This window comes from Elgaria multicarinata, chromosome 1 (assembly GCF_023053635.1).
Source record: "Elgaria multicarinata webbii isolate HBS135686 ecotype San Diego chromosome 1, rElgMul1.1.pri, whole genome shotgun sequence".
In the NCBI taxonomy this organism is placed as follows: Eukaryota; Metazoa; Chordata; class Lepidosauria; order Squamata; family Anguidae; genus Elgaria; species Elgaria multicarinata.
In genome coordinates this window covers 214,936,493-215,008,296 of record NC_086171.1, presented here as the reverse complement: position 1 = coordinate 215,008,296, position 71,804 = coordinate 214,936,493, and the positions used below count along the sequence as shown (strand labels likewise).

Genomic DNA, 71,804 nt, shown 5'->3' with positions numbered 1-71,804 from the left:
ACTGGGTTCAGACGACACAATAACCCATGGTTGTTTAAATAGTCAACGGTTGGTTATTTAACCCACCATGGGTTATTTTGCTGTGTGGAGGGAGTTTTTTAACCAATGGTTGGTTATTTGGCCAAAATAACCAATGCTATTAACACTGTGCAGAGTTGGCTATTCGAACCACCACAGGTTATCGTGTTGTGTGGAGGGCACCGTTGGTTATTCCCTCGGCCACCGTTGGTTATTTCGTCAACCACAGAGTCGCAAGGCAAGAGCGGTCAAAGCGGTGGCTGCCGCTCTGGTCCAGCTGGGAGGATAGATTTTCAGCAGCAATGACTGATGGGATACTAGTGGGAGGACTGAGGAGGGGAGAGGGAGGATGAGTGAGTCAACTCAGCGTGGACTAATAGTCTACTCAAAGCTGACCCTAATCCACACCACGGTCAATTATTATCATGTTGTGGAGGGAGAAAAAAGACCCTAGAAAAACAACTGTCAAGTTGATTGCTGACTATCGTGTTGTCTGAACACACCCTTACATACTTTGTTCTCTTAAAGCAACAGCAAGACACTGCCTGGATTGTAATCTGAGAAGAAGTGTTTTGGTTTTTTATTTACAAAATTTAGAAACCACTCTATATCTAAAAGCATTCCTGAGTGTGGAACAGTAAAGAAAAAGAATAAAAATACAAAATAATAAAAATATTTTAAATCAAGTTATACCAATAAAACAGTGGCTGGTCATGCACGAAGACCTTGTTTAAATAAATGTGTATTTAGCAGATGCTAAAAATAAAAGTGTTGCCGCCTGCCTGACATTTTTGCATATTAACGAGGCAGATGCAAAAATCGTTTCCATATCATCCAAATGCCTGCTTACTTCTTTTAAAACAACAACAACAACAACAACAACAACAACTTCCCATCTGCATCAAAACACTCAATATCACATCTCACAGAACTAAAAGGTCAAAAAAGGAAAAGAAATCGTATCCATTCAGAAAATCTCATCAGCACATCCAAACAGGAAAACAGAAAAGGTCATTTAAAAAGTGATCTATTCCCCATGAAAACACATTTCTTATAGCTCAGTTCCTTTCCCCGCTCCTACTTGAAAAGGGCAATTTTGTGGAAAGGTGGAGGTAAAGATGGTTTGGGACCAAAGATAATAAATGTGAAGGGAAACGTGCTAGAATAGGCTGACATTGCAGAGCCAAGGACTGCACAGGACAGGATGGCTGAGGCCAGAGGATTTGGGCGGATGCATCCAGAATTACACGGATCTAGAGGATCTACCATCGAATCGTTAACCTGGGAGCAGATGTTTCTCCTGTAGGCCTGTCTGACTTGATGATGGGTGAGCCACTGAGCAGCAAAGCTCTCCCTGTCAGGGAGAACCTGCAGGGAGTTAAGCAATGACTGGCAATTTACAGCTTCCAAGCCTGGGGGTGGTGAGTGTATCTGAGCGGTGTGGTTTCTTGACGAGAACTGGGATGAAGACTACAGAGCCTGAAGGGCAGATTTGGCAGGGATACTGGGCCCTTCTTGGCTGTACCTTGGCTAGAGGCAGGACAAGCAGATAACTAGGGGGGGACGGCATGTTGATGGTCCCTAGAAAACGGTTTCACCACTTTTACTGATGAAAATGGCGAAGTATGGAGTACCAGCAAAACCTCTCCTCTGCACTGATCACCAAGGTGAAAATGCCAGTTTAATATTAAGGCAGGTCCAAGGAAAATAAACTGATGGATTGTATATAAATCAAGAGCCAGTGTGGTGTAGTGGCTAAGGTGTTGGACCGGGAATCGGGAGATCCGGGTTCTAGTCCCCCACTCAGCCATGGAAAACCACTGGGCGACTTTGGGCCAGCCACAGACTCTCAGCCCAACCTACCTCACAGGGTTGTTGTGAGGATAAAATGGAGAGGAGGATTATTATGTACGCCTCCTTGGGTTCCTTGGAGGAAAAAAGGCAGGATATAAATGTAATAAATAAAACAAATAAATAAAGGTAGAGAGTATATCGCTTGGGAGACTAATGCATTTGACTGAAGACAGAAACTAGACAGCTTCATTAAGATGGGTGGGCAACTTGAGGTTCTCCAGATGTTTTGGCCTACAATTTCCATCCGCCCTAGCCAATGGTGCAGGATTATGGGAGTTGTTAGACAAAACATCTGGAACGCCACTAGTTTTCCATCCCCGCACCAAGAGAAGAGGGTTGTCCTAGATTGGACTTTCATTAATATATTTTGCACCAAAAAGAAATCTAAGCTCCGAGCCAGGTAAACTCAGAGCACTGATCTTTTTGGTGCAATGATGAGCTCCCTCAGACAAGCGTTTTATTGCACGCTTGTTACGGGGCACTCATGGATTTTCGTGGGTCCCTCTGCCTCCCACGTGCCTCTCACCCCTTCTTTGCACCACCCAAAAAAAAGTCCGACTTATTTTTTGGGACGGAACTTGCTGCTATCTCCTGCTGTGTGCAGGAGAAGCAGCGCGATCAAAACGGCCCACTGAATGGGCCACGGGCACGTTGTTTACTTCCTCTTTCAAAAGAGGAAGTAATGAGGAACAAATGTGTGGGTGGAGAAGCGATGGTAAGCAAATGTGATTTCTCCCTGTGTGATGACGCTCAATAACACATGGGTCCAGTCCTGGATGTCACACTTCAAGAAGGACATGGACAAATTGAAATGGGTTTAGAGGAAGGCAATAGAGGTGATCAGGAGCATGGAAAACAAATCCTGATTGGTTGAAGGAAATGGGTATGCAAACCAAGAGAAGAGAAGACTGAAGCAGAACATGACAGCATTGTTCAAATACCCAAAAGACCATCATACAGACGAGGGTAAAGAGTTGTTCTCTGTTCCTTCACAAGGCAGAACTAGACAGAATGGACTAAAGTTACAGGCGGGTAGATTTTGGTTGAACATTACTATCTACATCAAGTAGCAGTTTGGGATAGCCCCCTCCAACTCTACAATTCTGTGGCCGTTACAGGAATGAATCCACCCTCTCCTCCTCTGGCATACCTGGGATGAAGAGTTCAGAAACTTTTGCTTCTGTTTTAAACAAACTGGAGTTAAAGTATTATTTCCGAACCCAGAAACTGTTGTTAGTCTTAACTATGGTTGGTTGAAACAAGGCAACTTCAATCCATAGTCCAGTCTGCACATAACAGCAAATAGTTTTTGCTGTTATGTGCAGTTATAGTTTTTGTAGGGTTAACCACTGGGTTTGTTTAGTCCCTAAGCAACCCAGTGCTCTGGGTTTGCAGATCAGGCTCACAAGGACAGGTTGCTTACCACCCAGAATCCCCAGTTCTTCTGAGACTTAAGAGCCTCGTCTGAGGATTAAAGACACCTGTAGGTGTTTCTGAAAAAATACTAACAGTAACATTAGTAACAAATGATGGACACCAAGTGGGGAGTATGGTGGGTGAGTTGTGTGACTGCACAGATGACCACTCGAAGAACCACAGTTACAGGTAAGCAACCTGTCCTTCTTCGTGGTCTCTGTGCATCACACATATGGGCGATTAGCAAGCTTTTACTCACCGGAGGAGGGATGGTGTCCTTAGGTGAAGACAGATGACAACACGGCTCTGCCAAAGGAGCAGTCGGACCTTGACCTGACGTCCAGTTTGTAGTGAAATACAAACGTCATCGGTCTGGCCCATGTTGCTGCCTTGCATATTTCTGGGATCGTGACACCACGATGAAAAGCAGAGGATGTGGAGACAGCTCTAATAGAGTGTCCTCTGACTGAAGTCGGGGGGTCTAACTTTTGCAACTGGTAAGCTAGGATGATACATTGCACCAGCCACAAAGAGAGTCTCTCAGCTGATACTGGTAAGCCCTTCTTGTTTTGTCCATGACATACAAATAGGCGTTGTGACTGGCGGAAAGAGGCAGTGCGATCCTTGTAAAAGGCTAAGGCACTTCTGACATCTAATAAGTGCAAGGTTCTTTCCAACGCAGATGAAGGTGCTGGGAAAAAAGTTGGTAAAATAATGTCTTGGTTGACATGAAAACTGGAGACAACTTTAGGTAGGAATTGAGCATCAGGACGAAGTACTACTTTATCAAGATGGAATATGAGGTAATGTAGGGTGACCATATGGAAAGGAGGACAGGGCTCCTGTCTCTTTAACTATTGCATAGAAAAGGGATTTTCAGCTTGTGTTATTTGTATATATTATTATTATTTTATTATTATTTATTTATATAGCACCATCAATGTACATGGTGCTGTACAGAGTAAAACAATAAAATAGCAAAAACCTGCCGCATAGGCTTACATGAAATTCCCTCTTCATCACAATGGTTAAAGCTACAGGAGCCCTGCCCACTTTTGTAACTGGTCAAGAGGGCAAAGCTCTTGAGGGAATTTCACCAGGTGCTGCATGCATGCAAATGACACCAGCTGAAAATCCCTTTTCTATGCAATTGTTAAAGAGACAGGAGCCCTGTCCTCCTTTCCATAGGGTCACCCTAGGTAAGGTTCATCTATCCTTAACGCACATAGTTCGCTGGCGCGTCTTGCTGACGTGATTGCCACCAAGGGAGATCACTGAGGGAGAAAAGCATCGCTTTCTCCACATCATGCAAGTGCGCGTGACTTCAGGAACATACCCGGTAGCTTGGGAAAAAGATGTTGCGATCCTGAATTTAAGGATGTTAAATAACTGCCAGTCCAGATAATACCTAGAAGGCGGCTGTGAATCTACAGAAACTATTACAGTGTCATGAATGGCTTTTAGTCTGCTCAGACTACTGGTGAGTTAGGTTTAAGATAAACATCCTAATTATAAGAGGAGACCATTGGCAGAATAAACTGCTTAGGCAGGGTGTCAAATCTACGTCTACTGAAAGAGACTTAGGGCCTTGCTAGACCTACCAGATAATCCGGTGGGGAGTCGGGGCGAGGCCGCGTTGCAAGTAGCGTGCGCCGTCACCCCTAGATAGACGTAAACACGCGACGGGGTAAGGGAAAGTCCCGTTGCGTGCTCTAGTTTGTTTCCGCTTAAAGGGCCATGTGCGCAGGAGCGCACCAACGGAAAAGGTAAGTGTTTTTTTAAAACAAATAAAGGGTTCTCTGCTCCCCTTGATTTCCCCCCCACACGATGTCTGATGCCCCCCCTGCCTGCTTGCTCACCCATCCTCCCACCGTTCGCCATGCCCGTCCCCTGTCTCCGTTCTTCTTCCCTCCCCATCTGCCATGCCCATCCCCCATCCGCCATGCCTGTCCCCCATCCGCCATGCCTGTTCCCATTCTTCCCCCCCAATCTCTCCTGCCGGGTCCACTCTTTACCCCGGCCCCCATCTCCCCCCCCATGATTCCCCCCCCCCGGGCTGGTCACACAGAGGACGGCCATAGAATAGCAGAGTTGGAAGGGGCCTACAAGGCCATCAAGTCCAACCCCCTGCTCAATGCAGGAATCCACCCTAAAGCATCCCTGACAGATGGTTGTCCAGCTGCCTCTTGAAGGCCTCTAGTGTGGGAGAGCCCACAACCTCCCTAGGTCACTGGTTCCATTGTCTACTGCTCTAACAGTCAGGAAGTTTTTCCTGATGTCCAGCTGGAATCTGGCTTCCTTTAACTTGAGCCCGTTATTCCGTGTCCTGTACTCTGGGAGGATCGAGAAGAGATCCTGGCCCTCCTCTGTGTGACAACCTTTCAAGGATTTGAAGAGTGCTATCAGGTCTCCCCTCCATCTTCTCTTCTCCAGGCTCAACATGCCCAGTTCTTTCAGTCTCTCTTCATAGGGCTTTGTTTCCAGACCCCTGATCATCCTGGTTGCCAGGATTTCTTCTCGATCCTCCCAGAGTGCAGGACACAGAAAAACTTCCTGACTGTTAGAGCAGTACGACAATGGAACCAGTTACCTAGGGAGGTTGTGGGCTCTCCCACACTAGAGGCCTTCAAGAGGCAGCTGGACAACCCTCTGTTAGGGATGCTTTAGGGTGGATTCCTGCACTGAGTGGGGGGTTGGACTTGATGGCCTTGTACTATTCTAGGATTCTATGAATGATATGCCAGGATTCTGAAAAATTCTGGCATAGCGTTTTGTGCAAACACAGCCACTACTTCAGCTTGTTTTCATTTTATAACATTCCCATAAATGAGATAATCCAGCCCGAAGTTTCTAAGCATAAATGGTTACTTCAGCCTTGCTGGCTCAAGTTCTGGACTTCTCCACTGTGAAAGCTCAATCCCACAGTTCCTAGTTTTCTTCCTTGGCTGTTGCACACCAGACTTATTCACAGATGTCTGCAGAAGAGCAGTTCCCTGAACTATTACTGAAGCCAACATTGCAGAAGCTAATGGAGAACTCACACAGATCTGTTCTGGGCCAACTTTTCAACAGGCCCCTTTTAAGGGAAGCTGAGATCACTGACAGATGGAATCTAAGCACTGTGCTCTGAGATGGAGCTCTGGCTGGAATTTTGCACCAGGATTTGCTGGAAATGGGGATTTCCACATTCTGAGCCACACACCTTGATCACCCTAAAGAAGGTCCGGCTGGTATTGGACTGGGAGTTGGGAGATCCAGGTTCTAGTCCCCACTTGGCCATGGAAACCCACTGGGTGCCTTTGGGCCAGTCACAGACTCTCAGCCCAACCTACCTCACAGGGTTGTTGTTGTCAGGATAAAATGGAGAGGAGGATTATGTACACTGCCTTGGGTTCCTTGGAGGAAAAAAAGTGGGATAAATGTAACAAATAATCATAATTCTCTCCCTTCATTTTTTTCATTCACGGCCACCTCCTCTTCCAACCTTTCAGACCTAGCCTCCCCGCACTTCCGTTGGCTCTTCTACCTGGTCAGTTCCTTCCAAGACCTGAGCAGCTCAGCCCGCTCCTCTGATTTGGTGGACTTCAACCTTCATGGCCAATGGTCATGCTGGCTGGAAATTCTGTGGAGTTGCAGTCCAGCGCATCTGGAGAGCGCCAGGTTGGGGAAGGCTGCTTTATACAGTGTCCATTATGCATGTTTGGACAGACACCCTGCATTGTCCCTAATCCGAGCCATTGTCCTGGCATTTCACCTCCTCTATAGGACTTCTTGCGCACAGATCTGGGACTTCACCTATTAACCACACTCCTTTTGTTAGTATTGCACACTCCTGGTTACTTCCAAATATCCAAATTTATCAAGAAGGTTGAGGAGTATAAGGGTATACAGCTGTCTCTGCAGTCATTCAGCATTTTTTCCAAGCTGGCTGCTCCAAAAGAGAATTGCTATCCTGCAGCCAGTGGGAGGTGGAAGCACGTACGGACAGGAAAAATGGAAAGAGCAAGGAAAGGACAACCCCCAATGAGATGCAACAGACGGTCCAGAGGCTTCTGCTATTGCAGAAAACAGCAGCCCATCAATCAACAGTGGCTGGTTGCAGCAAGCACATCCAATTTTTGTTAGCTTGCCTTAATGCCATCAACCTTAACTCAAGGTGTTACGACCTTTAAATCCTGAGCCCAGAGTGTATCTACACAGACTCCCCTCTCATATGAGCAAGGAAGACTTGCTCAGGGCCCTTCATTGCACATTACTAAACCTTGTATTGTTCAGCTCAGGACTTTTTCAGTGGTGGCCCCTGCACCTCTGGAACCAGCTGCCCAGGAGGCCTCCCTGCCAACCTCACTGTTAGAAGTCAAGGAGTGACAACAATGTCATTTTCTCAAGGTTTTTGACCTGAATGATGAAACCAATGCTGCAACTGCTTCTTTGGCTTCTTTTATACTGGTTTGAATATAGGAATTGTACACTGCCTTGGGCGCTTTGTGGTGCGTATGCAACTGACGCCTTTTATAAGTGAATTAGTTAATGAATAGATTAGGCACTGGTACATTCATACCTTAAGCAGCACACTGGAATCCGCGTAGCATGCGTGCATCAGTTTTACAGAGAGTTAGGCTAGGTGAACCTCAAAGGCCTTCCTTCCTTCCAAGCCTGGCAGCTCTATAATTTCAAAGGGTCCTTCATGCTGCAAATTCTCTCCATTTCACACATTTCACACAGCCTGGAAAACTTGCGAGTTTCTCAGGTTGTGTTTGCCCTGTAAGAGAACTTGCTCTAGTCTGGGGTAACTGGAGCAAGTTACCTGACGGAACGCCTCTCCCGAAGTGAATATACTCGGTCACTACGTTCAGCATCTAAGGTCCTCCTCCGGGTACGAGGGACAGGGCCTTTTTGGTGGTGGCCCCCAGACTATGGAAAGATCTCCTTGACAAGGCTCGCCTGGTGCCAATGCTACTATCTTTCCGGTGCCAGGTTAAGACTTTCCTCTTTGCCCAGGCATATGGCAACACATCTTAATCACCCACATGTTTAGTTTTTAATACTTTATGTGTATATGTTCTGTGTTTTAGAATTATAAATTTTGTATACTCATTTTTATCTTAATTTTAGAATTTCTGTAAACCGCCCAGAGAGCCCTGGCTATGGGGGCGATATAGAAGTGTAATAAATAAATAAATAAACAATAAATAGCGCAAGCACTGGCTTATACATAAAAATTGGGCAAAAGTCACAAGAGGAGAATTGCATTCCAGGTGTCTCTTTCAAAGGATCAAAGTTTTGTTCTCTCCAAACTTCTAACAATCGTCACACAATTGGCCTGGTCTCTTTAGTAAATTCCATTTATTTTGTGTATTTGCAAAAACCAAAAAGGGAGATGAATAAAATAAGCGGATGTGGAGTGGGGATGGGTGAGACCTTAGGCACGTCGTACGAAATGAAAAACTGTGGCCACAGCTAGACCAAAGGTTTATCCTGGGATCATCCAGGGTTCACCCCTGCCTGAGCACTGGATCCCCTGTGGCCACAGCTAGACCGAAGGTTTATCCTGGGATCATCCAGGGTCCGCCCCTGCCTGAGCACTGGATCCCCTGTGGCCACAGCTAGACCGAAGGTTTATCCTGGGATCATCCAGGGTTCGCCCCTACCTGAGCACTGGATCCCCTGTGTGTCACCTAGATAAACAGGTTTGACTCCTAGACGATCCAGGGATAAACCTTAGGTCTAGCTGTGGCCTCAGTCGTTCCTCCTTCCAGTGAAAACTGAGTTGAAATTGAGAAAAAACAGGATAGGAAGAGTGATAGAAAGGGAAACTTTACCCATCTTTATCTAGACTAAACGTGGCACGTTTGAGCACCTTGTACCAATCTCGTTCTGACAAAAAAATTCCCAGTGATTGATCAGGGGCAATTTGAGACCCTCGAAGCCAAATGCAACCCAAAAGGCCAGGTGCTGGGGCCTGCTGGGTGCTTTACAATCCTCCTGACCTTGTAGTGCAGAAACAGGAGATCCTGTGATCCCCTGTGAGCCAGCCATAGGTGGCTACTGGAGAGCGTCCAGCTTGGTAGGTCACAAGTTATGCCGTCCCACTTGCCCTACATCATACTGGTTCTCTGGTGTGACAAGTTGTCCTTGCAACTGCAATCATAGAACATCAATTTGCATAAGGGATTTATTCTTTGGCAGAAGTATGGGAAAGGAATTCTCTGCTACAGGCAAGTGTGCCTGTGATATTAATTACTGAGGTGTTTTAAAGGATCTGCCTCTTAAGGGAGGTCCAGGTGACTCAGAGATAAAAGGCAACAGAACCTGGCTGTTTACAGAAGGTAAACTGCCATCTTACTTGGGAAAAGGTTAACACATCCATTGAGACAAGTGTTAAGTAGGATAAAGAAGAAATTCCAGACGATCAAACTAGCATAAAGGCTTTGTAGAGAGAGGCTACTATCAGCACATACTCTAATTCTGCACCATGGAATAGAAACTGAAGAGCAGGGAAGGGTGTTAACCCTGTGCAAAGCTCTCGTCTTGGTCCAGGCCCGGGCTGAAAAGGTGAGTCCCTTTTGAGTCCAAGTTGGAGCAGCTAGAAGAAATACCATCAGGCGGTGCTATACCATCTTCAACACGATTATTACTTTTGGGATGTGTGGGGGAAGTGTTTTATTGTAAAGAAACTGGGTGATTCAGGCATGGGGGGAATCTACCAATGACCTTGAATAGAGAGGGAAAGGGAGGTAGAAACGAAAAAGGCAGTCCATACCCTTCATGGCCCGCCTAATTCCTGTGTTTCATTCCCCCACCCCACCCCTGGTTGAAAAAAGATTGCAAGGATGACCACAAGATACATTTTGTACAGAGCGGATTTGCGCTGCATTGTGGGAGAAGCTGGGGCCTGCCTGGAAAGCGGTTTTGGCAATGGGTGTGTCTGTTCCAGAGCAGACTCGCCCTACCTGCTCTTAGTGGGGGGGGGGGGAAGAAGGGGGAGATTGACAGACACTCAGTCTCAAGAAGCATCCTTGAGCTTGCAGGAATCCTTGTACAGACCGCATGCCTTACATGAATCACCTTTAAGGTCTCAGCAAAGGAGGGTGGAGAGAAGACATACGAGTCATGCCTAATGCTTCCTGTGCACACAAGAGGTGTGTGTCTGTGGCATTCAAATTCAGCTGCCCCATCCCTCACACATTTGCAGAAGCCTCCCGCCTTGCGCCCATCTGCATGCCCCAGGGAAGGATCCGGAATTCTCCTCTCTTTGGCACTCACCTGAGACAGCTCAGCCGGTGGGTGGAGGTGGAAGGGGGGGTGCTGGGAAGATGCCCGGAAGCAGGTCTCTTTTTGGTGATGCCTTGGGAAGGCGGGTGAGGGTGCAGCCCCACTGCGGTACTCGCAGGAGGCAGCCAGCTCCCGGCCTTGATTAGCGACCTGTCATCAGCCAAGGAAGACAGACAAAAAAGGGAGCAGATAAGAGGCAGATATTCCAGCTAGGAGGGAGAGGACGGATGCTGTTCTTGGCATCCGTCCTCTTAGGTGCTCCCAACCCCTAAATACACTCCCACCCCATCCTTTGCGCAAAGTAGCAGCATCAGAAGAGCGCATCCTTAGCCGGCATCATCACCTGCTCCAGTTTCCTCTTCCATGCTGGTCGGCTTGATGGTCCCCTGCAGCCTTGCAGGGCTTGTGCGAGAGGCGGCTGCTCTCTCCGGCTGGGGCCCACGAGAGGAGGAGGGCTGCTTTGCCCAGGCAGCTGCGTACTTTGCGGTTCCCTCTGCACTGCCTTCTTAAAGGGGCAGCCTGCTCAAAAGCCTCCCGAAGAGGGACCGCGACGCTGGGGTTTGCAGCTGCTGCCTTTGATCTCTAAACTGCTGCTTCGCCTCTGTCGGCAGCCTGCTATGAAGGCATTAAGCAAGTCAGGGTGCTTCCTCTGGCACTTTACCTCCCTGTGAGAAAAGGCTTCGCTGGTGACCAGCTATTGAGCAGTATAGAAAGGTAATCAATGAATAAAAATAAATAACTTCTGCTGGTCAAGAGGCTGCTGTTAAAGTACAGGATCAGGGGCACGGTAACCATGCTCAGTATTTTCTTTAGAAAGCACATGGAGGGTGAGCAACAGACACACAGGGCTCATCTACACCAAACAGGATATTCCACTATGCAAGTGGTATGAAAGCGGAATATAAAAGGCAGGAGACACACTACTGCAGGGGTCCCCAGCCACGGACCAGGACCGGCCCGTGGTCTGTTAGGAACTGGGCCACACAGGTGAGCTGCTTTCATCCACCCACACCAGCGTACCTGGGCATGGGGCGCCATCTTGTCTGCCCAGACGAAGCGAAGCCAGGATGCTGGGGTGGGGTGGGGCGGCTTCGGAACGGCGTGCCCGGCCGGAAGCCGCTCTGAGAGAGTGACTTCCGGGCACGCCGTTCTGAAGCCACCCGCCCGCCCCAGCGTCCTGGCTTTACTTCGGCTGGGCGCCCACCTAGCCGAAGCGAAGCCAGGACACTGGAGTGGGGTGGGTGGGGGTGGGCTTCCCAAAACCATCCCCTCAAACCTTCAAGGGCGCTTCCAGATGGAGTGCCATCAATTAGAAGGAATTGTGTAGCTATTCTGCATTTTCCTTCTTAATGGGTTTTCTATTGTAAGAAAAAAAAGATGAAGCAGCAGGGAAACTCAGGAAGGTTACAAGTGGAAGACATTGTCGTCTGGACCACCTGTAGAATTTTGTGAATGAGGCAAAGTGATGGTGTGAGAAAAGCCTTGTCTGGTAACTAAAGTGTAGGACTGCTCTAAGTCTGGGAGGCTGATCTTATGAACAGGTAGGCCTGCCTAGCACCATTGAAATCATCAGTGGCTTTACGCATGCTTAACAATATCTCCGATTGTGGGCTGCTTAGAAAAACCTCTTGACAAGCAACACACACCTTTCAAGATCTGATAGAGAAAACCTGTGCTTTATATTAAATTAACAAAGCGTTCCCAGTATGACAAGGAGGTTTGCAATAACCTCCTGTATTTTTGAGAGTTGCGCAAAAGGCTTCTTATGTTTTTATGCTTGCACAAGAGCATGCAGGATGCAAGAGATGGAATGGATCTAAAAATATTCAAATTTATTTATTTGTTTATTACATTTTTATACCGCCCAATAGCCAAAGCTCTCTGGGCGGTTCACAAAAATTAAAACCATAACAAAACAACCAACAGGTTAAAAGCACAAATACAAAATACAGTATAAAAAGCACAACCAGGATAAAACCATGCAGCAAAATTGATATAAGATTAAAATACAGAGATAGAATAGTAAAATTAAAATTAAAATTAAAATTAAGTGTTAAAATACTGAGAGAATAAAAAGGTCTTCAACTGGCGACGAAAGGAGTACAGTGTAGGCGCCAGGCAGACCTCTCTGGGGAGCTCATTCCACAGCCGGGGTGCCACAGCGGAGAAGGCCCTCCTCCTAGTAGCCACCTGCCTCACTTCCTTTGGCAGGGGCTCATGGAGAAGGGCCCCTGCAGATGATCTTAAGGTCTGGGCAGGTACATAAGGGAGGAGGCGTTCCTTCAAATAACCTGGCCCCAAACCGTTTAGGGCTTTAAATGTCAAAATCAGCACTTTGAATTGGGCCTGGACCTGGACTGGCAGCCAATGAAGTTGTAAAAGGACTGGCGTAATGTGATCTCGCCGGCCAGTCCCTGTTAGTAACCGTGCTGCCCTGTTTTGTACCAGCTGAAGCTTCCGGACCGTTTACAAAGGCAGCCCCACGTATAACGCATTGCAGTAATCCAAACGAGAGGTTATCAGATCATGGATCATTGTAGCTAGGCCATCTCAGTCCAGATAATGGCATAGTTGGTATATCAGCCTAGCTGGTAAAAGGTGCTCTTTGCCACTGAGTTCACCTGTGCCTCAAGTGACAGTTCTGGATCCAAGAGCACCCCCAAACTACGGATTATTGCACTATGGGAGGTAATTCACTGGTTACATAGCGGGGAGGATTATATTTTGTTAGGTATTCAATCCCCACCTGTTCTCTTACATTTTACACTCTCAGGATAACTGAAGAATGAGATTTTTCTGAATGTATAGATCGGTCTTAATTTCCCTTTGAAACTTCTGTTTAAATAGTGATTGTTAGGTCAGCTGTAATGTCAGACCCCTCCATGGAATATCCATTGTTAATGTCCCATTAGTAGCCTTTCCAGTTTCCTGCATGAGAGCTGTTCTTGTCTGGCCATTATTTGCATATCAGACATTAAGCTGTTTCAAAGTGCTGGTATTAACATTTAAAGCCCTAAACGGCTTGGGGCCAGGCTATCTGAAGGAATGCCTCCTCCCGTATGTACCTGCCCGGACCCTAAGGTCATCCTCAGGGGTCCTTCTCCGTGAGCCCCTGCCAAAGGAAGTGAGGCAGGTGGCTACCAGGAGCAGGGCCTTCTCTGCTGTGGCACCCCGGCTGTGGAATGAGCTCCCTAAGGAGGTTCGCTTGGCACCTACATTATATGCTTTTAGACACCAGGTGAAGACCTTTTTATTCTCCCAGCATTTTAACAGTCTATAAATAAATTTTAACTTGGTGTTTTAAATTTGTAATTTTGCATTGCTGCTGTTTTTATCTGGTTGAGCTTTTATATTGTATTTTATAGTATGGTTTTATACTGTTGTTTTATGCTTTGAATGTTTTTAATTTTTGTGAACCGCCCAGAGAGCTCCGGCTATTGGGCGGTATAGAAATGTAATAAATAAATAAATAAATAAATAAAATATAATTGTTCTTTATATAGTGCCTAAAATGTGATAGGTGTTTTACAACCAAAAACAGAAAATTAACTCTGGATAGGCTTTGCATATGAAAATGCCATGGAATGGATTAAAATTAATTTAGGAATTAAATCTTATTGTCCAGATCCTTTCTTTGTACCTTTAAGGATATTTTCACCATCCTTTCATTTTCATTTTCTGTGTTTTATTATAATTTAATACAAGATCTATGAGCATCAGATAGTAGAGATTCTATGTAAATAAAACTGTTGGTGATGTTATATCTTACATTATAACTGGTAGGTCAATTACATTTTTTTTGGTATAGTTTCTAATGGAATCAGGCAGCAGCACAGCAAACCCTCTTATAAGGACAGTTGACAATTGGCTTTCAATTCTGTCACTGCGTATTCTGGCTAGTTCATCCAAACAGACTCACGAGAGGTATGATTATTTATTTGACAGTAATAATAATAAAAAATCAGACATGAAGCTGCTTCCAGAAATGGAATGATAGGAAATCCAGTTAACGGGAAAATAATATCAAACAAATCATGATACCCCAGAAAATATGACCAAGGCAGTTACACTTTCTATAGCAAGCATCATTGGTAAGGATCCTGAGTGGGGCAGAGTCACCTTTTACACCAGTGTAAAAGCCGAGGGAATTTGAGCCTAGTAATTAGCTAAGCTATAGTGCAGTCGAATGCAAGGTTTCTCCATAAGCTGTTTCTATTAGGGATGTGCTCCGCTTCTCTTCGGACCGGAGAAGCAGGAGCGAATCGGGGGGCTTCGCCTACGCTTAAAGTGGAGGTGAAGAGGATCGGGGGAGCCGCGGAGCGGATCGAGGTGAAGGCAGATCCTTCGCTTCGATCCAGAGCTCTGCAAAAAAGGTGTTTACTTGGCCCTGCCGCTGTCGCTGCCACCCGTGCGGTGACGGTGGCAAAGCCACATAAGGGGGCAAGGGGGAGGGGGGTCTTACCTGCAACTGTGGCCTGGTCTTCCTGGTTGAGGCCTTGGGCTCCGTTGAAGCAGCCGCGGGTCCGCGGACGGATGGAGGTAAGGGAGAGGATTGGGGGGTTTACCTGGCCCTGCTTCTGCCGCCGCCCATGTTGCGATGGTGGCAGAGCCAGGTAAGGGGGAGGGGGGTCTTACCTGCATCCGTCGCGGCCCATCCCAGCTTCACTAGAGCCCGCAGCTCAACCAGGAAGTGTAGGCCGCAGTCGGGGCCTACAGTTCCTGGTTGAGCCGTGGGCTCTAGTGAAGCTGGGATGGGCCGGGACGGACACAGGTAAGGGGGAGGAGGGAGGGGGGCCTTACCTGGCACCACTCCCCGCCACTGCGGAGCTCTGATTCAGAGCCGGAGCTCCGCAGCGGAGCGGCCCCTAGGCGGATCGAGGCGGGGCAGAGAGAGCCCGATCCGCAATTTGTGGATCGGGCGTGAAGAGGATCAGGGGGTCCGTGCACATCCCTAGTTTCTATAGTGCTTCCAGTGGATCCAGCGCTGCACATTTTAAAATGATCACTAAAACTTCCTGGTGGGCCCCTTGGAGGCTTGATTGGCGCCAACATTGATTTCATTTCGACGCCGAGTAAAAACATGACTTTTTAACAAAGCCTTTGATGGTTAAACTCACTGGCACATTGTTTTAACTGTTTTAACTGTATCTATTGCTTTTAAATTATATATTGTTTTAACTTGGATCATGGTTTAATTTGTTTTTAACTGTATATATTTATTGTTTTATACTGTATGTTTTTATCTGTACGCCGCCCTGAGATCTTAGTGATATAGGGCGGAATATAAATATTTTAAATAAATAAATAAATAAATATGCTGTTGGACAGTGGAATGTTGCCTCAGAAAGTGGTGAACTCTTCTTCATTAGAGTTTTTATGCAGAGACTGGATGGTCACCAATCAGGAGTGCAGTAGAAGTCCTGCATCAGAGGGTGGTTGGACTATATGACCTTTGAGGTCCCTTCCATATCTATGATTCTAAGTAACAGTAAGTTTCTGCCTAGAGGATATTGTAAACTAAGAACATAAAAAGTGCCATGCTGGATCAGACCAAGGGTCCATCTAGTCCAGCACTCTGTTCACGCAGTGGCCAACCAGCCATTGGCCAGGGATGACCAAGCAGGACATGGTGCAAAAGCACCCTCCCACCCATGTTCCCCAGGCTTACTGCCTCGAATACTGGAGGTAGCAAACAACCATCAGGGCTAGTAGCCATTGATAGCCTTTGCCTCCAGGAATTTCTTCACCCCCTTTTAAAACCATCCAAATTGGTGGCCATCACTACTTCTTGTGGTAGTGAATTCTATCATTTAACTATGCACTGTGTGAAGAAGTCCTTCCTTTTATTTGTCCTGGATCTCCCACCAATCAGCTTCATGGGATGACCCTGGGTTCTAGAGTTTTGGCTATTGGGCAGTAAAAAAGTAATAAATAAATAAATAAAATAAATATTTTCAGAGAAGGAGAAAAATGTCTCCCTATCCACATTCTCCATACCATGCATCATTTTGTACATCTCTATCATTTCTCCCCTTAGCCTCCTTTTCCCCCAAGCTAAACAGAATGATCCTTGCACAAGAGGGAGATATGCTTTGGAGAATCACAAGGGTTACAGAAGTAGAAAGTTTGCGGGGAGATCTTGGGGGACCACTCTCCCCAAAATGCAGCTCAATGAAGACTGAGCATGCTCACTAGCCATGGAATGTGTAGTGTCTGTTTTGGGTGGTGTTATAGAAAAATGCAGGTTGCTTACCTGTAACTGTAGTTCTTCGAGTGGTCATCTATGCATTCACACATATGGGCTTTGCGCCTGCGCAGAGACCAGACCGGAACCTTCTATAGCTGAGTGGAACGTTTTTGGCGGGAACCCCTCCCCCACGCTACCGCGCACGTCCATGGGGTTCCCGCCCTTACCTCAGTTTACAGGAGTCCGACATTGTGCCCCCATAAACATGAGTGTAATTTCAATAAAGTACATTCCACGTATAACTGTGTCATTTGTAAGTCTCACACCACCAAGTGGGGATGGTGGGTGGGTTGTGTGAATGCATAGATGACCACTCGAAGAACTACAGTTACAGGTAAGCAACCTGCATTTCTTCTTCGTGGTCTCTATGCATCACACATATGGGCAAGTAGCAAGCTTGACATATCTTTGGAGGTGGGTTGGTGCATCATCTGAAGATCTCCAAGAGCACTGTCCTTCCAAACGAGCAGTCGTGCCTAGCACGGGTGTCCAAACTGTAGTGCCTAACAAACGTGGATGGAGTGGACCACGTTGCAGCTCTACAGACTTCTGTCAAGGGAACACCTCTGCTGAAGGCAACAGATGTTGCGACAGCTCTGGTAGAATGAGCTGTCACAGGTTTCACAAGCTCTAGTTTAGAGATAGAGTAAGCAAGTTCAATTGTCTCTACAATCCAGCGTGACAGTTGCTGGCATGAAACAGGGAGTCCCTTATAAGGCTCACCATAACAAATAAACAATTGCTTTGTTTTCCTAAAACTCTCTGTCCTAGCCTTGTAAAAGGCAAGAGCTCTCCTTACATCAAGTGTATGTAAAGAAAACTCAACAGGTGTTGTTGGATTCGGAAAGAAAGCTGGTAGAGTGATATATTGGGACAGATGAAAGGTTGACACTACCTTAGGCAAGAAGGCAGGGTCTGTGCGTAACACAACCTTATCTTTGTGAAAGATAGTGTAAGGAGCATCTATCCTGAGAGCATTAAGCTCACTTGCACGTCTAGCAGAAGTGATGGCTACTAAAAAGACAGTCTTGAATGTTAGAAGCCTAAGGTCAGATAAGGCCATGGGCTCGAAGGGCTTCTTTGTCAATGCCTGTAACACCACTGATAGGCTCCATGGTGGAACAATACTCTTTACCGTTGGTATCATATTTTTAAGCCCCTTTAAAAATTTCCTTGATGTTGGATGTACAAAAGGTGTAAAACCATCCATGCCTCGATGAAAAGACGTAATAGCCGCTAAGTGAACTCTGATGGAAGTGAGTTCGAGTCCCTGCTGATAAAGTGCCAATAGGTATTTGAAAATCAATGACAAAGGGCAAGATTCAGGTGCTTGATCGTTTTCCAAGGCAAAAATTTGAAATCTCTGCCACTTTGCCGCGTAAGATTTTCTCGTTGAAGGCTTTAGTGATGCCAACAATATATGGTCTACAGTTAAATCCTTGGTACGAGAGGAGGAATGGATGATATTCTCCATGCCGTCATCTTGAGGGTCGACAGGTTTGCGTGTCGAACCCTGCCCTGGTGTCGAGACAACAGTGTCGGTATCGGCGGGAGTCTGATGTAATTCCCGTCCGACAGTCGAAAGGCGTGGGAGAACCACGTCTGTCGAGGCCACCACGGTGTGATAAGGATGCAGTCCGACCTGTCCGACTGGATTTTGGCCAGCACCTTCGTCAACAGTGGAAACAGAGGAAAGATGTAAAGAAGATTTCCTTTCCAGGTTCTGGTGAAAGCATCTCCTAGCGAGTGCTTTCCTCTTCCTGCTCTGCTGCAGAACCTGGAACAAGCTGCATTTTCTTCGGTAGCGAAGATATCGACAGCAGGGAGGCTCCAGTACCGAAAGAGAATGTCTCTTACTTCGGTATCGAGCTCCCATTCGTGGTCGACGTGGAAAGACCTGCTGAGGGCGTCCGCGATGATGTTTTCCTTGCCCGCTACATGGATCGCCGTCCGGTGAGTATTTCTCTTTATGCACCAGTTCCAAATCCTGAGTGCCGATCGATTCAGAGGATGAGACCTTGTCCCACTTTGTCTGTTGATGTACGCCACTACCGTGGTGTTGTCCGTCGCGATCAGGACGTTTCAGCCCTCGATCATTTGTGAAAAAGTTTTTATTGCATTCTCCACCGCTAGCAGTTCTAGGTGGTTGATATGATGTTCCCTCTGGGAAGGAGGCCAATGGCCCTGAGCTGTGAGGGAGTCGCAGTGTGCTCCCCATCCGATCAACGATGCATCCGTCGTGATCGTTACCGAAGGAGTTTCTTGCTGGAAGGGAACTCCTTCTAGGAGCATCGACATCGAAAACCACCATTTCAAAGATGCCCTTACTTGCGTCGGGATTGACATGTAAGTTCGCCGGGCATCGTGTCGAAGATCGAAAGTTCTTAAAAACCAGGCCTGTAATATTCTCATTCTGAGTCTTGCAAACCTGATGACTGCAGTTGTAGCTGCCATCAAGCCTAATAGCCTCTGAATTGTCCATGCCGAGACCTTTCGGCGGCTCTCGGTAGCGATGGCTAAATCTTGAAGGGTGCTTGCTCTGGTCGAGGGCAGGTATGCTCTCCCGTCCCGAGACGATAGGGTTACCCCTATGAAGTCCAGCTTCTGCTGTGGGGTCAAGATGGATTTCTCCTCGTTGACCCACAGACCCAACGAGACCAACAGGTTGAGGGTGGTTGAAATGTCCGCTACCAGATCTTTTTTCGGGACCGTGAAGTATCGGGAGAAAAACCCCGGTTGAGTTCCTCTGCGGGTACTGGAGAGATGGCTCCTTTCGCTAGGAGGGTCTGTACCTCGAGAAGCAGAGGAGGGGATGGTGCCGTTACTTTCACCCCCGAAGAAGGAGGAAGGACATCGAGCTCGATGGCATACCCCGAGTTGATGATAGTGAGCACCCAGGAGTCCGATGTTATTGACTCCCATTGATGGTAATGTGGTGCTAGGCGGTTCGCAAAGGGAGGTGGATCTGGGGTGAAGAAGTCAAACCCGCTGCTTCTTAGAGAAGTCGGGCTGACGTTTGCTTTGGAGCTGTTGTTGCTGGTGCCTCTGCTGACCTTTCGCTGTCGACAATTGTTGCCTGGCTATGGCTGAAGCTTCACTCTGGAAAACTCGTGCCAGCTCTTTTTTGTCCTCTGGGAGATGTTCACATAGTGATCCTATTTTCTCCCAGAGGAAGAGCTGGTATCGTGCCATGGTAGCCTCGTAGGCTGATGCCCTGATGCCCAAAGAGGCAGAGGAGTAAATCCTCCTGCCCGTATGGTCCAACTTTCTGCCTTCTCTGTCCACGGGTGCAGAATGTGCCTTCTGTGAGTGGCCTTGAGCCGACTCCACTACGATCGAATTAGGTTTGGGATGTTGGACCAGAAACTGTACATCTTCCTCTTGGACTCGATAGAGGGTCTCTAGCCTTTTCGATGTGGCTTGAGTCATAGCCGGTGTTTTCCAAGATAATTGAGCCGTTTGCTTTAAAGCATGTGGAATAGGGATGGCAAGTCGTTGGTTGGTTGTGGACTGGAAAACGTCGTAGATTGGATCGACGACCGATTCATCCATTTGCTGGATCTCCAGTCCTAATGCCTGAGCCATTCTAAGCATATGGTCAAAAAATCTGACCATATCGTCGGAAGGGGAAGAAGGGTCCTTGTCATGAACCTCATCTTCTGGTGAAGGCATCGATGGAGTAGCTGACAACCCCGACTCAGAATCCGATGGGTAATTATCCTCAGGCAAGGATACTGTAACCACCAGGAGGTCTACATGCTCCGTCGGTACCGTGGTAACCGCGGCAGTTGATGCCGATGGCTGCGTACGGTGTCGAGGCATCGACACCGTGGACGTTTGGTGGGCGGACGGTGGAGGCAGCGGTAGATGACACATCCTCGTAGGCGGAGGGTGCGCATAATATTCTTCTTGAGGGTACTGGTGGTCACCCTGGAAGTATCGTTGTGGGCGATATCGATCCCATACATAGTCGCCACATACTGATTGGGGATAAGAGTATTGAAAAGCTCCTTCTCATTGGCGCCTTAGAGTGTGCCTTGGCGAAGGCGGTAGAGGGATTAGTCCCTGAACTTCTTGCAGCCTGGCAGGCTCTCGGAAAGAGGCCGCTGAAGCCGAATCCCGCAACTCGCCCTCCGATAGACGATGTGTCGGTACCGTAGCCATCGGTACCGACTGGGATCTCGATACCGAGGGAGGCCTCGGTATCGAAGCGGTCGATATGGCAGGAGGAGTAGAGTGACTCCAGCCAGTTCCGCCATTCGGGATGACCCTAACGAGGGTTTTTACGCGTCTCGCTTCTTCTTCTTCTTCTTCTTCTTCTTCTTCTTCTTCTTCTTCTTCTTCTTCTTCTTCTTCTTTTTCTCCATTTCAGAAGAAGATTTGGGAGTCCGGGCCTTTTTGGAGATTTTCCTGGCCGCGGAACTCGCCAGTGACCGTCCAGGCGTTAGGGGTATCTGAGCCCTATTAGCCGCTCTGGAATGTTCAGGCACCTCAGTGCAACGGTCATCAACGGACTTACTGGCTGCCGTTTGTCCAGGCGTTAGGGGTATCTGAGCCCTATTAGCCACTCTGGAATGTTCAGGCACCTCAGTGCAACGGTCATCAACGGACTTACTGGCTGCCGTTTGTCCAGGCGTTAGGGGTATCTGAGCCCTATTAGCCGCTCTGGAATGTTCAGGCACCTCAGTGCAACGGTCATCAACGGACTTACTGGCTGCCATTTGTCCAGGCGTTAGGGGTATCTGAGCCCTATTAGCCGCTCTGGAATGTTCAGGCACCTCAGTGCAACGGTCATCAACGGACTTACTGGCTGCCGTTTGTCCAGGCGTTAGGGGTATCTGAGCCCTATTAGCCGCTCTGGAATGTTCAGGCACCTCAGTGCAACGGTCATCAACGGACTTACTGGCTGCCGTTTGTCCAGGCGTTAGGGGTATTTGAGCCCTATTAGCCGCTCTGGAATGTTCAGGCACCTCAGTGCAACGGTCATCAACGGACTTACTGGCTGCCGTTTGTCCAGGCGTTAGGGGTATCTGAGCCCTATTAGCCGCTCTGGAATGTTCAGGCACCTCAGTGCAACGGTCATCAACGGACTTACTGGCTGCCGTTTGTCCAGGCGTTAGGGGTATCTGAGCCCTATTAGCCGCTCTGGAATGTTCAGCCACCTCAGTGCAACGGTCATCAACGGACTTACTGGCTGCCGTTTGTCCAGGCGTTAGGGGTATCTGAGCCCTATTAGCCGCTCTGGAATGTTCAGCCACCTCAGTGCAACGGTCATCAACGGACTTACTGGCTGCCGTCTTGTGCATCCTCGAAGATTCAGCCAAGACTCAACTTTATGGCCTTCACCTAGGCACAGGACGCACAGGGAGTGCCCGTCAGTTGGAGGGAGCTTAGCTCCACATTTCACACACTTGCGAAATGGGGCCTTAACTGCCATACGGTTAAGCGCCACGATCGAAATCGCTGAGGAAAATCTAACTACTAAAAAAAAAATTTTTTTTTTTTTTTAGATAGAATAGAAGAAAAGATGTTAAGAAGTGAGAAATAAGCGAAAAGAGGAAAGATTTGAAGTAAAAAAGGATTTTAAAGAGAAAACGCTAAGTGGTTTGGTTCTATGGTCTAAGCACAATGGCGGACGACGAAGAACTGAGGTAAGGGCGGGAACCCCATGGACGTGCGCGGTAGCGTGGGGGAGGGGTTCCCGCCAAAAACGTTCCACTCAGCTATAGAAGGTTCCGGTCTGGTCTCTGCGCAGGCGCAAAGCCCGTATGTGTGATGCATAGAGACCACGAAGAAGAACCAGGGGAAAGGAGAATGTAATGTAATATCTTGGAAGAGGGCTAGCTGACTGGCAGCCTGAACTGCAGCAATCCACACTACAACCTTTTATTGCAGGTCCCAATTCTTGCTTCATTTAGCAACTGACTTTTCATAATTACCTTTTAATAACTACCTGTGGCACAGTAGAATTTGAGGGCATACATTTTGTAGGCTAGAGGATTCGTTGATGCCTTTGCTTTAGAACATTCTTCATGAGTTTTCACCATTTTTTCCTCCCATCTCACAATGCGATTCTTTGAAAGGTGCCACCTGATGGGCCAAACTACATATTACATGCAAGCATGTCCACTGGCGCTCAATGTGGAAGGAGAGATCAGGAGCAGAGAAGCAGACAGTGTCCTTAACATCTCCACTTCATCGCTGCATCTCATCATGTACCTTCCCCACCCAATTTCATCCGTGCTTGTCCTCGTTTTCTGGGTGTCATCATTTTGTGATGCACCAGGATATGTACACCCCCTACCTCTACCTTTGAGGTCCCTTCCATATCTATGATTCTAATTATTACTGCAAACATCTACCAGCAATTCCCTGTGGATTTTCAATGGGCCAACATAACACTTTTGAGAACTCAGTACAATTTGTAGTAAAAGATCACATGGGGGTGAACTACACAGCGCCGTGAAGGTGTCCTGAAGGCGCTTGTATGCACCTCCAGGGTGCCCCGAAAGTCTTTGTGTAGATCCTGCCGTAGTACCTGGACAGAAGAGGCGGAGGAGGAGGAGGAGGAGGCGGCCCCGCATCGCCCCTCGCGGGGACGGGGCGAAAAGTTCCCGGGCTCGGCGGCTTCGCTGGGGAGTAATGGCGGCTTTTTCCGCTGAGCTCTCCAACCCGGGTGGCCCTTTCGCCGGCAGCAGGAGGCCGGCGGGGAGGTGGGCGACGGCGGCAAGGACTCCCCAGCGAAGCCGCCGAGCCCGGGAACTTTTCGCCCCGTCCCTGCGAGGGGCGATGCGAGGCTGCCTCCTCCTCCTCCTCCTCCTCCTCCTCCTCTTCTGTCCAGGTACTACGGCAGGATCTACACAAAGACTTTCGGGGCGCCCTGGAGGCGCACGCAAGCTCCTTCAGGACACCTTCACGGCGCTGTGTAGATCCGCTCATGGCGAACCCTGCAAGAGAGAGAAATATAACGGCATTATGGGAACAGCCCAGCCTGTACCCTTTATTTTCTGTAGCTTTCACGAGTACATCTAGCACCCTCTACACTTTTCTATTGTCCAGTTATTGCTGAGTTCAAGGACATTCTCCTTCTCATTGCATGTTAAAACCCTGCTGGTCTCCATCTCCTGCTTAGCACTAATGCTTAGCACTAATTTCTCCCCTCCAATAATGTCACTGGATGATATTTCTCTGTCTGAAACTCACACTGTGCGCTCTTCCTCTTCACTTTTCTCATCTCCTTGCAGAAGCCTTTTAACTCCGTTACCATGCTGGTAGGGGAAAAGATATTCAAATATTGGTCAAGAGGGTAAGGGAAGGGAGTAAGTAGCACAACAACAAGGGCTGCTGGATCAAAATTCCAAGCAGACCATCATTTTAATTACTATATTAGCTCTGTCTGATTCTGAAAAAATGTTCTGTTGCCCACTATAAGAGTTTCTTATCAACACCTTGTGATTTTTCCCTGGGGGCTATCTATACGAAGGCGCATTGGTGCCGTAAGCCCCCAAACGCCCACACTTGTGCTCCTACAGGGTTGTCCCCACTGCAGGGAACAAGTGTGGGGTTTGCAACAGAGGAGGAAGAAGAGTTGCTGCCATTCTGTGTGTGCCGGTCCATGCTCTGCCACAGTGCCACACAAGCGCCGCTCCCCCCGCCCCGTCCCTGCATTCCCCCCCATTTTTTCCCCCTGGACCTTTCCCCGACACCATTTGTTTCTCCTGATTCCAGAGGACGCGGGGAGGCGTTCCACTGGACTTGTGGGACCCACTACTTGTGCAACAGTGCTTTAGCATTTCTAAAAACAAACAAAAACCCACCAGAAATGAGTGCAACCGATGGACAGTTCAGAGTTCCCTTCTGCAAGAATCGTTGGCATGTCCTGTTCCACTTCTTTTGGGTTATTTTTTTTAGAAGTAATAAAGCCCCGTTGCATATAAGGTGGGTCCCACGAAAGCACAGGCACAATAGGATAATACCCTTTGCTTACAATTAAATGTTTCCCTTTTAGTTCTTTGTCATCTTTGCTCTTGGTTTAGGGCCTTATCTCACCAATATGGAAATGTAACTGGCTGAAACACAAAGATTCTGTGGTATGACTGAACCGTATTTTAAAGCTAGCAGGATAACAGCATTATGATGGATGAAGTGGGGAGAGGACTCCGGAGAAGACAATGTGCGCTTGTGCCTTTGCCCACAAAAATATATTGTGCATCACACCCCAATGGGGTCCCATTATCAAACTTGATGTAATACTCGAAGCATATTTTAATCCCGTGCTTGGCATCCTCATCCTCCACCTCAAAAAATGAAAAAAGAGGAAAATCCTAAGCATGCGATTCAAAAAGGTGTGTGACATTATGTGTAGTTTTAACCTTAGTAGTGTCAGAGCAGGAATGGCGTGGGCAGTGACATATTGCACAGGTGAGCAAACATTCATTATAACCCTTGCAGTGGATGCTATTCTTCACCATTTACTTATTTTAATTTATCTTTTAATTAGTGCTAAAATACTTTTCTTGCTATAGTTCTTTATTTAAATATTAGCAAAATACCACTGAAATCAGAGAGTATGTGGACAAAACTCAGGAGTTCACAAAAACATCTCAAAGACTCTTGTCTGAAACCCTGTAGAGCCACCGTCAGTCAATGTAGAAAATATTGAACTTGATGGACCATTGATATGACTCACCAGAAGGCAACTTTCTATGCTCCTAAACGGAGGGCGAATGAATAGTCAGCATGGGAACAAAGGCTTCATCTTCCTGCCAGCTGCCGTCTCCAAGAGGGTAGATTTCAGCCTTGTGGGATCCACTTTATGTTTTTACTAGAACCCCAAGGTCCACCAACTGTAGCCAGATGGAAAATGGTGGCTCAGGATTGGAGCCAGTTATGAACTGTATTCCATGAGCCATACTCTGGGATGACCTGCATGCTCACGTTTACATATGAGTTATTACAATTTAGGAAACGCAGTTTAGAACTTAAAATGGCTATTGTTAAACAATTGGGAGTTGGAGACTCCTATCAATCTACCATCATCATCATCATCATCCCACCTTTTGCCCAAAGTTGGGCCTACAAATTCTACAAATCTCTCAGAGATCTATCAGTAGTTCTCAATTTACTTTCTGTTCACCCTGATTGAATACTCCAAGAAGTTTCAGTCAAGCAGAGCTGGGAGAAGAGACAGCAGAGAAGTTTTCACACTCCCTTGAGCAGCAAGCCAAATATTCTGCCCCTACTCAAGGGATGGAGGTATGTGGAAAGAGTCTTGCTGCTGGTCTAAACATCAGACCCTCAATCCTCCTCCACTGTATGTACCTTGAGCAATCCCAGGTTTAAACAACCATCATATCTACCTTGGTGCTTAGAATTGTATATCCTAAACATGACAACATTTTTGCTAAGCTCTCCACCTAAATACACATTCTATTACTTTCCACGGTATTAAGACTTCCCCTGTCAAAAAACATTCATTTAATGAAGTAAATGAGTCAGAACACCTTACAAAATGAGAAGTAAAAACAAATAAAAACACTGTAATTAACTATTTATTTTAAATAGAACACATAATTTAAACAAGCCATAAAAATATTTTATAAATATTTTAGCCAGAAAATTGAATTATAGACCCATCACTGTTTGCATTGCAATATGTACTTTTTTTCTTTTTCAGATTCATCTCTGGGCAAACAAGTTTTGCCACTTTTTGTAGTACTTTAAAAAACTGCAAAACTTGTTTGACCAGTGATGACAGAAGACTGATAAAAGGAATGAGTCTGTACAACTTAGTAAAAGATGGCTCTATCATACCACATTCAACTTGCTTAAAAACATCCTCCGTCTGCATAATCTTAGGAAGTGCCTGGATGGTAGATCTTCCTCATGTCTCAGCTTCTCTAGTACTGAGACATGAGTGGGGTGATGAAGAAGGTAACACTGCTTCCCGGAATATTCCCACGCCACCAATGCAAAGCCACTACAGTGGTTGCTCAGGGAGGAGGCAAGGGAGGAGGGATTTGCAGGGAACTGGACGCACTACGAAAATGCATCTAATCCTTGAGCTAAGCACCACACAGGCTCATCCTAAGAGAGTAATATTACACACTGTATGCAATACTATAACTAAAAATTTCAGCTAAAAACCTAATAACTATATTGATCCAGAAGACCATAAATATGCAGGATTCCCATTCTTGGTATGAAAGTATGCCCTGAGTATGTGCCAATATCTTTTTTTTTAATAGCTTGTTATGTTAGCCAAGTATGTAAATAATGCATGAAAAACAGAAAATAGCCAAACCATTCTATCCTCTAAGAAAAACAGGGATAAATAGATAACCTATGCAAAATATTATGGTTCAACACTTTTAACACACACACCCCCAACAGTATTTCTACTACTTTGCAACTCAAACTCTAGACAGGCTTGTTGAACAGATTTTTTAATGATAACATATTTTTACACTGTGTATTTGTTCTTATTTTTAAGGAATTACATACACAGACCTCTTCAGTAGTAGTTACTATTGGAATCAGATGAAAATATAAAGCTTCTCTCCCTACAACATTTGTAAAATGCAGAGTTCAGTTTTCAATCGGAATAGCCGATGGTTAAAAGGAGACCATTGTAGCCCTCAGAGGGTATAGAACTTTGGACCCACCGTCACTGTAATGTCCGCATAGGGAGAAGCCTGAGCCACTTCAACAGCTCGTTGTTTCTTTAGAACAAGTAAGCTGTAGAATTTGGTTGCAACTTCTCTGTTGTTGTTCTTCCTACAGAGGGCCAGAAAACTGAAAGACTTTACTCCTGACTGGTCAATGTGCTGCACAGGGAAACAAAAGAGGGGTGTGGGGTGTGGGGGGGGAAATAGAAAAGTTATGAATTAAATTTTACATGTGTAGATGACAGTGAACAGTCATATGATAGAGGCTGCACTTTTGGTCATTATATTCGTAAATTCTTTGTTGCAAGGAACTGGGACAGAGACATAAGAAGAGTCCTGCTAGATTAGGTCAAAGACCTATCTAGTCCAGATGCTCTGGGACGCCCACAAGCCTGACATGAGTCCAACTGCCCTCGCCCCCGTCGTCTTCCAGCAATGGGGTCCTATGGGTTGCTCTTCTACTTTCCATTCATCCCAATACTCACCACTTCATATGCCCAGGCAGACACCACCATTCACACCCTTTGCAGTAGATCCATTTGCTGGGGAAGATTCTAGCTTGCTGCTCATCATGGAAGGCTTTGCACACACAATGAAACCACATAGGCCATGGCTAGACCTACGGGCTTTCCAGGAGGGAGGGGAGATGATCTCGCAATGTTATGATGGCAAGATTGTCCCCCTCTGTTTACACGCGGCGCGTGACATCCTAGGAGGAAGAGGACATTGTGCCCGCCATTCTGTTTATTTTTTGAAAGGAGCGCACGAGCGCTCAAGTGCAAAAATGTGAGTATTTTATTTTTTAAAAAAAATCCCCACTCCCCCCACCCCACCCTTGATGGGCACAGAGCTCCTGGCTCCTCACGGTTACTTGCGAGGAGCTGGGACAAACCACTGTCAGGTATTTGATTTGAAAGTGTTCATATCCAAGTGGAGGTTTTTCTGGAACTGAAGAACAAAGTGTATAATTTCTGCGATAGTCATCTCAAGGTCTTTGAGAGCAGCCAGGATGTGCAGCTGGATGGCTCTCTGACCAAGGCCGTTCGCCCATGTTTTTTTTTTCTTGAGGCATAGCAACACAATCCTGGTGATGCAATCCGGTGTTCATATTGCATGTGGACACTATGATTGGCTCACAAGGCTATTAATATGTGATGTGATTGGAGAGTGTGGAGAGTTTGTGTGAAGAGTTTTTGTGTAAAGTTCCTCAACTATGTTATGCTCTATGTAAATACTTGTAAAGTAAACTTAGATTAGTAGTCCAAAACGCTGTGTCTGAGTATTCCTTCACTTCGTGAACATCTGCCTGCTGCCAGTGACCTCTGTCTCTGCTGACGTGTGCTTGCACTCTGTGCATGCTCTGAGGGAGTGCAATACATCAGACTCCTAACAACCGCGACACAAGCCCACACATTCCGCAGTCTCGGGATGATCTTGAGACCCCGGAAAAAGCACGCTTAAAGGGTAGAGCGATATCCCAGCCCAAGGGAGGGCTCATCCCTCCCTGCCTCCAGGATATTGTCCTGTCTAGCTACGGCCATCGTCTGCAGCTCCTCCCAAGCAGCTCGTATGGGAGACAGAGGCTGATCCATGGTGAGGGAAGGATATATTGTTCTCTCTGCAGCAATGGGATGGATCAGTCTTCCCCTTTACACTGTCACCTGTGCTGAGGGACAAAGGTGTGTGTAAGGGGAACACCGTTCCCTTAGCCTGCAGCAGTGGTGCCACTGACAGGGATTCTGGATACCGTGCCTCTTTACACTCTGTATGCTCAGAGAAGTATCACTTCCATAGGTTGCCTGGTTTACATTCCAAGAATGCACATGGATTTTAAAGATGGCCACCGCTTTAAAGAGACAACAGCTAGAAACTGGTATTTATATGCAGGACATGAATCTAACAGTACAAGATTTGGGGCATTTTAAGAATTTCTCTTTATAATGAAATGTGGGTGCATCGTGATTTCATTGACTTTTGTATAACTGCTCTATCACAAACAATGAGAATGCAGCAATTACATAATATGTATTCATTATATTTACTTTTTAGCAGACATAGGGTCAGAAAGCATCTTAGAACATCTTACCCGGAAAGTATTTAACAATTCTAGAGTTCTCTTACTCCTCCTTATTTCTTCGTTGTCTAGCTCACTTCCTTGATGTCCCTACATTGTAAATTAACACAGTAATTATTTACAATATCCACACAACTAAAGGTTAAATAAAGAATGGCCATACTCTCTAAAACTCTGATATATTTCACAGATGGTCCCAGAAAACTCCTGCCCATTTGTCTCTTTAAGAACTTAAGAAGGACCATCCTGGATTAGACCAAAGTCCGATCTAGTCCAGTACTCTATTCATGCAGTGGCCTGTGGGAAGCCCACAAGCAGGATATAAATGCAATAGCACCCTTCTGCTTATGTTCCCAGCGGCTGGTATTAAGCCACATACTGCCTCCGATACCGAAGGTAACATAAACCCCTCATACCTAGTAACGTTGATAGCTTTATCCTTCATTTATCTTGGTGTCAAGGAAACTTTACCATGGACTACTATCCAATGTGATTCATTTCACAAATAAGATTGTGTGGTTAAGTTAACAATACCTTAATATGGTTGCTTAAAAGTGTCAGTAGAACTGTACATATAAATTTACAAAATCAGTCATTCTTACATAATCAACACACACACATAATTTTTCTTACAAGATTTTTTAAAACAAAGCATCTTACAGCAAAAACATAAAAATCCTCCCCAAAAATCAACTAAAAACCAATAGTACAAATGATAGTACAAAATCAGTAATTCATATTACAAATTCAGCAGAAAACTCATGAAAAGAAGCAGAAGAAACAGAAGCAAATTCACAACACATACACATATGCATGTGCAGAAAACACACCTTTCTGCAGTGCCACACTTTAAACTGGCACATAGAGAACCACAGTGTTGGAGACTGATGTGCCTCATTGGGGAGGGGATTTCATAGGGTTGGCACCCCATCTAAAGAACCCCTGCACCTAGTAGATATCTGCTAATATTCAGTCAGCATAGGCATATGGAGCAGGGTCACAGACATAAGTGAGTCCATATGGGGAAAGGGAATTCTTAAAGTATTCAGACCCCAAACATCCCAGGAGCCTTAGGATTGGAAATGCCCCTCTGAGGTTGGAGACGGGGCTCTGATCTCAAAGCTCCCCTCCCTGCTCATGGAAAGAGCCATATTCCTCACCTCTCCGACATCAGAACTCCAGTGTTCATGAACGGGGATAGTGGGAAGATCAGGGGCTTAGTGTGGATGGAGCAGGGAAGGCTCTGAATCTGCAGGATCCAAAGCTCACAGAGCCCTTGACCATGACTATGATCAGGTCAGAAGTTTAGATTAACTCTACAGCTATTTCTCTCATATTGCAATGAGTCAAAAGTTGTTTCGAGAAGAAGGGGAGGGGGAAAAACTGGGAGGAAGAGCAGTGAATGCTTCTCCTCCTTCCCTTGAGTGCTGTTGGAAGGACCCTGGCAGAACATTGGTTCAGAGTATTCCAAGGCCTTCTGTAAGGACTGCTCTGCCTAAGGCAAGAACCAACAGAATGAATTGAGCCTGGAAAGACAACCAGGGCTGATCATACAAGACCAGGATATTATGCTCTGGTAGACCAATGAAAAGGGTTTCTAACAAAGAAGTTTTGAATAAATCATTAGACATACGTTTTCCACTGCAATTTGCTCACTCTCAGACTCTCGTCTTACAGAGGAGTCGAGTAAAGAACCATCCGACAAAGCCGACACTATATTGACAGCTTCCTGTTTTTAGAAATAGAGGGAAAAATGATCAGTGTCTCTTAGCAAACAAAATTTAGTTCTCATTTATGTTCTTTTCACCCATATGCTCATTACTCAGCAGCAGAGGAATAATTAAGGCTCGATAGTGCTTCTGTGTTTAATTTTATGGTCTTAAATGTTTTTTAGGCAAGTTCATTGCTTAAATGGGAGAAGTTTAATTGCTGAATGTATTAGACTTCCATGTAAGAACAGAACAGTAATTTGGTGAAATACAACAACAATTTTTTTTATTAAGAAAACATAAATATATTCTTCCTTTGCTGCTTTTTCAAGAACTATTTCTTACTGTGTCATCCTATGCACGTCTATTCAGAAGTAAATCCAACTGAGCTCAATGGGACTTACTCCCAGGAAGTTTGCAGGATTGGGACCAAAGTTTATACACAGCTTCCCCTGTGGCGCAGTAATGGACTGAATGAGGGCCAACAAACTGAGACTCAATCCAGACAAGATGGAGGCACTGTTAGCGGGTAGTTTGTCTGTCTGGCTAGGTGATGTTCAACCTGTTCTAGAGGGGGTTGGACTCTACCCTAAAGGATCGGGTTCATACTTTGGGGGTGCTCTTGGATCCAGAACTCTCACTTCAGGCGCAGATGGACTCAGTGGTGAGGAGCACCTTTTATCAGCTTAGGCTGATATACCAACTGCACCCTTATCTGGACAGGGATAGCCTAGCTACAGTTATCCATGTTCTGATAACCTTTCTTCTGGAATAATACTAATACAACAACTACTACTACTATTACTACTGATAATAATTCTTACCCGCCTCTTCCTCTGGATCGAGGCAGGGAACAACATCAAATATAAAAATACTATAACATATATAAAACTGATTAAAAACATATAAAAACTACTACATTATTAAAATAACAGCCAGACATTTTAAAATTCGACTGGGTAGGCCTCTGGGTAATGGATTACTGCAATGCGTTATACATGGGCTGCCTTTGAAAATGGTCTGGAAACTTCAGCTGGTACAAAACTGGGCAGCAAGACTGTTAACAGTGACTGGCTGTTTTAATCTTTGTGAACCACCCAGAGAGCTTCAGCAATTGGGTGGTATAGAAATGCAATAAATAAAAATAAATAGTGGGGAGGCACCCGATCCACCTTCAAAATCCTGCACAATTTCACCCAGGGAAGGGAAAATCCTGGCGCACCAAACAGATGGTGGCACAAATAAACCTTTGGAGAATAAGCAAAAACATATGCGCATTTCCCCCCATATCCTAAAGTGCACAACAATTGAGCAAGTACAAATTCATGCAATTGCAAATTTGCATGAATTCATACTTGCACAGTTGTGCACTTTAGATTATGGGGGAAATGTGCATATTTTTTTTACTGTTTTATTTTTGCGACTCTGCCACTCAAAACTTTAGGCAGCTCTAGTCAAGGCACACATGTGGAAGGCATTAGGAAATGCAAGAGATAAGTGTTTGGGATGGAGGAGAGGAGGGTGGGAAACAGCACTCCTGGTCCTTTTTTTAAAAACAAACAAACAAACACCTAAACCTTCCTTAGTAAGGAGGATGCTCTCTGCACACCTCCAGGGCCCTGAGCCAAATATAAATGACATAATGCATTGGAGCTAGGTAAACGTATTTCTGCCAATTTGATATATTATTAAGCTTTATCCATTGGGAATTCCTAGAGAGCTATACAGGATCCACAAACTTATTCTTTGTGTGAGACAGAAAGGGATAATGAAGGAAATGCAAGGTACATTATGGCCTTAGCTAGACCTAAGGATTATCCCAGGCAAATGGAGGGGTCGTCCCTGCCTGCTCCAGGGATCCCCTGTGTGTCATTTGGATGCACAGAGATGATCCCGGGACGATCCCAGGATATAGGCCTGGTCTAGCTATGGCCACAGACTAGTTAGGGGTTGTTGCCTCCTAAACTGAATTTGGGCACTATAAAATGGCAGGGCCTACATCAAGCAGAAGCAGAATCATCACAAACAAAACACATGATGTGACATCATGGGTGCTCCTAGATGGAGGGCTGCTAGTCATAACAGTCAGAAAGCATTGTGGAGATATTTCATCTTTTCTTCTGTAACAATTTTTTTTCTGCCATGGGAGGGTTACAAATTCAGGATTATGTTGTCTGGACCCGCTGTAAAATTCCATCAAGAGGCAGCGCAATTGCACAATAAAAGCTTGTCTGGAAGCATCTCACTGTGTGTTTTCCGATCTCTGCCTCACAGTTTAGGTTTTAACTGCTGACCTCATCTCCTTGGTTTATTGTTTTATATTGTTGTTTTTATGAAATTGTAATTTTCAAATGTTTTAACTGGTGACCTCAGTGATGCTTTTGCATCAGAAGGGTGGGATATAAGTGTTGAAATACATACATACATGGCTATCTGTGGAGGAAAAACATATTATGTTTTTCCACCATATTATGTTATACTCGAAGTTACAAAGAAAATGGGAGAACAAAACACAGAGTGGTGCTGGCCCTGCGGTTTTTGTAATATCGAATCCTGCCACTTTAGCACTGAGTGCCCTACAATCACAGTATTCAAACGTATGGCACATGACTTCGCTTCCTTTCTTGGCCTTATTGGTTAAAGAACTAAAATATCAAGGTTTTTCCTTTTATCTTGAAGCATAATAATATCATAGAGATGTGAAATTCCACCACAGTCTTGATGGAAACACTCACAACGTATTGACCTGGTTCACTTGACACAACGACCCTCCCTGGCTTAATTTATCCATGGGGGAGCTGTCATGTTGTGCCAGGTGCCATTTTTGCATGGTGCCTGGCCTGCTGTGGCTTGTCATATTGTAGCCCTCCTATGGTTTCCCACTACTTCTTCCATTTTTTTCCTCCCAGGCAGCAGGGGCTGTTTTAAGGTTAGATAACCCTCAAATATCCAATGGCTTGTTTTAAGAGTTATTTGAGGGTATCCAACCCTCAAGCAGACCGTACTGCCGGGTTCACATGACACAAGCCACAGTAAGCTGGGTGCCCATGGGCATCTGGCACAACATGACAGCCCCTGTGGGTAAATTAAGCTACGGTGGGCTGTCATGATATATGAACAGGCCCATTGTCTAAGCACAGCAGTACTAACTTATACTGAAAGTACTTACCATAGCTTCAAAAATTACATGATTACCCCTTTCGTCACTGCCGTTTTGCAACATAGACTGAGTTTCTGGATAAACTGTATCCTGCAGAATATTTGGACCTTCTGCTATTGGCAATTCTGTATTGACAATAAAACAAAGTTGTACCAATCAATTGCTACCACTTATGAGAGATAGGGCCTACTCACAGAGCTTTTACATGATTGACTTGAAAACTGACTTTTTTCAGTTGGTTTGGCATGGTAAATGAACCTTTGGATTGTTCTATCATATGTCCAAAGACAGATCTATTCCAAGCACTATAAAAGTGGTATGAAAGCGGTATATGGAGGCAGGATCTACACTACTGTTTTATAGTGGTATCAAAGTGCACTGACAACTGTTGGGGCCCATGACACATTCCATATACCGCTTTCATAGTGTTATATCCTCCTTGGTGTAGATGTGTCATGGGCCCCAACAGTTGACAGTGCACTTCAATACCGCTATAAAGCACTAGCGTAGATCCTGACCAGGTTGCGGTTTAACTACTTTGAAAATGTTTCAATAGGTGGTTAGTTATCATCTAGATCTATGATGGAAGCATCCCATATTTCAGTGCAGCAAAAATCATAGTATCTTTATAGCGTAGGAAATTATTTTGTTAACAAAGGAAAGCATTCAATGGTATCATGGGGAGGAAAGACATGGAAAGAATAACTAAAATGATTTAAAAATTAACTCCAGGACTGACAGAATGTAACCCTCTGATTCATCTTTCTATCAATACTAATGCAAAACACTTTTCTTCCAACCCCTTTTCTGGAATTTCTTCAAGTCTTTTATTCCAACATTTCCAGTTCGTTTTTGGGGGACAGCCATATTCTGTTCCTAAATACTTTTTGATTTCTTTCTCTTATAATGGCTTCACAACATTTATGAATTCCTTTAAATCATTTGGGTTTTCTCAGAACTGCTCCAGAGTAAGCAAGAATAGCCATTAAATTCTGAAGGAGAGTCTAAAGTATTTCTCCCAATGACAATGCTGAGGTAGGGGATAAATCTGTCCTCTTCCAACCCAGATTTCACCCCTTGCCAAAACCGGCTGTTCTAAATGCTGCAGTTTTATTCTCTCTTCTCTCCCCAAAACACTGAACTATATATGATGAATGCACTCCTCAAATTTAATCACTTTCTTCTGCATGGGTATATGTGCTGGTGGTGTTGCATTAGAAATGCTGAAGTAAATACAGTAACCCTCTTTCAGAAAAAAAACTGGAGGAGGAGTAATAACAATTTAAATAGGAAAAATTCTAAAATCTCACTGTGGGCATTTTTCTCTTTGCTTCGTTCTTCCACTTCAACCTCTTGCTGCAAACATTTCCTTCTATTCCTTAGACTTTTAGCAAATAGCTGTAAAAACACAGATTTATCATTTTCTGTATAATTCTGGAATATGAATTTCATACTACTTAAGCAAAAATTCAACAAGAGAAAAGGTATGACACAGCTAATCTTGTCTTACTTAACCTTGTTTTTGTCACATCAAGTTTCTGTAGATATTGAGAAATGTCTAACTCATAATTAAATATACCGTCTTGGTCTTACAGGATTGAATCTGATGTTACATACCTGACATACTTACACTTGAGCATGAAATCACTGGAGGAAAAGGCCAATGAGCAGAGCATGTATCTTGTATGCATAAGGTCTTAGTTTCAATCCCAGGCATCTCCAGTTAAACACAGGCAAAAGAGCTTGGACAGATCTGTGCCTCAAATGCTGGAAACATGTTGTCAGTCAGACTAGACTGTACTAGACTAAAGGGACTAGTTCAGATGTAATATAAAGAGCTCCCTATACTTTTAGGGTGAAGATGGGTGTAGCATTTGGAGTGCTGCAACACGGGAGATTTGAAGGTGCCCACCTGCATTCAAGCCAAACATACTTTTTTACACCCATGGATAGCTCTGGGAAAAAGGAAATCATGCTGCAGCTTTTATGAGTGTTCCAATTTCAGTGAGGAAAAGCCAGAAATAGATGTTACTTACTTACTTACTTACTTACTTACTTATTTATTTATTTATTTATTTATTTATTTATTTATTTATTACATTTCTATACCTCACAATAGCCGGAGCTCTCTGGGCGGTTCACAAAAATTAAAAACATTCAAGGTATAAAACAACAGTAAAAAATCATAATATGAAATACAATATAAAAGCTCAACCAGATAAAAACAGCAGCAATGCAAAATTACGAATTTTGCAAAGTTACGGGTTGGCTAGAAGTCTGGTATCACCACTGAGGCTCCTCTGTTTAAGAGCTTCATCCCATGTCCTTGCTTCCCTCGGATTATCCCCGTAGCGCTAAGCCTTCGCGGTTGTTGTTGTTTTTGCTACCAGGCGACAGCGATCCTTTGTATGCCAGGAAGTGAGTTTAAGGGGGGAAATGTAAAAAAATAATTAAAAAATCAACGGATGACCCAATTCAATTCAAATTTGGTATGCTTAAAGCTCTCCCTAATGTCTATTACTGTGCCAATTTTGGTGTCTTTATCTCTAAAGCTTATGCAGATGTACAAATTTCTTTAAAATCCTGCTCCTGCACCCCAGCGGCGGCTTGGAAGATAAACTCAAAAAGTAGCGGCTAAATATGGCAAATCTTTTGGCTTTATAGCACAATTAGGGCAGGATGCCTGGGAGTACTTCACAATCAAAGCAGATTATAAGGTGGAAAACTTCTGAGTCCTTTGCATGCAATTCGCAGTGATTGCACAGTATAACGCTGGTGTGATAAAGCTCTAAGTATTTGCAAAGTGTGTGTATGTGCGTGAGTGTGTCTGGCGGGTGTCCACAATGTTGAACAATGTTCATCATATAAAAGGATCAATCTACAAGTCCTGCTTTAAAAAAATTAAAAATAAAATAAAATTAAGAACAGAAGGCAGGAGTGGCAAGAGTGTTTCTTGATACAGGGTCTGTCTTCACGGTGCTGAGTTGGCACAGCTCTGTCACCAAACCCCGTGGTATCGCTGGTGCGGGGCGGTGGGAAGTTATTTACATGGAGGGACACAGCACAGGCTTTCTGGCGGCCACTAGGCTCGTCAAGCGTGCCCCCTCCTCCTGCCGCGGCTTCTGGCAACCAATGAGAAGTTGCCTTCTGCCCGGGAATGTCCCTCAGCACAGCGCTCGAGGGAGGACAGACGGGGAAGAGCCACACTGACCTCACTTGGGCAGGAAAAGTCCGTTTCTGCTGCCTGTTTTCAGCTCTTTACCCTGGGGTGGCTTCGAATTGGCGGCTGCATCATATAACGGATGCAGCGTGGATTTGGAGCTACCCAGGGGCTTCCAGAGTGTATAGACAGCCTCCCCCCCACCAGTATCTGACATGCTGGCATATACACATGCAAAGTGTGTTGTTTGGTCAGGCTGAAGTTTTGTTCACACCACAGGAGAACCACCAGCTCTAATCAACAACAACAACAATTTTATTGCAGTCAATAGACCAGTCCAGCAAAAGTTGCATACAAAAGGACTGAGGGTACATTTAGTTATTAAAAACACTAGTAATCATAGGCCACAGCTAGACCTAAGGTTTATCCTGGGATCATCCAGGGTTCGCCCCTGCCTGAGCACTGGATCCCCTGTGTGTCATCTAGATGATCAGGTTTGACCCCTGGACGAGCCAGGGATAAACCTTAGGTCTAGCTATGGCCTAAGTCTGGCGAGTGAGAATGCACTGCTGATAGGACTGATAGCCCTATATATTAGTAAGAGGAATTTCATGAGCAAATGGCAACAGAAGGAGCACGAATAGGTAAATGACTCTTGGAACTGCAGAATAAATGGACAAGTTGGATACTTCCTCTATGGTCTTTGCCATGCACCCAAAATTAGATCTGTGAAAACATCTTAGAGTATGAAACCCTAACCTAAATATACCCGGTTTCCATTGGCTGTATAGCAACATGAAACAGCATATAAAGTCATAAACTGTTACCATTTGCAACTCTCCATTTATTAATGGCTGCGCAGGGTTGTTCAGAAGTGTGTCCACACCACCCAACTCGTGTAAAGTCATCAGTTTTCTTGTTGGGGGTGCAATGTCCAATGTGGTCAAGGTATCATTGTAGTTTATAAGCTGCTTTTGCATAGTAGTTCTGCTTAGCTCCTTCACTGCATCGACAAGTAACTTCCTTTTCCTTTTCCCTCTTTGCTTCTTTATGTGAACTAGGTACAAGAAACATTTACAATTAATATGTTACAGGTCAATCCAAGGAACTCTAGGCACATAGAAGCCACAGCTCAGCAAACATAATTACAGCTAAAAAAAATTAACTGGTAAAAAAGTATTTTATCTTGAAGATAAATATAAACATATGAGACAGATGTAATAAAGACAACACCTTTGAGAATACAAGGAGGACTAAGAGGTAAAAAACAAAACAAAAAACCACACCAGATAATTTCTGATGGAAAGTACTCACAACAAAACAGAATGCTTTTCTAGATTTGCTGTCGGACAAGCAATACATCTTAATTCAAGATAGAAATTGATACATCTTACCAGTATTATCAATTGGTTCTAGCACAAAGCCTTCTTCTCCATTGGACAATAATGTAGTTTCATTAAGTTGGAGACTTTTTGCTTGCTCCTTAGATCTGGGATGGTCTACAAAACAACAATCCACGCCCAGTTTTTGTGGTTTTTTTTTTTTTTATAAAAAAAGAGTATTCCACAATGTACTAAAAGATTAAACAGTAGAACCTATGGAATGTTACAAATGCTTTAAATTGATGGAACATATACCTGAGGAAGACACTAAGTTCTTGCTAGCTACTTAGCATTTTGAAGTTCTGCATTTTCTTACATATCAATTGTGTAATCATCAATTAGCACTGTTGTGAATGGTCACTTATAATTATCAGACTGTATGCTTTGCATTTCATTTCCATTTGACCTCACTGTCTACAGTTCCCCCACACCCCATACCATTGTGTACCTCCTAACACTTCATGAATCTGATGAAGCAGACTTTACGCCAAGAAAATGTATGCCATAATAAACCTGTTTGTTTTTCAGGTGCCGCATGTCTCTTTGTTGTTTTTGCTGCTACAGACTAACTGTTACCTTACTGGAAGTCTAATTTCTGGATGCATTAGCAAAACAAGTGCAAAAAGCTGAGAGATGAATTTTAGAAGCTGCAACACAGGCTACAAACTCACCAACTGTATCATCAACTGGAAGTTCTTGGAGTAAAGGAATTTCTTCCTCCATGTCAAAGACTGCAAGGAGGCTATTCTGCTCAGTTCCAAGCACATCATCTTAAGAAAATATATAATTTACATTACACATTACTTTATATGTAGAAAAAAGGATTTGCAAAACAGTTGTTAGGGCACAACTAGATATTTTGTGTGTTTAAACCCTGATGGCTGCTTTTAATAATGCATAGTGGCCTTGGGAGGCTAGTTTTGAGCGGAGAAGCAGCAGTGAGAGGAAGGAGGAAAGAATACCTTGCTCTTTCCCTACTCAGTGTTTTTTACTCCCAAATTTCATGCCCCAGTTATTTTTCTTTTCTACAGGGTCCAAGATGAATGTTTGTGAAGGCAACTTTTTTTGGGTTGTGTGTGTGGTGGTGGATGTGTTGGGGTAGGAGGTAGATTTGTACTGGATGGTACTCATGCACAGCACCAATACAGATCTGAACTATGCTGTCCAAATTGCATTTCCCTCCTTGCAAACTAGAACATCAACTATGGAACCTAGATAAGAAACTTCTTAGCTCAATTTCCACCTTACAGGTCTCATGATGTATGGCAGGAGTCCAGATGAACCCCTAGCTTATGTCAGTTGAAGGACTTTCTCTATTCTTGTCCCTCAAAGCAAGTGATAACATCTTAGTGCTTTCTATGTGTAAATAGTGATATATGAGAAATTCATTTGTCTGGCTTTGACTAGAATTTATCCAGTTGTACCTCCTGGAATCGAATGTGAATCCGGACCCATTCTGTGGACGGAATCTGTACATTTCTGAGCTTGCAATGTGTTTTGCAGAACAACAAAAAATGAGATCGAAAAATGCATACATTGAAAAATGTGCATAAAAGAATGTGAAGTTTTGAAAAATGCTCACAAACACACTTTAAACAATGAAAGGAAAATGTGTACAAAAATGTAGATGAGTATATTTGGAAAAATACATTTTTTTTTGTTTAGAAAGAAAAAGATACAAGTCAGAATGAGTTTTGATGTGAAATTTGGAGAACCTCAATGAGTTTAGATTTTGCTGATTTGCACATCCCTATGTATAAATGATCATTAAGTCTTGTCACAGCAGTGTATCTTCAAATTAGAATTTAAATACATTGGAAGACTCAAGTGAGTCACTTCCACGTTCAAAACAATATTTGTGGAAAGTCTGTCTTGGCCATAAGAAAAAAATAAAATAAAAAATCACTTCATTGGGTCAATCAAAATTCACAAAAAATGTGCACGCTTTTGTGATATCCAGATCTCTGCATGAGGCAAGGTGTTACAAAAAAGCAGGGTGGAATGGTGGGTCAGAGAAGAAGAAGAAAAAGGTTGACTTGATGTTGAAGTCATGGTGTCTGCATCAGCACAGTCTTGAGGTGGAATTGGGGAGCAAGGGTCTGCAGACATTCACTCTGCACATTTAGGCAAGGATTTGCATATCTTTCCAGTCAGAAGAGTAGCTAATGTCAACCTGACATAGCAGTGTCAACCTACATCCTAAAAATAGTAACAGACAAAATGACCACCAGGAATATCAGAGGAAGCTGTGGTTTCCTGCCTAGGGGGAAGATGTACCACATTACGGAAGGTATTACTCTGTATAGCACCATGTACATTGATGGTGCTATATAAATAAATAAATAAATAAATAAATAATAATAATAATAATAATAATAATAACCAGCTATTAAGAGAACCACCACAGAGCTAGACAGTGTTCAACCCAGTTCTTAAGTATGCCAACAACATTAATGCAAAAATAAATATAAGTTTAAAATGAAAAGAAGTTAAGTAAATCATTTTGACTGAGGTCAGAAAGTTAAATGTATGCCTTTAAAAAAAAAAGGCCAACGAAATATACCTTATGAAGCCATTACCATTAATTATTTATAAAGACTTATGTAGAAATCTCAGTCCTACAAAATTTGGAGCAGCGCCTGCATAATCAATATGAGCAAAAAGACTTTGGGCAATGTTACAGATGTTCTGTGCATGGATCTCTGTATCCAGACCATCCTTATCCAGGAAAGACTGCAGAAAAATAGATGAAGCTGGAAAGGTTGTTCTGTGCCACCAAGTCCACTTGGGCCTCAAGATCCAAGAACTTCCCAACCAGTGCTACCCCAATCCAGAACAGGTTGTATACCAACTTCCTGGACCTTGGAACTACCAATCCACAGAGCCTCCATCTTGTCATGATACATACATACCAATCATATCTCCTGCAACTCCTTCATCTCCAAACCCATCATGCTTTAATGCATATGTATCTTCATCCCATGCAGTTTTGTCTCCAGTGAAATTCAAAGAACTGTGATCAACCAAGAGGCTATTGGAACTAGACAATAAGCTGTCACTGAAGAAGCTACGCTGCCTTGGTATTTCAATTTCCTCACCTGTGAAAACATACAAAGTATCCTTTCAATTACGCCTGCACAGACTCATGCACAAGAAGTAGGATAGATAAGAATAAATAAATGATTTTTAAAAGTTTATTTTTTATTTTTATTTTTATAGCAAATGTCTCCTTTTGAAAACAAGAACAGGTTTAAAAGGAAATCTGCACTTGAAAACAAACAAGTGTGTTAAACCTAAATATAATTTCTTACAGTTAAACCAAATCACAATAATCTACCAAACGTATTGACAATGAAACTAGATGATATGAGGAATGCTATTTCATTTCATGTGTCTTGTTTGTTAAGAAAAAGGAAACAGCAGGCATCGGGTGGGGGGAAATTCAGATCAGAACTGAGGTATGAAGGAAGAAAGGTTATTCGTTCCTCTTCACACTACAGTCCTAATGAAAATTATTCACTGAAGCTGCTATTTGCTATGGGAGGAAAGATGTTATTACTGATCATGGAATCTCCTGGGGCCAATATTTATTATTGTGGGCTCCCTACTGGGCAATCAAATTATCAGAAGCATTGGAATACAGGAAATACCATCCTGCGTCTCAACAAGATTATATACTGAGCCCAGATGGATGGTCACGTATCCCTGTTTTATGTCCTTTAACTGTTTAATTTCAAGTTATGAATATTTATGGCTGCTCCAAACAAACAAACAAAGAAAAACTATTTTATCCACTGACTACCAGTGGTTTCTGGCCACTTACAGTCTAAACTTATGCATGTTCACTCATAAGTAAAACCCACTTTGTTCAATGAGACTTACTTACAAATGTGTGCATCTGACTTATATCTTATCCTTCAAGTAAGTGATCATCCTTAATAGCTTTGCATGTCTGCAGAAATAGCAAGCAAAATTTTGTCTAGAAATATAGTTATGCAGTGCAAAAGGAAGGCAGAATTCATTATTAAAAACTGATCCAATATAGTTGTTAATTAGTATACTCATTTGACAATTTTCAGATATCAACAAGACTCCTTTCCATCTTGAAGGTCATACATGCACTTCTTCATCCTTGCCATATGCTATGACAGGGGGTTGCAAGATACATAGAGCAAAACTACACATTATATGCAAACAAGTGTCACCCTTTTTAGCTTGAAAAGCAATTTTGGGAGTGTTCAGAGGGCAAATTCACATTTGAAACATTATGTGGAAAAAGCTAACGGGGGTGAGGGGAAGCATTGGTTTTATCATGGTTGTGCTTTTTATACTGTATTTTGTATTTGTGCTTTTAACCTGTTGGTTGTTTTACTATGGTTTTAATTTTTGTGAACCGCCCAGAGAGCTTTGGCTATTGGGTGGTATAAAAATGTAACAAATAAATAAATAAATAATTGTGCCTTCTCCACCTATTTCTCCACTCTCGAGCTATTTTTCAAGCTAAAAAAAGGAGCACAGCGCTAGTTATGTATGTTTGTACTTTGTAGCTTGTAGTTTGACACTTTTCTACCTAGAAAAATTGGGGATGTGTAACCACCCTGGTTTGGACATGCTCAGAGAATGAATGGTGGCTCATTAAATAAATCCATTAAAGTATAAAACCTTGACAGTACAATTGTATAGAGGTCTACTCAGAAATAAAATGTATCAAGTTCAATGGGACTTACTCTCTGGTAAGTGTGTACAGAATTTACAGTTTTAGGAACTGAAACTGATAGAACCTAAAATTAGAACTAACATACCATTCATAATTTGACTTTTGAAGAAAAAACTGCCACCTCACCAAAACTGTCACCACGGAGCACATCCTGCCTATAATGCTCTTCAGTCAATGTGATGTCCTCAGCTCTGCTCTGGTTCAGGGTAAAATGTTGGGCAACATCAATGGCACTGAGGAGAAATAATGTGACTTTATCTGGAATGAAGCGACTGAACTGAAAAAGCTATTACATAACAGGGCCATATTTTTTCTATAACTTCCTAAGTTCAGAAAACACCTTCACCAGTCTAAGGTGTTCCTCCTCCTCCTCCTCCTCCTCAATTTATTTTCTAACTTACTACAGATGCACTGCCTTTCTGGAAAGCACTCAAGACATATGTGGTTGGAAGTACTTAGTAATGTGGGGCTTCTTCCATTACCGTTTTCATCCACTTCTTCACCCAGCACATAGTTAAACTATGGAATTTGCTATCACAAGATGTATTAATAGCCACCAATTTGGAAAGCTTTTAAATGGGATTGGATAAATTCCTGGAGGAGAAGGTTATCAACAGCTACTAGTCTTGGTGATTATGCACTTCCACCAGAATCAGAGGCAATACGCCTATGTACACCAGCTGCTGGGGAAGATGGGTAAGAGGGTGCTATTGCATTCAGGTTGTTTGCGAGTTTTCTGTGGGCAGCTGGTTGGCAACCGAGTGAACAGAATGCTGGACTAGATGGACCTTTGGTCTGATCCAACATGGCTCTTATGTTCTTATGTATAATATACTTAAATTATTGAAATAATAATATTAGGCAGAAGAAGTATATCACTCCGCCAGGAATGCTAATCTTAGCTTTTAAAAAATGTAACCCCCCCAAAAACAATTAAACACCACCAAGGATACCCCTATTCCTGCAGCAGTACTGCCTATCTTTCTGTGATATTTTACCTTTTAAAAATAGTTATGTGCTTCCTCCAGCACTGAAATGTACAGTGTGGCGTAGTAGCTAAGGTGTTGGACTGGGAGTCGGGAGATATGGGTTCTAGTCCCCACTCACTCGGCCATGGAAACCCACTGGGTGACTTTGGGCCAGTCACAGACTCTCAGCCCAACCCACCTCACAGGGTGGTTGTTGTGAGGATAAAAATGGAGAGGAGGAGGATTGTGTATGCCACCTTGGGTGCCTTGGAGGAAAAAGGCGGGATATAAATGTAATAAAGAAAGAAATAATAAAGAGATTTAAAATGGAGAACAACTAATCCCCTCCAGCACATTGACAGCAACTTCTCCCTTGAAATCCCAATCTCATTCCACCACCTGATGGGACTTAACTTCATCTATAAAAATATATTTTTTTAAAAAAATCAAAATACCTGCCCACTTCTTTCTGTCTTATGGCAGGAGAATTTGTAGAGGGGAGGCATGGGAATCAGAGGAATTGAGAATAGCAGGGTAATGCAGGGTTTTTTTTAAAAAAAAATGACAGGGAACCAGACACTGAAATGGAGTTGGGGGTTTAGTGAGGAAGGAGAGTTAATATTTCAAATTCACTGCCCGCCCCCCAAAATCAATTGTAAAGCAACAGCAACGAGGAAGGACATTGCAGGGCTTCTGTCCAGATGAATCATGTAAAAACTTGACAACAGGATTTTCTGCAATTCCTGCCCCTAGAAAGCAAAGCATGCATTGACAGACACTGTGAAGAAGTAGTGGTTTCACCCCGTCCTCACATGAATATTAGTGATTAAAACAGCCAGTCTTCGATGCATCCTGAGTAAACTACTAAATAAAGAGAGATACCAAATTGAAAAGCACGTACTTCACCTCAGGGAGTTGTGTGTCAAAATCATGGAATTCTTCACACAATGTGATGGCATTATAATTTGCCTCAGAGTTCCCTTTTGGGAGATCAACAAGTCCTAAAGAGAAATATACAACATAAGATAAATAGCGGCATGCTGTGATGATCCCCTGCAGCATATAAATTCATCAATAAACAGGACAAAAAACAAAGTTATAGCAGCGTCACAAATGGCATTATCAGTATTCAGGACTGCAAATACTGTATCAGCATCAATTAGATAAATCAGTGTTATTTTTAAAGATGGGCAATTTCCCCTGATTCATATTGGATTGGCTCAGAAAATAAACTGAGCTGTTTTCCCAAAAGTTGGAAATAGATGTCATGAATAGTCAAGGCACTGCTGTGAGGTCCTGTAGGTTTTTTAAAGCTAGATTTAATTAGTAGTCTGGAAGGCTTTGGGACTGTTCCGCCTCTGGAATGTCAGAATCTGTTTGAGCTGATCTCTGTAGCGCCCTCAGAGCAGGGATTGGGGAGTGGCCCTCCTTCCACGGCCACCTGCTCTGAGAATGCTGGCAGAGATCAACACACACAGAGATCAACTCACACGATAGTCAACGGTTAACGAAATAATCAACCGTTGCTTAAATAGTCAATTGTTGATTATTGTGTTGTTTGGCGGACCTTTTCCACACCACGGTTGGTTATTTCCCCAAAATAACCAATGCAAATAATCAACGGTGTGCAGAGCTGACTATTTGCACAACCGTTGATTATTGTGTTATGTGGCAGGCTCCATTGACTACTTCACGTACCTAAACAGTAGCCAGGAAAGAGCTCTTGCCCAGTGGGGTTCCATAAACATGTGTCATAGCAAGGGGGTCGGTACCTGGTGGGGTGCCTCCCCCAATGAACCAGAGCCACGCTCTGCTCCTTCTGCTTCATTGTGCTTCCGTGCTTCCAAGGATGTGCACGTGCCATCCCTGGGTGGGGTGGGGCACCGCGATCGGCAGAAGGATTTCTCCCGCAGCCTGTTTCAAAGTCAACCTGCAGGAGCAATCCTTCCGCCGCGACCCTCTGATACCCACAAATGGACTTTGGAATGGCGGCATGTGGGGAGCTGCCAATTGTGGTGCCCCACCCAGGGATGGCACGTGCATGTTCCTGGAAGCACGGCCACGCAACGGAGCAGGGCTCCAGCATGCCGGGGGAACCCTATGCAGGTTCAGGCATGCCACCTGGTACCAACAGTGGAGGGATGGACCTGGCATAAAGGGAACCAGCGCCACTATTTGGTGGAAGGATAGAGAGGGGATACGGGTGGACAAGCAGTCAGTTAGTCAATGCACAGTTATTTAGTAGTCAACTCACGGTTGATTATTATGATGTCGTGTGGGGAGTACCTCCTAAATAGTCAACCGTGGAGTTGAGTATTAACACATGGTTGACTATTGTGTCATCCAAACTCGCTCAGATTCTGACATTCCAAAGTCCAAACAGGCCCAAAGCCTTCCAGACAATCTGAATTTAGGAAGAAGTTATCCAAATCTTCGATCCCCTCTCACTTCCCCCCAGCTCCAATCCCCAGACCTATTCCCTTTAAGAGCCGCACTTACTGGATGGGCCATGAGGTATTGGAATGAAGGAGGTTTTTCCTTCTCTGTGCAGTGTTTCAGTATGAAATACCCTGGTGGCCCTCTGGAAGTGCCGTTTCCACAAGGACAATTGAAAAGACTCCCTTCTCACTGCTGCTGTGGCTGCAACTGACCCAGCCAGTAACTGGGGCTTTTAAAGGGGAGAGATTTTGAGGACTGCACAACTGGGTCAATGGCTGAGGGGTAAGCCAGAAACGTTTCTCTGGCTTGCATTTTAATCTGAGTTAGAGAAGAATTTGGGAGTCCCTAATGCTCCTCTTACCAGAGGTGAACATTTATGAGCTCTCAAAGCTCAAATCCAGACCCCAACCAGCAAAATGCTGGCATCTTTTTTTTAATTATAAATCACTGAGTACGTGAAGCAGAAAAGCAACACATTTACACAAGGATAAATGTCATACAGTTGTTGTCGTTGTCATTTATTATTGTTGTTGTTGTTGCTATTACCATTATTATTATTATTATTATTATTATTATTATTACAGTCAAATAACATTCACATTTGTATGTTACTTCTTCTCTAAAAACTCAATGGACTGATAAGCATTAAGATGCAAATATCCCTTCGCACATAATGGAACAAACCATTCCATTGAAGTGAATGGGGAAGCCCAAGTGAGCATTATTCCAATCCCACATGGAATGATTGGATTGGGTGAATAATCAACCATGTCCATCAGGCTCTTCAATGGCTTCCAATGGCTTAATAGACACCTTACAGCACATTCCTATACATGCCTACTCCGAAATATACCCCACTGAGTTCAGTGGGGCTTACTCCCAGATAAGCAGGTATAGCATTGCAGCTTCGCTCAAGTATGGACTAAAATGGAGACCTTCTTTGTATATAACAACACAATTCATGGATTGTTGCTGTTGTTGTTTTCTTGCTTCTCAATATTATTTCTTTTTTATTCAAAAAATATCCTTATCTATTTAGAAGAATCTTCAGGAGGGGTAGATAAGGGATGAAGATAATTTACTTTTCTTTTATTGTCTTCTATTCTGAAGCATTTTAATTAAAAAAAAAATACAATTCCAAATTTCTTCACGCCCTTGGAGTGCAGAAACATTTTTGTTTTTATTAATAGGATTATCAGGATTTTGTGGGCTGTGTGCAACTTTGAGGTTACTTGTCCCTGCATTATGTTTTTATTCACAATGAATTATTTTCTTATTAGTTTTCACAGACAATAATTCTGTTTTGCAAATGGGAAAGAAAAAGTGACTTAATTTCTTTTTAAAAATTGATTAGTGGTGACTACAACTCCCATAGTCCCTGAACATTGACTATGCTGGCAAGGGATGATAGGAATTTCAGTCCAAACATCAGGAGGGCACCAGGTTGCCTATCTCTGCTGTAATAAATAAACAACCACAACAGGTCAACGGTGGGTGCAGGCATACCTGGACGAAAAGTTGACTGCATTTTAAGTAGAGCTTCAGTGCAGTCTGCCAAAAGATACTTAGCTTTTCTGTGATAGATTCGCACCACTCCCAGCAACAGATGTCCAGAAGTTCGCAGAGCAATTTTAAACTTGGGGAAAATGTTTATATTATTAAGTATTAATATTTATGGAAAAGACCACAGTAAAAACACAAGAAGAACCCTGCTGGCTCTGATTAAAGGTCCATCTAGTTCAGCAAACTACTCCCAACAGTGATCCACTAAATGGCTGCGTTCGGACAACACAATAGTCAATAGTGGGTTAACTCCACAATTGATTATTGAGGGAATGCTTCCCATACAACATGATTATAATCAACCATGGCATGGATTAAGGCCAGCTTTAAGTTGACTATTAGTCAACGGTGTGTTTGATTGAAACATCCCCCACCCTTTCCCTCCCCCTCAGTCCTCCGCTCGAATCCCATCAGACTTTGCGAGTTCTGCTGGCTGGGCTATAGTGGAAGCTGTCGCTTTGGTTGCTCTTGCCAGGGGACTCTGTAGTCGCCCAAAATAACCAACTCTGTGCGGCGAAATAGTCAACGGTGGCTGACATACAACACAATAATGAAAGGTTGTTCAAATAATCTAGGTTCTATTTGGTTATTATTATTTTAAATTCTTTTAAACGTTAATATTGTATTTTATTGTGCTGTATTTTTTTTTTTAGTTGTGGTGAACCATCCAGAGAGCTTCGGCTATTGGGCAGTATAGAAATGTAATAAATAAATAAATAAATAAATCCCTTCATGCATTTGAGAAAATGTGAAATAACATTTTCTTCCTCTCCCTCTCTCTCTCTCTCTCTCTTCTAGCCAGCATTAGTGCTGTGGGGGAGGGGGGAGAGGATTCAAAATGTAAAGGATGTGTATGTGTGCCACCCATGAAGCAGAGAGGGTCTTTGTAGCAGCCCCAGCCTACCCCAATTCAACTGAACAAAGGATACAATCACATGCTGCACATGATGCTGTGTAAAACCTTGAGGACATTTCTACTGCTGCATTTTATGAGACATCTCACTTAGATTCATACCTTTGGGGAGAGTATCTTTTCAACAGTAGTCTCTAAGTTGCATTCAAATATATGTGCTTTTGTGACTTTCTTATCCCAATGAGCAGCCAGCCATATCTTGGCCAAAGGCCCACGCTTATTCATAAGCAGCTGCATGTAGAACATTTTTGCGAATATTGTGTTCTTTAATTTGGAGAGCTAGAGAGAAAAAACAACAATGAAAAATCATTTAAAATGTTGAGTGTGCCAGTTTTCTATAATTTTCAAAGTTATTAAGTAAAAAAAAATAACAATCTTGTTTAGCAATAAGTGATTTGGAAGGGAACAGAGCTGCTTTTAGTTAGATTTTTAAGCCCTACGTGTTTGCAAGCTGTTTTAAAGAATTATGTCGAGTATGTATAGAAGACAGGTAATTCTGCATAAAAATAGGACTAGCTGGCTACTTGTGCAAATAATATCATCTTTATATTAGCTTTTCATCTCCATGAAAGATGCAAACTGTTAACCATCCCCACATAACTAGATCATTAATAAAACATATAATTAATTGAATGAATGTTCTGGAACACTTAACTGTTTACTATATTTTACTTGCACGAGCAACAGCATTAAGTAGCCTGTAAACTGTAAATCCACTATATACTTTCAAGACTGTAATTCCAAGAATATAATACTTGAAAGAAAGTGTCATTAATATCAACCTAGACCTACTTGAAAGTAAACGTGGTTAGGCTCGGTCTGCAAACGTTCATTCTTAGGACCCAAAAGAAATTGCTTTTGAAAAAGCCAAAAGAAACAAAAGAGGAAAATAAAAACACAGCACACATTTTTGAAAAGCACTATCTCACCAGGAGTTCTTGTGCTATTGTAGAAAGAAAGATTAGGGGAAAATGGAGGAGAGCCAGAATGAAGAAAAAACAAGGAAGGTAATTACCACTGTGTACTTTCAGTTTCCTCTGACAACATAGTTTACATCTCCCCCACACAGAGAATAGGTATATGAATCTGCCAATACAACCTTAACTAGGGTGACCATATGGAAAGGAGGACAGGGCTCCTGTATCTTTAACAGTTGCACAGAAAAGGGAATTTCAGCAAGTGTCATTTGTATATATGGAGAACCTGGTGAAATTTCCTCTTCATCACAACAGTTAAAGCTGAAGGTGCCGCCCTCTTTTAAATCTGGTCACTCTAGTATAGCTCCTGCAGCTTTAACTGTTGTGATGAAGAGGAAATTCCGCCAGGTTCTCCATGTATACAAATGACACCTGCTAAAATTCCCTTTTCTATGCAACTGTTAAAGACACAGGAGCCCTGTCCTCCTTTTCATATGGTCACCCTACCTTAACCCTTCATGCATCTGATGAAGTAGACAATATCCATAAAAGCTTATGCCAGAACAAATTTGTTAAGTCTTTAAGGCAGGACAAGATTCTTTGTTGTTTTCGCTGCAAAAGACTAATACCTTATTTCTTTGATTCTAAGACGCACTTCCCCCCCCCCATATAAACATCTCTAAAAACGAAGTGCGTCTTAAAATCGCGGGTACCATTATTATTCTTAGAATCAAAGCTTTTTTTCTGTTGGTGGTACTGAAATTAATGTGCTTCTTATAATTGATGCCGTCTTACAATCGAAGAAATACGGTAGGTCAAAGATGAGAGGGGATTGATAAATAGGACTGTAATACCAGCACTCCTAGGTCAGACCACATACCCGTTTAGTCCAGCAACCTGCTGTGTACAGTGACCAGCCTCCAGGAACCCCACTAGCAATGCACGAATGTAAAGATGGCAAAGATGAAGAAATACTTAATCGCAACTGCACTCCCCCCCCCCCACTCAAAAGCACAAAATGTGTCCAGCTACACATTAGAATAAACACTGATTCACTGGACTTAAACCCTATGCAAGATTCTTCTATCCAAAGCGGCATCTGCTGAGGAAAGATGTCACTATTTCATCCATAGAGGCATTGCTGCCGTAATGGCCACCCCCCTAATGGAATGTACTGTGATTTCAGAGGGAGGAGACTTTCCCAGTGACTGGTAAGCTAAGGCAAAGCATTCCCTTAGCAACTGGGAATTCCAAATGATCAAAATCTAGACTGTAGGTTTCAGTCAGATGTATATGTGTGTTCTATTAAACTAAAAAATTTAATACAATCATAGAATAGCAGAGTTGGAAGGGGCTTACAAGGTCATCAAGTCCAACCCCCTGCTCAATGCAGGAATCAACCCTATTTATATTTATAACAGGAACCTGAAATTCTCAGTGTTCAGCCCTCCCAGGAAACAGGCATGCAGAAAGTTCCTAGTTTAGTATGAACACAAGAAAAGCCATGCTAGATCAAGAAAGGCAAATGCTATTTTGGGCTGCATTAATAGAAGTAGAGCTTCCAAATCACGTGAGGTTCTGGTTCCTCTCTATTCGGCCCTGGTTAGGCCTCATCTAGAGTATTGCGTCCAGTTCTGGGCTCCACAATTCAAGAAGGACGCAGACAAGCTGGAGCGGGTACAGAGGAGGGCAACCAGGATGATCAGGGGTCTGGAAACAAAGCCCTATGAAGAGAGACTGAAAGAACTGGGCAGGTTTAGCCTGGAGAAGAGAAGATTGAGGGGAGACATGAGAGCACTTTTCAAAGACTTCAAAGGTTGTCACACAGAGGAGGGCCAGGATCTCTTCTCGATCCTCCCAGAGCGCAGGACACGGAATAATGGGCTCAAGTTAAAGGAAGCCAGATTCCAGTTGGACATCAGGAAAAACTTCCTGACTGTTAGAGCAGGACGACAATGGAACCAGTTACCTAGGGAGGTTGTGGACTCTCCCACACTAGAGGCCTTCAAGAGGCAGCTGGACAACCATCTGTCAGGGATGCTTTAGGGTGGATTCCTGCCTTGAGCAGGGGGTTGGACTCGATGACCTTGTAGGCCCCTTCCAACTCTGCTATTCTATGATTCTATGATTCTATGAAACCAAAGGTCCATCTAGTCCAGCACTGTGTTCACACAGTGGCCAAGCAGCTGTTGACCAAGGACCCACAAGCAGGACACGGTGCAACAGCACCCTCTCATTGCACTTAGTCATCAGGACTCATAGCTATTGATAGGCTTCTCCTCCAGGAGTTTATCCAACCCCCTTTTAAAGCCATCAAAATTGGTGGCCATCACTACACCTTGTGGTAGTGAATTCCATCGTTTAACTCTGCACTGTATGAAGAAGTACTTCCTTTTATCTGTACCAAATCTCCTGCCAATCAGATTCAAGGGATGACCCTGAGTTCTAGTATTATGAGAGAGGGAGAAAAATGTCCCCCTACCCACATTCCACGCCATGCATAATTTTGTACACCACCTCAATCATGTCTCCCCTTGCCCTCCTTTTTTCCAAGCAGAACAATCCCAGCTGTTGTAACCTTCCCTCATAAGGGAGATGCTCCAGCCTCTGGATCATTTTAGTTGCCCTTTTCTGCACGTTTTCCAGCTCTATCATATCTTTTTTAAGTGTGGTGGCCAAAACTGTACACAATATTCTAAGTGTGGTTGCACCAAAGATTTGTATTAAGGCGGTATGATAACTGGCAGTTTTATTCTCAATTCCTTCTTTCGTAATGCTCAATATCTTCATTTGAAAGGATCCAAGGCATCAGGCATGGAAAAAGACTTTTATCTGAGAACTTGGACAGCCGCTGCCAGTTAGCACAGAAAACACCAGGTTAGACCAGTAGTCTCTGAATCAGAAGATGGCACTTACATTGATAATGTGCAAAATTCCAATTAGAATTAAGTAAAATAAAGTATGTGTTTTACCTACTTAATTTTGTTGGTCACAATCAGTGAGAGAAGTGTCAGCACTTTTGAGTATGACAAATCGCTTCTTCCTGTCAAAACATGAAAAATGTATTGACTTTCAAAGAGGACTCATACTGAATAAAAATTAAAGACAAAAATAAATAGGTAGAAGATATATAAATACACAATGATTTTTAAAATAAATGATAAAGAACCCAATCTTCATTTTCCTCTCTGTTTTGATGGACCTTAACTGACTGAGGCTACAGCTAGACCTAAGGTTTATCCTGGGATCATCCAGGGTTCGCCCCTGCCTGAGCACTGGATCCCCTGTGGCCACAGCTAGGCCGAAGGTTTATCCTGGGATCATCCAGGGTTCGCCCCTGCCTGAGCACTGGATCCCCTGTGGCCACAGCTAGGCCGAAGGTTTATCCTGGGATCATCCAGGGTTCGCCCCTGCCTGAGCACTGGATCCCCTGTGGCCACAGCTAGGCCGAAGGTTTATCCTGGGATCATCCAGGGTTCGCCCCTGCCTGAGCACTGGATCCCCTGTGGCCACAGCTAGGCCTAAGGTTTATCCTGGGATCATCCAGGGTTCGCCCTTGCCTGAGCACTGGATCCCCTGTGGCCACAGCTAGACTGAAGGTTTATCCTGGGATCATCCAGGGTTCGCCCCTGCCTGAGCACTGGATCCCCTGTGGCCACAGCTAGACCGAAGGTTTATCCTGGGATCATCCAGGGTTCGCCCCTGCCTGAGCACTGGATCCCCTGTGGCCACAGCTAGGCCTAAGGTTTATCCTGGGATCATCCAGGGTTCGCCCTTGCCTGAGCACTGGATCCCCTGTGGCCACAGCTAGACTGAAGGTTTATCCTGGGATCATCCAGGGTTCGCCCCTGCCTGAGCACTGGATCCCCTGTGGCCACAGCTAGACCGAAGGTTTATCCTGGGATCATCCAGGGTTCGCCCCTGCCTGAGCACTGGATCCCCTGTGGCCACAGCTAGACCGAAGGTTTATCCTGGGATCATCCAGGGTCCGCCCCTGCCTGAGCACTGGATCCCCTGTGGCCACAGCTAGACCGAAGGTTTATCCTGGGATCATCCAGGGTTCGCCCCTGCCTGAACACTGGATCCCCTGTGGCCACAGCTAGACCGAAGGTTTATCCTGGGATCATCCAGGGTTCGCCCCTGCCTGAGCACTGGGTCCCCTGTGTGTCACCTAGATGAACAGGTTTGACCCCTGGACGATCCAGGGATAAACCTTAGGTCTAGCTATGGCCATAGATAACATAGGAAGTTGCCTTATCTGGCTTGGTGTTGTATTCGAACCCATCCAGCAAACAAACCAGTTACAAAACAACAAATAGAAACCATGGTTTGTTGTTGCTTACCAAGTCTGGGTTGTTTAAACCATGTCCTGTTGTGATGTGTGAACTTAGCGCCTAACAAGAACAGCCTGAAAATGAAATCGCTCTGAAGGCTGGCAAAATAGGTGGGAGAGAAACAAACCTGAAATAGGGAAAATAATCACTGTTTGTTTGCTCGTTTGCAAGGCAATTCATGGGTAAAGCAATAAACCATGTTATGTGCAAACATAGGTCTCATCCACACCAAGCAGGATATTCCGCTATGAAAGCGGTATGAAAGCGGTATATAAAAGGCAGGCGCCACATCAAGCAGGATATAGTGGTATGAAAGCGGTATATGGTCTGTGTCAATGGGCCCAAACAGTTGTCAGTGCACTTCAATACCGCTATAAAGCAGCAGTGTGGCTCCTGCCTTTTATATATTGCTTTCATATCGCTTTCATTGTGGAATATCTTGCTTGGTGTAGCTGAGCCCATAGTGACTGAGGGCCTTGCTAGACCTACCTGATAATCCGTGTGGGAGGAGGGGCCAGGCCACGCTAGAAGTAGCGCAGCCTGTAGGCCCCGTCCACACGTAAGACGCGACGGGGCTGAGGGAAGCCCCGTCGAATCTGCCATTTTTTCTCCCCTTAAAGGGCCATGTGCGCAGGAGCGCACCAACGGAACAGCAAATGTTTTTGTTTTTAAAAAATAAACTGTTCCCCACTCCCCCTGCCCCTGATTTCCCCCACACAATGCGTGATGCCCCCCCTGCTCGCTCGCCATGCCCTGGCTTCGCTCATCATGCCCTGTCCCCGCTCGCCATGCCCGTCCCCCGTTCGCCATGCCTGTCCCCATTCTCCATTCCCCCCTATCTCTCCTGCCAGGTCTGCTCTTTCCCCTGCCCCCCATCTCCCCCCCGTGATTTCCCCCCCCCGGCCCGATGGGCACAGCGCTCCTATGGAATGCTGTGCCCAATGTGTGGGTTCTCCCGGCTACTCGCAAGTAAGCGAGCAGCCAGGAAAAGCCACGGAAGTCACTAGACTTTCCGCAGCCCCGGCCTCAGCCCGGGGCTGCGGAAAAGCCGGGCCATAAGCGGATCCGCTTATCCCGGGTCAAGGGAGGACTTAGCCCGGCCTGACCCCGGGATCCCCTGTGCGTCATCTGGATGCACAGCAGGGAGACCGGGCCTCACACCGGGCTAAGTCCTCGTCTAGCAACGGCCTCAGACCCTTAAGCCATCTAGTTCAGTTTTATCTATGATGACTGCCAGGAGCTCTCCAGAGTTAGGGACAGCAAATGCAATCAATTAAAAAATGTGAGAGTAGCCTTAAAAATGTCACATGATTTTGAACAAATGGTCCCGTTGAATGTATTATTTATTTATTTATTTATTTAGCACCAACAATGTACTTGGTGCTGTACAAAAAATATACAAATAAAATAGCGATGCCCTGCCTAGAGGCTTGCAATCTAAAATCACATTAAAAAGATGCAAATAATGGGCCATGTTGGCTGGGAGTGATGGGAGTTGTAGTGCAACACATCTGGAGGGTGCCAGTTTGTCATAGGGTTTGCTGCCTTAGGCTAGGAACAGACCATTTTAAGGATTTCAGAAAGGGATCACTTCCTGGCCAAACAGGCACTGCAGAAACAATTCCAAATGTATAAAGTCTCCAAAGCCATTTTACCACAAGAGAAACTGTAAATGTGGTACACAAAATCCCCTTTTCAAATTGACTTCAGCTCTGAGGAAAGATCTAGTATCTACTATTAGCCATATAACAGCATCCAATGTACGTTTACTCATTGGATTCAAGGGGATTTACTCTCTAGTCTAGGAAGTGTTTAGATTACATCACGATTCAATACATGTCCGCTGGTAACAATTTCCAGAATAAAATGGTTAGTCTTTAAAGACTCTTTGTTGTGTTTATTTGGGAGTAAGTCCTGCTATGTTCAATGTGATTTAAACTTCTTTTCAAGGGTTTAGGACTGCAGCACTAATCTGCAAGCATTTTTGTGAACCTCCCAGAGAGCTTCGGCTATTGGGCGGTATAAAAATGTAATAATAATAATAATAATAATAATAATAAAAAGCAGACCTAGGTCAAAACACTGTTGTGAAAAAACAAAACAAGACAAAACTCTTAATAAGCAACCAGTTACAGAGGCAGAAGAGCTGCTATGTATGTTGGTTGGTTTATTGCTATTAGATGCTTTTGAAGAAGAGAGATGAGGGGGAAAGTTTTGAGTCGATGAGGGGGTTACTCTGAGGAGATATTATAATAACGTGTTAACGTTGAAAGATTGGGTTGCAATCTGGCCTAAAATGGGCCACACATGAATGCCACAAAAACCTTTTCCTCCTTCCAGGTATTTTATGAGGGGGGTTGGAGGCAGTAGAGTAAAAAATTAATCATGCACTTTACGTTTAATTTAATAGAGGAGGCAGTTATGAGGTAAAAATACTTTTTAAAATTCATGTTTGTGTTTGCTTTTAACAGGGGGTTGATGGGGTGGGAAATAGATTATGAGGTGAGGCGCTCACAGGCGAACTGAGGTGATTTGAATGTCAAGGGGGAAAGACTTTCTGCGGGATTTTCTGAAGAGGGAGATCCAGCACTATGAGTCACGTTTGTGTGTGGAAAAGGAAGGCTAAAAAATGTCTCAGAGAAAAACGTTGACGAGAATGCTTTTATGTCGACTTTCTCTGAGGGACAGAAGACCAGAGGCGAGCTCAGGCATGCGCGCATGCGCTCTTCCTCTCCCGTTCCAGGCGCGTCGGCGCCGCCTCACCTCAAAAACTCTTTCCCGCTCGCGAGGACGAGCGCTTAGAAGGCTGCGCATGCGTGCCACGGTGCAGAAGGATCGAAGGAGGCAGCAACGCGCCTGCGCATCCCGAAACTCCCTCCATCTTTTGTCAGGGAGGAAGCCGCGGCCGATAAGCGGGCGCGAGAGGCACGGCAACTGCGCATGCGCAACTCCGGAACCCGCTTCCTTCCAGGGCAAAGCGCCGCCGCGAGCCCTGAGGGGGCGGAGCTAGCGGGCAAGGGGCGGAGCGATAGAGAAAGTTGCAAATACGTCTAGGGGGCGCCCTTGAGCTTAACCTTGAAACTGGGGAAGGATTTAATAAAGTGATTTTAATTAAAGTGAATTACTATTAATGGATAATTACTACTAATAATTTATTTATTTATTACATTTTTATACCGCCCAATAGCCAAAGCTCTCTGGGCGGTTCACAAAAATTAAAACCATAATAAAACTACCAACAGGTTAAAAACACAAATACAAAATGCAGTATAAAAAGCACAACCAGGATAAAACCACGCAGCAAAATTTATATAAGATTAAAATACAGAGTTAGAACAGTAAAATTTAAATTTAAATTAAAATTAAGTTAAAACCAGTTAAATTTAAGTTAACTTAAGTTAAATTTAAGTTAAAATCAGGGGTCTGGAAACAAAGCCCTATGAAGAGAGACTGAAAGAACTGGGCATGTTTAGCCTGGAGAAGAGAAGATTGAGGGGAGACATGAGAGCACTCTTCAAATACTTAAAAGGTTGTCACACAGAGGAGGGCCAGGATCTCTTCTCGATCCTCCCAGAGTGCAGGACAAGGAATAACGGGCTCAAGTTAAAGGAAGCCAGATTCCAGCTGGACATCAGGAAAAACTTCCTCACTGTTAGAGCAGTACGACAATGGAATCAGTTACCTAGGGAGGTGGTGGGCTCTCCCACACTAGAGGCCTTCAAGAGGCAGCTGGACAACCCTCTGTCACGGATGCTTTAGGGTGGATTCCTGCATTGAGCAGGGGGTTGGACTCGATGGCCTTGTAGGCCCCTTCCAACTCTGCTATTCTATGATTCTATGATTCTATGAAGTGTTAAAATACTGAGAGAATAAAAAGGTCTTCAGCTGGCGACGAAAGGAGTACAGTGTAAGCGCCAGGCGGACCTCTCTGGGGAGCTCATTCTACAGCCGGGGTGCCACAGCGGAGAAGGCCCTGCTCCTAGTAGCCACCTGCCTCACTTCCTTTGGCAGGGGCTCACGGAGAAGGTTTACTCTTAATTACTATTAATTAATACGTTATGGGTTGGATCCCGATTTAGAGAGACCACTCTCTAAATCTAAATCTAAAACTGAAGTCCCATTCATTTCAATGGGTCTACTCAAAGTATGACTAATTTGGGATTGAGGGTGCGGGAGTGGGGAAGAGAGAGAGATATAGGATGGATCCACCCAGCCACCTACCCTGCTGCCCCACTCCAACCTCCCAATTTAGGGTAATATTTCATGCATCTGAAAAAGCGGACAAAAGCTTATGCCATCATAAAGCTGCTAGTCCTTATGGTGCCTTCTTTTGCTACACCGGAGTAATATTATGGGGCTGCTGTTGCTCCTCCTCCTCCTCTGGAAATTGTTACAAAAAACATCTGCTCACATCTGGACACAAGGTGGTGCTGTCCTTGAAGGGAAAGCACAATAATAGCCTTTAACCGCTGGAGAGCTATGCCAGTGGTCTCGGTTTTCTCTGAAGGATGCGTGTCATCCCACTAATTCCCAAACTGTGTGTCAGGGTGCAGGAGAATGCTGTGGGAAGACTGCTAGTGTGCCACGGGGAATATATTTTTAATTTTTTTAAAAAAATATTTATTTATTTTATTGCATTTGTATACTGCCCCATAGCTGAAGCCCTCTGGGCAGTTCACATAAGATAAAAATATTTAAAAACAATATACAAAAATTAAAGACCACAAAAACATGCAAAATGCACATACCTTTAAAACCACTATAAGCAACTTTACAAATGATGAGCCAAAAAACAGACCCGGGCTCATTAGATATTGCTAAAAGCCTGGGAAAAGAGAAAAGTCTTGACCTGGCGCCAAAATGATGACAATGTCGGCACCAGGCGGACGTCGTCAGGGAGATTATTCCACAGTTGGGGGGCCACCACAGCGAAGGCCCTCGATCTTGAACTTCCTGTGAGCCCAAAGCACTCAATGCACAAACTAGGGTGACCCTATGAAAAGGAGGACAGGGCTTCTGTATCTTTAACAGTTGCATAGTAAAGGGAATTTCAGCAGGTGTCATTTGTATATATGGAGAACCTGGTGAAATTCCCTCTTCATCACCACAGTTAAAGCTGCAGGAGCCCTGCCCTCTTTTAAATCTGGTCACGCTAGTGTAGCTCCTGCACTTTAACTGTTGTGATGAAGAGGGAATTTCACCAGGTTCCCCATATATACAAATGTCACCCAGGGCTGGTACTACCATAAAGGCCACTAAGGCGGCCGCTTAGAGTGCCGTTAAGAGGGGCGCCGGGCGCAGGGCAGCAATCAATATATAATTAATTGAATGAATGTTCTGAAACACTTAACTGTTTACTATATTTTACTTGCACAAGCAACAGCATTAAGTAGCCTGTAAACTGTAAATCAATACACTGTATACTTTCAAGATTGTAATTCTAAGAATATATACTTGAAAGAAAGCGTCATTAAGATCAACCGAGACCTACTTGAAAGTAAACGTGGTTAGGCTCGGTCTGCAAACGTTCATAGAAACAAAAGAGGAAAATAAAAACACAACACACATTTTTGAAAAGCACTATCTCACCAGGAGTTCTTGTGCTATTGTAGAAAGAAAGATTAGGGGAAAACGGAGGAGAGCCAGAATGAAGAAAAAACAAGGAAGGCAATTACCACTGTCTGTACTTTCAGTTTCCGCTGACAACATAGTTTACATCTCCCCCACACAGAGAATAGGTATATGAATCTGCCAATACAACCTTAACTAGGGTGACCATATGGAAAGGAGGACCGGGCTCCTGTATCTTTAACAGTTGTATTCAATCTGCAGGAGCTATACTAGAGTGGCCAGATTTAAAAGAGGGCAGAGCACCTGCAGCTTTAACTGTGGTGATGAAGAGGAAATTTCACCAGGTTCCCCATATATACAAATGACACCTGCTGAAATCCCCTGTTCTATGCAGCTGTTAAAGGCCATTATTCCGTTCTTATTCTCCTTGATCTAACTGCAGCCTTTGACACGGTTGATCATGATCTTCTTTTAGATTCCCTTCATGACCTTGGATTTTGTGGCTCTGTCTATAACTGGTTTGCCTCCTATCTAGCATGTTGGCTAATGGCAAGAGGCAGCTGGACAACCCTCTGTCAGGGATGCTTTAGGGTGGATTCCTGCATTGAGCAGGGGGTTGGACTCGATGGCCTTGTAGGCCCCTTCCAACTCTGCTATTCTATGATTCTATGTAGGTGCCAAGCGAACCTCTCTGGGGAGCTCGTTCCACAGCCGGGGTGCCACAGCAGAGAAGGCCTTCCCTGCTCTCCAAAGCCCAGTCTGTCGTGAAGATGAAATGACTTCCAGTACCCAGGGGCTGCATTGGTGCCTCACATTCTTGATTATTTCTATTCTCAGAGCAGCTGGAAGGCACCACTACCAGGTACCAAGGAAGATACTTTCCTGCTACCCAGAAAGGGGGGCTTTCACTACAAAGTTGCCATGCTTTTGGCAGTGAGAGAAGAGGTCGGCGCCTGCTAAAAAAAATTCAAGTGGGGTCGGTACATGTTGCCTGCACGTTGCCCGTCCCAAGCTAAGCATCCTTAGCTCTCATTTAGACACACTGCCTGAATATCTATCTAAAACATGTTTTCAGATCTTAAGAGGGTTTAGAGCAACCCAGGCTGATAGGTCTACTCAGAGAAACCTTAGAGTCAAGAAGCAAAGAGTTGGAAGGAATCCCAAGGGGACATCATGACCCAACTCCCATCCCGTTGTTAGAAAAATTGTGGATTACAACCCAACTAAATCAAATAAAAAAGGCATCCGGATGCAGTTTCAAAAGGAAAGTTTATTTCCACCTCAGGTACCAAAAATCTCTTTGTACAAAGGTCCCTCTCCCTTGTCAATGTAAGGGAAAAGGCCTGGAACAGAAGTTTACGTTTCATTTTATACAGGAGGGGAAACATTGTATGCAAATAATTGGTTGCTTGCTCAGATCGTCACAGCTAATCCTCCTCCCTGTTTTCTTGACATACCCTAGGGTGACCAACTGTCAGGATTTCCCCGGATTTGTCCTGGTTTTTGTTCTTTCCATGGTGTCAGGGGGGATTTTCTATAATTTTCAATAATGTCCTGGAATGACACACCTTCCCCTTTAAAGCTGCCATTAGCATGGCAGGAGGGAATGACATGCTTTCTTGAGGCACATCATTTCCCCACCCCGAGCTCCAATTGAGGTCTTAAAGGGGAAAGTGGGTCATTTATGGACATTATAGAAAAGGCCCCAATTGGAGTGGATGGTGGTGGTGCAGAATGAAATCCTTTCCCCTCCTCCACTCCAATCGGGTTCTTTAAGGTGGCGGGGGAATAACGTACTTTCTGCAGGACTCAGAAAGCTGCTTCCCCACACACACACTAGGTGTCCTCTTTTTTGGTTTCCCAAATATGGTCACCCTAACATACCCAGATGGGTGAGAGACCCTATTGACTTTGCAAACTCCATTATCACATGATTCCCTTAAGGAGTAATGAATCCTGGGACCTTCCTGTCACATATTCCATTGTCTTTAACTAATCCCTGTCCACCACTCCCTCCCTGGTTCCCCCCCTCGCAATGTCCCCTGGGACATTCCTGTCCCACCTTGCCTAGGTGGCAGAAACATTCCTGCTTCACCCTCCCTGGGCGCCTGACATTCCTTTTGATGGGCGAGCTGCCCACCTCTTATTTCTCTCCCTGGTTTCCCACTGAGCTGTGGGGAAAGGAAATAAGAGGGGTGTGTGTGGGTCAAGCGCCTGGTAATTTAACCAGCGGCTAGGGCTTGTCCTTACCCCTGAGTAAGCGACCTTCCCCAAATAGGTAAATGGGACTTTTCTCTCCTACCTGGGAGTAGGGGGTTACCTAGGGAGGCTGTGGGCTCTCCCACACTAGAGGCCTTCAAGAGGCAGCTGGACAACCATCTGTCAGGGATGCTTTAGAGTGGATTCCTGCATTGCGCAGGGGGTTGGACTCGATGGCCTTGTAGGCCCCTTCCAACTCTGCTATTCTATGATTCTATTCTACTCATCTAAATCACTTAGAAATCACCCAAGGGTGGCATTTTGGGAAAGAGAAATGAGGGATCTTGGAAGAAGGAATGGGAGAGAAGAGATGGGCGAAGGGAGTAGTGGGAAATCAGTTATTTTCCCATAACACCGTAACAATTTCATCTCTGCTGTGGCAAACAGTGCGGTGGGTGGGTGGGGACTGCTGCCTCTGGGCCTTGCTTGTGGTTTCCCAAGGGCATCTGGTTGGCCACTATTGGGAACCGGATGCTCGATTTGGCGATTAATCCAGCAGGGCTCTTCTTACGTCCTTATTGTGGTTTTCGGTCAAATAGGTTTTGCAGTGCTTTTTAACCTCCTCACCTGCCTAATGCGGTTTCAGGGCCCAATGACGTGGAGCCGAGCCATTAATTCACTCCGAAGAGTCGCAGTGCCTGGGGTTGGCTCTTCATCTGGAGTCAAAGGCTGTGTTCTTGTGTGTGTGTGCAGCAGCCAGAGTTTCTGCGGCTACGTTAATATCGACTAATGGAGAGTTCCCTGCTGGGAATCAGATTTGGGGGATGGATTACCCTTGCTGACACACGATGGGGGTCAGAGGGGCCCAGTGGAGTGGAGCAGAAAGAGCTTTGAAGGAGCGATGAAAGGGGAGATGAAGTGCAGGCAGGTGGAACAGTCCTAATTTCCCCTGGGGCAGAGCCCACTTAGTCCTGGCAGGTGTCTACGGTCCCCTCCTTCCTCCTCCTCCTCCTCCTCCTCCTCCTCCTCCTCTGGCAGCTGGTGCTTCAGCTCCAGCATTTCCACTTGGCAGTTAGATGCACGAAGCCCAGATGCCGTTTTCCTGGAAGGTACCGAGACTCCGGATTGTGTCGCCAAGAGGATCCTTTCTTTGGCTGGCAAAGCTCTCTCTCTCTCTCTCTCTGCAAGGAAGCCTGTTGCTAGCGGCACAGCCCCTGGTCAAGGGAAGCAATCAGCTTGTTGGCTCTGAACCGTGCCTTTGCCATCAAGTCATTTTCCTGTCCCCGTCTGCATTATGTACAATCTTGCCTGATGAAGAAAGAGATCTGGAGATCTCAAAAGCTGGGGAACAGGGGTAGTGGGGTGCTGTTGCACCTGTGTCCTGCTTTGTTGGTCCCTGGTCGACAGCTGGTTGGCCACTGTGTGAACAGAGTGCTGGACTAGATGGACCCTCAGGACTCTTCTGATGTTCTTATGATGCTTGGTTGGCCTGGGTGGGCTCCTGGTGGGGGTGTCCTAGAGGGGTGTGTGTGTGTCTGGATGTTTCTGCATCCTGTTTCTTACATCAAGGGGAGACATGATAACACTCTTCAAATACTTGAAAGGTTGTCACACAGAGGAGGGCCAGGATCTCTTCTCAATCCTCCCAGAGTGCAGGATATGGAATAAGGGGCTCAAGTGACAGGAAGCCAGATTCTGGCTGGACCTCAGGAAAAACTTCCTGACTGTTAGAGCGGCACGACAATAGAACCAGTTACCTAGGGAGGTTGTGGGCTCTCCCACACTAGAGGCCTTCAAGAGGCAGCTGGACAACCATCTGTCAGGGATGCTTTAAGGCGGATTCTTGCATTGAGCAAGAGGTTGGACTGGATGGCCTTGTAGGCCCCTTCCAACTCTACTATTCTATGATTCTATGATAAAAGACATGATTGCTCTTTTCAGGCATTCGTCACTCAGCATTTAGCTGCATTGAGCAGGATCATGCCCTCAGTCTCCCCCGTAACCTCCACACATTGACCAGTCCATTTTGGTTGTGAGGCTTTTAATGGACATGGCCCCATCTATACAATTAAAGTACCCCTGGATGCCTGGGGCCAGGGCGGAATAAAAAGGAGAACTTTAATAACTGCAAGAACAGAACAGCTGCAAGTGGGATGAGACTCCACCGTCTCCCCATTCTGAGATCTCCCTTTGGCCCAAACTAGATGAGAAGAAGGAGATAAAGATTCGTGCTTATTTCTTTTCAAAACAACAACCCTACATATTTTGCCCAGTCTTTTCTTCTATAAACTTTTATGCTGTGATCGTTTTCAGTTTAGCACCCATTGTCTCATCTTTTGTTTCTTTCCTGCTCTAGCCTATTCCCTTACCTTTTATTTTTTTATTATTTATTTATTTATTACATTTTTATACCACCCAATAGCCGAAGCTCTCTGGGCGGTTCACAAAAATTAAAACCATAATAAAACAACCAACAGATTAAAAGCACAAATACAAAATACAGTATAAAAAGCACAACCTATCAGGACAAAACACAACCTATCAGCACAACTGAAAAGCACGACCTATCAGCTCTGGAAGTCCTCTCCCCATGAAACCCCACTAACTTCCTCTATTTGCCTTTTTAGGAGTGACAACAAGGTATTAATTAATTAATTAATTAATTAATTAATTTTATTACATTTTTATACTGCCCAATAGCCGAAGCTCTCTGGGCGGTTCACAAAAATTAAAACCATAATAAAACAACCAACAGGTTAAAAACACAAATACAAAATACAGTCTAAAAAGCACAACCAGGATAAAACCACACAACAAAATTGATATAAGATTAAAATACAGAGTTAGAATAGTAAAATTTAAATTTAAGTTAAAATTAAGTGTTAAAATACTGAGAGAATAAAAAGGTCTTCAGCTGGTGACGAAAGGAGTACAGTGTAGGCGCCAGGCGGACCTCTCTGGGGAGCTCATTCCACAACCTTTTGTATTACATCAACCGATTTTAGATTTTTAAGCCCGCAAGCTGGGAATTGTGTCTTTTCATAATAAAATATTGTACAGGGCCTAGTGATTTGGGGTGTTTGGTGGTGACACCTTGGGACTTTATCCTTCCCCCGTTGGTACTGACAACTGACCCCAGCTTCTTCCCTTCGTCCAAAAACCCAAGTCCAAAATATTTGAAAGATTGAATCACGGCCGCAGAGTAAGCTATGCATGTGTAATACTTTAATAACGTAATCACTTGCTCTGCATAATGCATTGTGCTTCCTGATCGCAGAGTTTGACTCTTTTTTGTGGGGGCGGGGCCGGGGGAGTTGACACAAAATACACACAGTCCTGTTGTGTTTCCTTGAAGAAAGAGGCAAGCTGTTTAAACGCACCGACTCCCAGAATCTCTCACGGTAGGGAATTTCTCCTGCTCGTCCCTAGTTTGAGGGATCTTCTTGGTGCAACCGGGGCACCCATGTCTTCGGAACTGGAGCGGCCTCTGCATCCAAACCCGTCCCTGCTCGGATCGGTGCTTTCCCAGTCCGCGCACTCCACTTTCAGCTCCCGTAAGGTGGTGTGCAGTTGCAGCAGCTTCTCCAGTAGCTGCTGGTCCTGGAGTTGCATTTCCATCTGGAGAGGGAAGCAAACGAGAAAGCAAGCAGGGTTTGTGTATCTGTCACCTGGGATCTGTGTGTGTGTTTGATGAATATTTCGCAGGCTTGCTTAGTTGCATTGTGAGAGTAGCCACTGGCTACCCCATACTCGGGCCATCAATGCAAAAGCTCAGAGAGAGAGGCCATAGCTAGACAGGGCGATATCCCGGGGCGATATCCTGGAGCGATATCCCATGTGAACGCAGAATGTGTTCAGAGGAGGGCAACCAGGATGGTCAGGGGTCTGGAAAGAAAGCCTTATGAAGACATACTGAAAGAACTGGGCCTGTTTAGCCTGGAGAAGAGAAGATTGAGGGGAGACATGAGAGCACTCTTCAAATACTTGAAAGGTTGTCACACAGAGGAGGGCCAGGATCTCTTCTCGATCCTCCCAGAGTGCAGGACATGGAATAACGGGCTCAAGTTAAAGGAAGCCAGATTCCAGCTGGACATCAGGAAAAACTTCCTGACCGTTAGAGCAGTACGACAATGGAATCAGTTACCTTGGTAGGTTGTGGGCTCTCCCACACTAGAGGCCTTCAAGAGGCAGCTGGACAACCATCTGTCAGGGATGCTTTAGGGTGGGTTCCTGCATTGAGCAGGGTATTGGACTCAATGGCCTTGTAGGCCCCTTCCAACTCTGCTATTCTATGATTCTATGATTCTATGAATGTGTGGCCGGGCATCGCGGTTCGTCCCAGCTCCTTGCGAGTAACTGCGAGGAGCCAGGAGCTGGGCATGGGCCACAGAGATCATAGAATCATAGATCCTCAGGGGCTCTGTGCCCATCGGGCCTGGGGTGGGGGGAGTGGGGGAAATTATTTAGTTAGTAGTTGCATGACTGGCTGGGGCATTCTGAGAATTATAGGCCATAGCTAGACCTAAGGTTTATCCCTGGATCGTTAAGGGGTCAAACCTGTTCATCTAGGTGACACACAGGGGATCCAGTGCTCAGGCAGGGGTGAACCCTGGATGATCCCAGGATAAACCTTAGGTCTAGCTGTGGCCAATAACTCTCAGAATGCCCCAGCCAGCCATGCAACTACTAACTGGGGGTTAAGTATGGGTTGTTCAACCCTCGATTAACCCATGATGATTGGATTAGCACACCACGCTGCAATCCTGGAGGCTGCATATTCAAAATGGGCTGATTAACCTATGATAACCTGTCATATATGACCAGCCCCAGAAAAAGAGAGAGGGAGGGAGGGAGGGAGGGAGAGAGAGAGAGAGAACGAACTTGAAGCTCTCTCTCTTTCAAAGTGAGTTTTGAAAACACCAGCTGATGCAGCCTCCTGCGACGCTCTCAAGATGCCAGCGTGAGAGGCAGTTACGAAGATCCATGACATATTTGTAATGGCCTGAAATATGTGAAGTAACTATAAACTGGAGGATTATTGACCATGCACAGAGTGACTTTCCCTCCCCACTGAGGGATCAGCATTGACTGAATGCTCAGCGGTGTGGAGCCTGATCACGCGTGACACCTCCCATTTCAGAAACAAGGCAGCCTTAAGCCAGCGAACTCACAGCTGGCTGTAGAAACACTCAGATCATGCACCCCCCCACCTGCTCTGCCAGCTGCCCGCCTGTACATCTCGTCAACCAAACTCAACCTTTGAGTCACCTTGCGCAGCGTTTCTCTCCTTGTGTTCAGTTGGTTGTGCGAAGCTATGAATACTAAGGAGGAAAGAGTGAAACTTTACCTCCCTCGTCGCAGCGGGGCACGGAAGAGCCATTTGGTCTGTCTGCAGCCTGGCAAACCAGGTCCATGGAGGGGCCTCCCCCTGTGTAAACTCCACTATACCTAGGGCGACCCTATGGAAAGGAGGACAGGGCTCCTGTATCTTTAACAATTGCATAGAAAAGGGAATTTCAGCAGGTGTCATTTGTATATATAGAGAACCTGGTGAAATTTCCTCTTCATCACACCAGTTAAAGCTGCAGGTGCCCTGCCCTATTTTAAATCTGGTCACTCTAGTATAGCGTAAACTCATTCACTAAGCATTTTCTGCAAAAGGATTAGTGGCCTAGCCATGGCTTAGTGTGCCATCTGAACAGGCCTGGCATAGTATTACCTAGGTAAGGGAGGGTTACATGGATCCTTCACAGTGCCAAGTGCCTCACGCCCCAGAAGGGGCCCGGTGACATGACCTCCCTGGGTTTCCCTCTCCTCTTCATAAGAACATCAGAAGAGCCCTGATGCTGGATCAGTCCAAGGGTCCATCTAGTCCAGCACTCTGTTCACACAGGGGCCAACCAGCCATCGGCCAGGGATGAACAAGCAGGACATGGTGCAACATCACCCTCCCACCCATGTTCCCCAGCAACTGCTGCACACAGGCTTACTGCCTCGAATACCGGAGGTAGCACACAACCATCAGGACTAGCAGCCATGGATAGCCTTCGCCTCCAGGAATTTATCCAACCCCCTTTTGAAGCCATCCAGATTGATAGCCGTCACTACATCTTGTGGCAGTGAGTTCCATAATTTAACTCTGCGTCGTGTGAAGAAGAACTTCCTTTTATTTGTCCTGGATCTCTCACCAATCAGCTTCATGGGGTGATGAAGTACTGCCCTAACAGTCAGGAAGTTTTTCCTGAAGCCAGATTCCAGGTGGACATCAGGAAAAACTTCCTGACTGTTAGAGCAGTATGGCAATGGAACCAGTGACATAGGGAGGTCGTGGGCTCTCCCACACTAGAGGCCTTCAAGAGGCAGCTGGACAACCATCTGTCAGGGATGCTTTAAGGTGGATTCCTGCACTGAGCAGGGGGTTGGACCCGATGGTCTTGTAGGTCCCTTCCAACTCTGCTATTCTATGATTCTATGACCCCACTGGGTTCTAGTATTTTGAGAGAGGGAGAAAAATCCTTGCAACCTGCTGTTCACCTGCCTCTGACTCTGGGCCAGATGACTATGATGGTGTGAAGGAGGAGGAGCAGATGCCACGGCCTCCTTGCTCTCTGGGTCTCTGCAAGCAAGTGGGAGCAATGCTGAGAAAGAGGATGAGAAGCAAGACAGGGCAGCTGGGTACAGTGGCGATGAGGAGGTGAACTCACTGAGTGCGGGCCCCATGGAGGGTGACTTGCCCAGGGCCCCTCCAAAACCTGGAGCCGGCACTGAACCTTCAGAATGGAATGTCTCTCTTCCGGTGGTGGAAAATTCCTCCCTGAATAGCTAGCTAACAAAGGCAAAGGGTTCCTTAGCCCTTTCCTTGCAGTGTGAGCAGATAAAGAGCGTTTGGCCATGACTAAGGTGACCATATGGAAAGGACGGCAGCTTTAACTGTTGTGAAGAATAGGGACTTCCACCAGGGGCTGAACGCATACAAAGGACACCTTCTGAAATTCCCTTTTCTATACAACTGTTAAAGGTACAGGAAACTGGCCCTCCTTTCCATAGGGTCACCCTACTTATGGGGCACCCCGGAGGGCCAGTTGGGGACCCCAGGTGGACTGGATTTGGCAGCTCAGGGCTGGGGTTTTCAGGAAAATAAAAGAAAAAGTTGGCTGCGGAAATGAAGAACACGGCACACCTTTTGAATGTTTTAGAAAAGGAAGAAACCTGAGCAGAAGTTCAAAACCATCTCTGGTAGCCATAGACAGGTGGGTGAAGACTATTGTTACTCTGTTAAATGTCAGGATCAGCCAATCTGCCTTCACAGAATCATAGAATAGTAGAGTTGGAAGGGGCCTTATAAGGCCATCAAGTCCAACTCCCTGCTCAATGCAGGAATCCACCCTACAGCATCCCTGACAGATGGTTGTCCAGCTGCCTCTTGAAGGCCTCTAGTGTGGGAGAGCCCATAACCTTCCTAGGTCACTGGTTCCATTGTCGTACTGCTCTAACAGTCAGGAAGTTTTTCCTGATGTCCAGCTGGAATCTGGCTTCCTTTAACTTGAGCCCGTTATTCCGTGCCCTGCACTCTGGGAGGATCGAGAAGAGATCCTGGCCCTCCTCTGTGTGACAACCTTTCAAGTATTTGAAGAGTGCTCTCATGTCTCCCCTCCATCTTCTCTTCTCCAGGCTAAACATGCCCAGTTCGTTCAGTCTCTCTTCATAGGGCTTTGTTTCCAGACCCCTTCATCCGCTGCCCTAGGATGCTGGGTGTATCTTTGCTCATGGTGGTTGGGACACCCCAGTATCACCTCCCACGATCTTCCACAAGCATCAATGTTGTAAAGTCAAGATGGCTGGACTTTGACTGGGGAGACCTCCACTCAGCTCACAAGAAGGCTTTGGACAAATCACCACCTGCCAGTTAGCCTACTTTACAGGGCAGTTGTGCAGAGCTACCAATGAGGTCCTTACGTTGTGCTAAAGCATCTCACAGAAACAACGGAATACGAATGGGACAAATCATAGAATCATAGAATAGCAGAGTTGGAAGGGGCGTACAAGGCCATCGAGTCCAACCCCCTGCTCAATGCAGGAATCCACCCTAAATCATGTATGATGGTTGAAATGCCTGTGTAAGCAGCAGCAGAGAACGGGGCATGGAAGAAAAAGAGCATTGGGGGAGTCTTGAAGGGCTAGCAGCTCAATGGCCTGGGTGTGAGGTTTGTCACTTCCTGGCTAATCCCACCCACCCCTCTCCCCATCTGCATAACAGTTCCTGACTGCCAGAAATTCAGCGAGGGAAGAGTTCCCCATTCGGGCACCTGCTGAAAAGATTCACCTGCTGGATTCCTGCCTCTTGTGATGCAGCTGTGGCAGGCACAGCTGTGTTGCTAAGCTGGGAGGAAAAAAGAGGACGGCGACCCCCCCCCCCCCTCTGCGTCTGTGGGCTGCCCAGGGAGGACCTGCCGACAGGGAGACAGGTGGGTGACTTACCAGTTCCCTCCTCAGCCACGCCAGCGCTTGCTCCATGCGCAGCTTCTGTTCGCCTTCCAACTGCATGCTGAAAACACGGAGCCGTCAGACAGCCCCAAGCCCTGTTCACCGAGGGGGCAGCATGGGCCTTAGAGATCCGCCGGCCAGCTCCTCTGTCTCCCACTGCTGCTGTTGCTGCTGCCGCCGCCGCCGCCGCCTCCTCGTCCAGTCGATTTCAAGCTCCTGCAAGCAGCTACGCAGTCACTACCGTGCAATAGCGCTGTGCAGCCGGCAGAAGAGAAGCAACTGGTGACTCCACTTTGAACATATGCGCCTGCCTGGGGGTGGGGGTGGGGGTGGGGCGATGTGTCCCACCCCCACCCCCTGTCCTCCCCTGCCTGCAGCATATTCTAAAGCAAGGCAGGGAGCTTCTCAGCAACACCTGGTCCAAGGATGCCAAAGAGAGAAGTGAGCATAGGAACAGAGGACGCTGCCTTATCCCGAATCAGACCCTGGGTCCAGCTAGCCCAATTTTGCTGACACTGACTGGCAGCCGCGGCTCTCCAAGGTCTTAGGTAGGAGTTTTTCCAGCCCCACCTGGAGCTGCTGGGATTCGAACCTGGGACCTTCCGCCTGCAAAGCACAGGGGCTCTACTATTGAGCCACTGGTAGAGAAAGGTTCCTTGTTTGGAGGAGACTGAAGAAACAAGAGGAGGCGTGCACGTAAGAGGTTCACAGAGGGAGCCTTCCTTCGCTTTCCCAAG

General features: G+C 45.0%; 2 protein-coding genes across 2 annotated transcripts; both read right to left on the bottom strand.

Annotated features, from left to right (window-relative positions):
- Positions 1 to 27,373: 27,373 nt before the first annotated feature.
- On the bottom strand, positions 27,374 to 49,808 carry RAD21L1 (RAD21 cohesin complex component like 1). The gene is made up of 13 exons (XM_063121178.1): positions 49,665 to 49,808; positions 48,593 to 48,722; positions 45,549 to 45,648; positions 43,806 to 43,912; positions 41,875 to 42,060; positions 39,634 to 39,732; positions 38,975 to 39,079; positions 38,408 to 38,637; positions 35,731 to 35,818; positions 34,430 to 34,545; positions 31,185 to 31,280; positions 29,564 to 29,641; positions 27,374 to 27,636 (listed from the first exon to the last, which is right to left on the bottom strand). The coding sequence occupies exons 1-13, from the start codon at positions 49,806 to 49,808 to the stop codon at positions 27,448 to 27,450; spliced, it is 1,668 nt and encodes a 555-aa protein (XP_062977248.1). The 3' UTR covers positions 27,374 to 27,447.
- A 16,097-nt stretch (positions 49,809 to 65,905) lies between these two features.
- C1H20orf202 (chromosome 1 C20orf202 homolog) lies at positions 65,906 to 71,208 on the bottom strand. The gene is made up of 2 exons (XM_063147443.1): positions 71,062 to 71,208; positions 65,906 to 66,201 (listed from the first exon to the last, which is right to left on the bottom strand). Exons 1-2 carry the CDS (start codon positions 71,125 to 71,127, stop codon positions 65,980 to 65,982), a joined length of 288 nt encoding a protein of 95 aa, XP_063003513.1. The 5' UTR covers positions 71,128 to 71,208; the 3' UTR covers positions 65,906 to 65,979.
- Positions 71,209 to 71,804: the final 596 nt, after the last annotated feature.

Excerpts from the sequence above, each read along its gene's own strand:
- C1H20orf202 (XM_063147443.1), bottom strand. The coding sequence starts at position 71,127 with ATGCAGTTGGAAGGCGAACAGAAGCTGCGCATGGAGCAAGCGCTGGCG. Across the intron at positions 66,202-71,061 it reads CGTGGCTGAGGAGGGAACTG|ATGGAAATGCAACTCCAGGA; the intron begins GTAAGTCACCCA and ends TTCCCTCTCCAG.
- RAD21L1 (XM_063121178.1), bottom strand. The coding sequence starts at position 49,808 with ATGTTCTACATGCAGCTGCTTATGAATAAGCGTGGGCCTTTGGCCAAG. Across the intron at positions 35,819-38,407 it reads TAAATGGAGAGTTGCAAATG|CTATTTGCTAAAAGTCTAAG; the intron begins GTAACAGTTTAT and ends GTGTTTTTACAG. Across the intron at positions 34,546-35,730 it reads CAAAGAGAAAAATGCCCACA|AATTGCCAATAGCAGAAGGT; the intron begins GTGAGATTTTAG and ends TTGTCAATACAG.